The sequence below is a fragment of the Chlamydotis macqueenii genome, chromosome 2 (genome assembly GCF_036417535.1).
Source record: "Chlamydotis macqueenii isolate bChlMac1 chromosome 2, bChlMac1.mat, whole genome shotgun sequence".
Taxonomy (NCBI): Eukaryota; Metazoa; Chordata; class Aves; order Otidiformes; family Otididae; genus Chlamydotis; species Chlamydotis macqueenii.
In genome coordinates, this window is record NC_141557.1 from 133073120 (window position 1) to 133145208 (window position 72089).

The following is a 72089-nucleotide window of genomic DNA, read 5'->3' on the forward strand; positions in this document are numbered from 1 at the left end:
CTAAAATTATTTTCTGCAAAAACATCTGACAGGTTGATGTGGTATGTGCAGTTACGGTCCAGACTTTGCAAAGGAAATCTAGGCATGCTGAATATAGATTAGTAACACTTACCTTTAGAGTGGGGAAAAGCAGCTATTTTGGGAAAAATATGTTTGTAGTCATTTCAGCTAGCGGGAAGGGATGAAAAACATGGGTTCATTACTTGAGACTCAATTCTGTTGCCTAAATAACGTGGGCTTAGTAAGTGGGACTCAATTCAGTTGCCTAAATAAGTCATTTACTGCCCTCAAGATGGTGTGGAGAGTCCTGTCCGACCCCATCTACTGCTCCAGCAGGGCATGGTCTCCTGTAGGCCCCATGCTTTATCCACCAGTGTACGTGGGTGTTTCACATGCCCGTCAAGACACTCTGGGGTACCAGCTACCTGTGTCCAGCAAAATGACCCTGATCCCCAGGCGTCATTAGAACACTCATGATAGCCAGACAGGCCCATGAGGACAAAAGAAAATGACACTAAATAGAAATATACGAATTAGGGATAAAAACCTCCTCAAATTTACAACAAGCAGATGAATAGCAAATGGATAAAATTTTGCTACTACTAAGTGTGAATTGAAAAAGGTAGCACAAAGACCAGAATCCTATGTTGTACTAAAGTACTAAAAAAAACATTTGGAGAGATGGATGCAGATTTGTCCCTTGGTCACAACTTGGGCTCAGAGGGCTGTGATGGGAGGCACAAACGTCATCTGGAGGCTGGTCACTGGGGGTGCACCCCAGGGGTCCTGGGCAGCCTGCATGAGCTGACCCCACTTTGAGCACGCTTGGACCACACAATCTGCAGAGGTGCCATCCATTCTGTGATTGCATGTGGAAAGGGGTTACATGCTGTCTCTGAGTTATGAGTTCCTTTATCCAGAAATACACGACACAGCTGATGAGCATATAATCGATGTCATAGTCAAGGTATTTGCCAGAAATAGCATACTGATAATGACAGTGGTAGACAACGGACCACAGCTTTATTCTTAAAAGTTTAAAAATCAAAATCTTTGCAAATCATTCAAACATTTTACTTAAAGTGCAAGATATTCACAATATAAATGTTTTGTGGATAGTGGTGCTACAACAGCTAATCACCTAAGGACATCGTAGCACGCAGATTTTAGGGAAGCCAGATGTTTTGTGAAAAATAACTAAAAAGATATAGAAGAACTCATATGAATGATAGAAAAGAAAGGAATACTCAAGTGCCAGCAGCCTATAAAATAGTTTAAGGAAAATCTGGAGGGAGTTATACCAGAGGAATGTGTGTGAAGGGAGGAAAAGAGGGGGAACATAACCACATAAAGAAAACTTTGCCAGTGCAGGCCATTCAGAAATGTAAGATGTGATCTACAAAAAAAAAAAGAGATTATCCAGATAAGGAAAAGGTGGACATAAGCAGCCCAAGACAGATGGTAGCAGCTGAAAGATTGAGAAAGATATGAATAAATGAGAAAGGAAATTTATTTAAGGAAGAACTGTAAAGGAGATGCAATCACATCTTCAGCAAAATGTTTTGAAAGAAAGTCTTGCTCAAGGGGACCTCCAAGAGGAAATGGCGTGGAAGAAGGATTGAAAACTGTGAAGCCTCTAACCTGAAAAGGAAGGGAAAAAGATTAGGCAATGATTGTTCAGTCTATGACAGATTCTGGGAGAATGGAAGAGCTCATCATCCCACTATGTGAGGCAGAAAAAGACAAGGCAGAAAAGATACAGATGCACATACAAAATAAATTTTGTAAAGGACAAGAGTCTGGAAAAAAGTAAAAGTGTAAAAACATTTGCTGTTCGTGGAGAAGAAAAACTGCCACAGGACACATGGCCAGGTTCATTTTCACATTTGAACTGAGCTGGCCACAAAACCAAGAAGGTGTTTGGGGAGTCTCTCCACTGTTTGAGCAGCTGGGACGCAGGAACCCCTTCCTGACAAAGGTCTTTGTGCCAGGGTTCTTTGCAGGGGACAGACTGTTACCAAGATCATTATGCTGGCTCTATCTAGTGAAGACTTTATTAGAAGAACTTCTTAGGCAATTGTAGCTGGTTTATGACTACTTTATTCACACAGTAATTTTGGATATGGGAATGGAACAACCCAGTAAAATAGAAAGGACAAATTATGTTAAAAATGCAGCAAAATGCCTCTGCACAACAGGAGACTGAAAACACAAGAAAGCCCTTGGAAAAAAGTGGAACAAAGGTAGAAGAAATTTTGCAAAGATAACAAGTATCACAGTTAACAAGGCTGGTATCACTATCTTCATTAGCCAAAAATAAAAGCCAAAACCAAACCTGCAAAGATGGATTTGATTTGAAGAATTAGGCACTCGAGAGAAGTCTGGACTTTCTCCAGCTCCATTCAACAGCTGAAGGTGTGAGCAAGATGAAAAGCAGAAACCAGTCTATGCTAAGGAGTGTCACAGATGCCAGAATGTGAAACAAAAGTGAAGACAAAGCATTAGGGCAGTACGATGCACAAAGTCCACAGCCAGCTCAGAGGAAACACTCCCTACCCCAGATCGCTATGTTGTTTGCAGGAAATGCTACGATGTGAGGTCGATGGAGTATTTCATATGGAAGTTTTTCCAGTTCGTGGTGTCACCTAAAAGGAGCTGAACCAAATGTGGTCTGATTCAATGGCCAAAACTCTTCTTGAAGAGACGTGGCATTTAGTTTGTGATCTTGCACGCCACATGCCTCCAGTGCAGACCATAACCCGAATGTCACAGATAAACAATAATTTACCAGCTTCACTGAAGACCTTTTGCAAGAGCCCACAGTGAAAAAAAAGAAAGGGGTGGGGAAAAGATTTTCTTTCCAGCTGAGCTCCTGCCTTCTTCCTATGCAGAATTACTCTTTTCCACACTTCTCTGAAAAATATATGACTGCAGGAACCTCCTCTTTGCAGAGTTTACCAGGACAAGCCAACAAACATCTACCCTAACTGGACTGCACAGCAGCTAATGTCTGCCGTAAGTCACCGTATCTACTGGGACTTCTGGAGAAAACATCCGTGCTCACTAGCACTAAGCTAGTGCATGTTAGGCGTTGTGAGAGAGCTCATCAACCCTTGCTGAAACCAGGGCAGAAGGCTCTCAGTGCACCGGGGTTTGCTGACCCACTCTGCAGGCTCATCACACTTCTCTCTTCTCCCTGCTGCCCCACAGGGATCCCGAAGAGGAAGCTGATCTGTCCCTGCACTTAGCTGCCCTGTTAACTCACAAGGATTTACATCAGACATACAGGACATGAAAAGGACATACCAGCAATGATACATGATCTCTGAAGGCAGACTTTGATGATGCAGTCATGTGGGTTTGTTGGTGATGTGACAGACTGAAAACACCTGATGCAGGTTGTAAGATTTTTGTCCGTGCTAATTCCCATCTTTGATGCAGGGTCATAACCTCAGAGAAGTGCAACTCCACTGTCCTGAGACCTTGAAAGAGGGAACAGCATCTCCAGAACTTACAGGTGAACCATGTAACTTAATCATCCAACATTGGAGGAGACCATGAGGAACACCCTCCCAACTCAGAAGCAGATTGCTGCCACTGCTGCTGCCTGGAAGCTTGCTAATCTGAACAGCTGCAGCTCGGTGTGTCTAACCAGCCCAGTGTTGGCAAGGCAGCTGTGGGTACTGTGGTGGAACATCATGGTCATTTTTTAAAGACACAGACCTAAAAATATGATGTAAACTATGGAAACAGCAGCGTGCGTGCTGTATGCTATGGGACATCGAGTGAGAACGTCAGAGTAACTTTGTCAGTCCACGTGCCAAGTGATTAAGGTGCTTCACATTTACTGCAGAGTAAGAAAACTCACAGAGAGATCAAGGTGCAGCTGAGGCATTGTCAGTTTATATTTTAGCTAGTTTGCTGTAATGCAAACATCTGCCTATACTTCATGCCATTGAATGTGTGATCGGAACAGGACACCCAAATTTGCAATTTTATTTCTCCTGAACATGATGGTAGGTCCATAATAATAACATTACTTATCATCATAATCATCATCAATAACAACAACATCCAGGGATGTATCTGTTTGGAGGGGAAGGGAATCAGAGAGCAACTAAAGGACCTGTAGTCCTCTTCTCCCTATTAGCACAATCTGGTTTAACATGCACTTCAGGCCATACAAAACTAGAACGTTCCTGTGCCTGTGCTTCCAACTCCAACAGCAGCTGTATTTAGCCTCAGTTCAAAGGACTGAGTCTGCATCTGTGTTTACTGGGTTGTACACATCAGCCAAAAGCCTTCTGGTAATAAGTGCAAAACCACCTTTGCTGGTAGAGGTGAGGGAGTGAGAGTAGCATACTTAATTTCCTATAGAACTTGACAATATGATTTTTTTTTTTTTTTAAGATGAGGGTAAAATCAAAATTATACTAGACTTGAAGGAACATTCAGTAATTATTATTTTCCAGAAGTCTGAGGCAAAATTTCTACTGTGTAAAATCCTACTACTATTGAGTGTCATCTACAGATTAGTTATGCCGAATATAATTTTGATCAGATTTTTCAGGAGCAGTCGTGGGTTACTGTAGTTCACAGTAGATAGTTCTCTCTTGAAAACATTGCACAAGCATAAGTTAATTAGTTCACTTGAAAGAGCAGAAAAATTCATCAAATGCATTTGTTAATTGATAAATATAAACAAAGAAGGGTTGTGGTGATGTTTTGGCTAATAATGTCAGAAAAAAAATACATGTTTCTGTAACATCCATTTGAGCAATATGTTAACTTTCAATAATATTAACTAATTTCTTCAGCACACTTCTAGAAATACTAGAAAGTCATACTTCTTCTAGTCACAAATCTTTCAGTCTACTTGACATAACACCACAGCTTACTTTTTTTACTTTAACTATTTACTCTCAAAGGTAACAGTTGTTCAGAAATAACGTTTAATATGTTCAAGATTCAAATAGTTCATATTAACAGAATTAATCCTGCATTTTTGTTTTGCCATGTGAACATTTGTTTGTGACTTCTATGTCTGTTGTAGACTTAAAATACTGGCTTCAATACAAAACATGCATTATTTATGAAAGACTGGACAAGAGGCAAGTTGCTAGTATACTTACCGAGCTACTACACAAAATGTCATAGAAATGTTACCAAAATGCCCTACTTCATTCTGAGATCAGCTTCAGAAGAAGCATTTAATACTTGAGAAAAGTTAAGTGATAGATTTATGCACAACTTGTCAAGATCTTCTTTTACATCAAGCTAAATTCAGAATCCCCTTCCCTTGGGAAATTAGGAAGTGTCAATATCTGTTCTCATCCTGTTTTACCACCCCAAAGAAAGTTGGCATTTCAACATTTCCTGTATGAAACCAGCACTTAGTCATCACAAGCAATAGACAAGACATGAACTTGGTCCAGAGCTGGGCCAGAGGAGGGCCATGAAAATGGTCAGAGGGCTGGAGCATCTCTCCTGTGAGGACAGGCTGAGAGAGTTGGGGCTGTTCAGCCTGGAGAACAGAAGGCTCCAAGGAGATCTTATAATGGCCTTTCAATACTTAAAAGGGGCTTATGAGAAAGGTGAAGAGAGACTTTTTACCAGGGCTTGTAAGTGACAGGACAAGGGACAATGGTTTTAAACTGAAAGAAGGTAGGTTTCTAAACCTATAAGGAAGCCATTTTTTTTACTACGAGAATGGTGAGAGACTGGTACAGGTTGCCCAGAGAAATTGTGGATGCCCCATCATTGGATGTGTTCAAGGTCAGACTGGATGAGGCTCTGAGCAACCTGATCTAGTTGGAGATGTCCCTGCTCCTTGCAGGGGGGTTGGACTAGATGACCTTTAAAGGTCCCTTCCAACCCAAACCATTCTATGAATCTATGAATTGATGCAAATTTTGCTGCAGTTTTATTTATTGTTATACTAGTCAATCAAGTTTTATCAATACCCGCATTTGACTGTGTAAAGGCACTGTTTCAAGGTACACCCTGGGGAAGCACAAACTCCAAAGCATTTGATCAGCATACATCATGGTGGAGAATCATGTTGAAACAAGGCTAAAAAGCTTGGCTTGCAGTCATCTCAATGTTAAACTTTCATTGCCCACTGTGGTAAAGCTCCACAGCTTGAGAGAGCTTGTTGTTTCAAGTAAAGATGCCCCATTCTTTCCCACAGGCATGGCAAGCTGGTCAACCTACATCTTCCATAAAATACCAGCCAGGATGATCAGAGAGAACACACTGTGCTACAGTGAGAGACATAATTTCCCAGGAACATCAGCCAAATGAAGATACATGAAAAAATTTTAAATTGCCTGTAAAAATTACTTTTTTTTTTTCCCAGAAAGTACATTTTTCAATGTAAAAAACAAGTTTCTAGCCACGCCTAATCAATTCAAATACCTAGGCTGCTTTCTTGTCATAATCAGGAAAGCAGTGAATCGAGTATGAAGTTAGTCTCTTCTCATTCCTGCATGCATCTGGAAACTAGATCCTGGGTGAATGACTTGCTATAAATGAGGTGGGAGCATACAGCCTATCTTTTCTTGTGCTTTCCCATGTGCAAAGGACACCAGGGTGGAGAAGGTCTTGACTCCAGGTTCGTCCCACCTCAGGCAATGACTAGGATGAAATAAACTTCACCCTTCAAGTAAAACAGTAGTGTACCTCCAGCAAGGTTGGGATTCACTGTCCTGTGTATTAACTGTGTTTCTAACTCAGAATACTTCTTTGAATCAGTTTTGGAAGCAAGTAATTTACAGGTTGATCTATGTTTATATTCATGCCAAGAAAGCAATCCAGCTTTACTGAAATATGATCCAAGAAAGCCTCTTGAAATGAGCTCAAGAAATTAGCGTATTTTACAGCCAGACGCAGCCAGAGTCAATGATTTATAGTAATTTACCCATGGTTCCACAGTCAGGACACCACTACAGAAGGAAAAAAAAACAACAGAAGAATCCTAAAAAAAGTAGTATCCAATTAAAGAATTAATATATAATGCCCGTTGACCTGAAATGAACATTTAATTCACGTTGGTGCAGATATCTAATCAAGTAGAAACAGTAACAAATCCAGGTTTCTGTCACACACTAGTCTGTTCACGTTCTGGCCCCATTGCAGCAATACCCAATTGCTTTCCAGTAGCGCATTAAGCAACACGTCATTTGTTCTCCCTTCCTCTGCCCCAGGGGAGAGGTTCACAGAATGATTTGCTTTGATAATTTAGGTGGTTTTCTTTAATGTATATGTTGCAATGTATTTATGTCATAAAGGCAGGTTAAAGAAATCTTGTTTGCAGTTAGATAATGATGTTTGTGATAGTCTTCAGCTCCTGAGGGAGTTCATTCCATAGTCTTGGACCAGATTCTGAAAGTCTTTAACCTCCTGCACAGAGTACAGTGGGGCCAAAGAGTAAATATATTTTTCTTGATTTTTGTCTTGTTTTTTTCACCTTGAGCTTCAGCCCATCTTCTAGATCAGTGGTTTCAAAAGTGGGGTGTGTGCACTCCAGGAGGTGTGCAAGCCAATTCATTGGGGTGTGGCAAGAAAATACATTTTGCACCATTAATAAACAATTTTAAAGTGCTTATTTAGCTTATTCTTTTTTAATTTCTATTTTTTGTGTATGCTTTGTAAAGTATCTAATATATTAGTGCAGTAGTACATGTATATAATTTATAAATAAATAAATAAATAAACTGGTACTAGGTTTATTTATCTATCACCTGCACTGGTGATAGGGCTGCACTGTCAAAAAGTTTAGAGACCCCTGTTCTAGATAGTGGTTCCCTGATGACAGCGCACTCTAACAACACAGACTGAGATTCTGAGTTTTGATCAGTATTCTATCAGTCAGTGCAAAACTGGAAAATAAGCACACTAAAAGAACCACTGCTGTTGTGGAGAGTTGCTACAACCTTCCCATACCACATGGATTTATTTCCCTATGTTGTAGTTTAGCCCCAGTCAGGACCAGACTATGCAGTCTCTCTCTCACTCACCCCACTCTCCAAGTGAACGGAGAGAGAAAATATAAGAAAAACGGCTTGAGGTTTGAGATAAGGACAGGGAGAAATCCTTAAAGTTACCATTATAGGCAATGGAATAGGCAAATAGGAAAGGAATATGAGAACAGGGCATGGCAGATCTGCCGAAACAGGAGTCTCCTGGCCAAATAGAGATGATCAAACATTGCTGGTTTCATGACCTCCTATTTGAGTATCAGCAGGAAACCCAGAATTGCTCCCAAACTGTGGACAGTGGGATTTGTGCACTTGCACAAAGGAAACTACAATGGACATGTAAATTCTTCAAAAACATTTCTGTGAGCATCTCTTCTGCCTTGCTGAGATTTCTGACCCAAGAGCTGACACCATTATGTTGTGTCCTTGAAAACTCAGTTGAACCGCTGAAATTAGTGTGTTGATGTAGCTGGGTGATCAGCACTACGCTAAGTGCTCTAGCATTACCACCTGGTTTTGAAAGCATAGCCTCCCTAGATTAAATAAAAAAAATCACAAAGGTGCCAACTGTAATTTTTAAAATCTATGTGCATATATGTGTCTGCAGGGCTTTTTTTTTGTTTACTTTAACATAATTAACTCAATTATGATATATGCCTAATTTCTAGGAATGTTTACAGAATACACTGACAGAAAGTCAAGTAGACACTTTGATTTAACATCAGTACCACTGTACCTTCATCCATTCTCTAACACACAAAAACAATTAAATGTTTTCCAGATTACTTACAACTTCCAGATAAGCCTGAGTAGTTACACTGAGGTAAGCCTGAAGTTTTCCTGACTGAACCAGGCAGTTACAAAGCTTCGGAGTTCACATTTTAGTAATATTATAAAAATGTGAGGTTCTTCTCCTAATTAAAATAGACATGCATTTCTGAAAAACCCATTTGGCAACAACGATGTTCCCCACAGCAATGTAAGGCTGTTAAGATTCAATAGCCTGTTCATACCACAAAGAGGAGGAAGAGGAGGAAAATAAAGGATGCTGAGCAAGAATACTTCAGACAGGCACCAGAGGTGCTGATGCTTCTGGGACACGCTCCAGGTCCGTGCCACGGTGAAAGGACCAGACACCAGTGTTTAGGCAACACATTCCCAAACACTAAACAAGGTATCCAAGATGGCCACGGGTATTACTACTATTATTATAATTTGGATAGGGGAATACAACAGGCATAAACTGATCAACACATCAGCATGAGGGCAGTGCAAAGGCAGTCAGCGTTGCTGTGGACTCCTTCCCTTGCTTGCACTAGCCTGCTTTGGGAAAACAAAAAAGAAAAGGGAGCATTAGGTCAGGGAGGCGGGCAGGGGGCTTTAGTAAGGAAAAAATAAGAGTGTCAGGGCCCTGAGCCCACTCCCATCCTCCCAGAGATTTGGCTGCCTGGGCTGAGGGCCAACTCAGAGATCATGCAGCTGTTGACCTTGGGGAAAGCTCTTCCAAAAGCAATGGAGGGAGGCCTTGGTCAGGGCTGCCCCTCCTTCCCTTGGGATCTGCTTTGAAGTTGCGTCTCTTCCCCTTGGTCCCTGCCCAAGTTACCCAGCAGCTGCACTGCAGCCATGCCTGTGCATTGCCTGCCAAAGACTGCCAGAAGAAAAGATGTGCATGACCATGTCTGGCATTGGCAACAGCAGAGACTGCAACATCCTAAAATGAGTACATCACTAATAACATTTGAGTGCTAACCCTGTTCCTTACTGACCTGGCATTAGCATCTTTGCTGACAGATTTCACTCAATTTAAGGAATTTTGGTTTAAATTTGATTTTCTGAGTGATTAAAGATATCCTGTAAAAATATTTTTAGGAATTACTTGAATTCCCTCCAGCAAATATAATTATAATGATGGCTGCTGTACAGAATTAGAGCAATAGCAAAGTGTGCCATTATAAATCAGTTTGTGTTGTTTCCTTATCTCCTCCCAAGACAGGGATTCACAAACATCATCCTATAAGGAGGACATTTTAATAAGCAAAATTTTCAGGTTTCACTCTTGTTCCCCACTGTATGGACTAACTCTACTCAGCTGAGATTCTGTAGCCCGTGACAACTGTAATAACTGCTTGCTAGTCAATATGAGAAAGGTTTAATGCAGATAGATGCTTTCTATGATGTTTGGTAACTTAAGACAAAGAAAGTACCATCAGCCCACTGGTAGACTTAGGAATAAGAAGAATGCATAAGATCATCTAGAAAAACAAGAGATGTAGAAAAACAAGTAGGCTAAAGAGAGAGGGCTAAATGGGGTTACCTGAAGTCAGCTGTCAGAGCGTTAGAAGGAGGCTGTAACCTGACTGAACAGGCACTGATCAAAGTCACAAGGAAAGTGCCATTGTTTCAGTACCCAGAAGAGGAGCTTCATTCCCTTCCTGATTAGAGTGTACCTTTCACAGCTCGTTCGCTCCCTAATAAAGCACATCTATCCTAGCTGCAGAGTGAAAAACACAGGACCACTATGGCGGACCATCAAAGAAACAAAAGACATGAAATACCAAGAAGATGCTATTTTTTCCAGTCAGGTAAAGGTTGAAATCCAGAGGCTTTCAGAGCTGGCCTCCATTCAGAGTAGACGCCTAACCCAAAGACAGACAAAAGGATTAGAAAGATGTGAGTAAGAAAGTAACAAACCTTAGGTAGAAACAGGCTACGTTACTTTAAAAGAGGGCTGTAACTAAGAGGAAATGCCTTGGACTTGCTAAGGCTAAACTGGCTATAGCTGTAGCCGTAGGAATACAGAAAAAAAAATCCCTCCATTGCCTGAGCACTTGGCCCCAAGGAGTGAGCAGATTTCCACCTCCTGCAGCAGGCTTCACATTAGCTCTCCCAGTCCTACTTCAGAAAAAAAAAAAATCTCTTTAGCTAAACCCTGTGCCCTTTCTTCATGGAAGCACATGAAAACACACTTATCCAGAGGTAAATACACGCTCAAGTGCTTTGCTGGGAAAAAAAGAAAATACGTATTTTTCATTTAGGCTGCAGGTGACTGACTAAAACAAATAGCAGTGCTGTCCATGTGTGAAATTAAAAAAAAAAAAAAGGAAAAAGAAACAACAAAAACCAACTGTGTGAAGCTACAACATTAAGAAGACTGGAATACGCAGAACTCCTGCCAAAAGAAGCGATAGAGTTAGTAGTCATAATAGCAACAACAGCAGTGGATAAAGCGCAATCTGTTGATAAGGATGTCTAGAAGTGCCAGCCTGAAAACAGAAGAGAAGACAAGCTAAAGAGATTAGGAAAATACTAAAAAAGAGAAGAAAACAGAAAGCAGAAGATAAACTCTACAATGAATCTGCCCCACAGCAACAGTTCACTGAAGACAGTGGGAGGGATCCGTGAAAGGAGGGAAGCCCTGGCTCTTCCTGGCTGGGTGATGGTGCAGCCAGAGGAGAAGGCTCTAAGACAGGAAGGACACACCTGGAAAGACTGGGTGACAGGGACATCTGTTCACAGCCAGGCAGATAAAACTCTTATCAGGCCAGTGTGCAACTGTATCTCTCTAGGTTTAAGAGTAGAACACTGGAACAGGTTGCCCAGAAAGGTGGTGGAGGCCCCATCTCTGGAAACGTTCAAGGCCAGGCTGGATGAGGCTCTGAGCAACCTGACCTAGTCAGGGATGTCCCTGCTCCTTGCAGGGGGGTTGGACTAGATGGCCTTTGAAGGTCCCTTCCAACCCAAACCATTCTAAGAGTAATGGCAGTCACGCACACAGCGACTGTGAGAAAATGTGCAAACTGGGAATGAAGGCAGGACCCCACTCCACTATTTCCCCCAGTAGTGCAAAATCAGTGTGAGACAGCCCCGAAACGGACCGTCCCTTGGCCAAGGGGCAGCAGTGCCACCCCGCATCCAGGGCTCCCAATGCCTCTGGCACCCTTTAAAGGAATAGCTGAGGTTCTGGATAAGAAAATTACAGATTTAATTCTGCAGGAATTAGTAAGACATCAATGTTCACCTGTTAGACCTCTTCACATTGTTTTGCCGAATAAGGTGGCTTTAACACCTCTGGATGCTTCCAAACTGTTTTGTATTGCCAGAGGGATATAAAAGTACTTAGTATAAAAGAACATCAAGCCAGGAATGTGTAACAGAAAAGGCACGGACATATTTGGAGGAGCTATAATACCCACAGCGCAGGCAGGACTAAGTCATGCACTGGCACTCAGCTCCCAGACAGGTGTGCCGGTCGGTGACGTGATTGTTCGTCCAATTGTTTCTTACCGCTCCTCTACTGAGAGCTTCCACCCCCGCAGCTCAGTTGGCAGAAGGAATTAAGTGAGCGCTCACTCGTGTGCTTCCAACAAGTCAGATGGATTCGTCAGTGAAGAGGGTTTAAACCAACCTGCTCGCTTCACCTGAAGCAAATGGAAGAGCTCTTAAATAAATCCTTTTACCAGCAGAGCTATGTCAGTAGTAACCACAGCATCAAAGAGGTAGCATGTAGGTGCGAACTGGCAAAGTCTTCAAATGGCACAGTTAGATCTGGAACACACTGTCCATAGCTTTACAGGTATGCACAGGCTATAGCATCTTATATGCACAACATTTGTCCATGTGTATATTTTATTCGTCAGCAAATTACAAAGTTAATGCTGAAAATTCTTATACTGCAGGCTAGATTAAGGCGTGCTATCCCATACTTGCTGTGTGCTAAGAGCATGCAAGGGAACAGTTATCAGGTGATGGATGGTAAACTTTAATTCATGATACCTGCTTAATCTTTGTAAGGTCACAAGGTGTGATTGTGCAAAATTAAGTAGTTTACCTGAAAAAAGGTTGTGATTCACGTTTCCAAATTATCACTTACAAGGTATTCCAAGAGGAATAACAGCACAAACTCAACTTGAATTCAGTTTACCACAGAAACAGCTATTAATTGTAGTCCAAACATTCTGCTGACACTACACAAATGTTCCAGTTTCTATTATTGGGAATTAGACTTTTGAAAGTCTTCTCTAATTGTAATCTGGAAGCAAGGACTGCAACATGAACTGCCTGTGCCAGGTTGGCTGGCAATGAATCTCAGCACACGAGCCTTCCCAGGACACTCAGTGCTCCGTAGGCAGCTGAACCCATGCCACCAAAATCTACTTTGGGATGTCTACTTCAGCGGCACCTGAAGTGCACGCAGTGACGCATAACCTCAGATGAGGGATGGCACTGAGGTTTCCGAGTCCTTCCTCATGAGCTTCGATCATTGTATTCTTATCCTGGTACTTACTCTGTGGAGCAGCACGGTTCAAAAATGACAGCTTGTAATACTTATTTTCTACTACGATACCTTTTTCTAGTTTTGGTGTATCAGGACAAATGTGCACTCGTTCCTGCCCCAGTAATAAGGCTCTGCTTCAAACATGCTCACTTTGCTGTGTGACCCCCCCCAGCAGATCAGCCTACACTGTAGAGTAATGCTTTTGCTTGAGAGACAAAAGAACCTCCTCTCCTAACAGTGAACTTCTAGCTTCCAAAAGCCCTCAATACGCAGGAGCGTTTGAACTGAAACTTTCATATGCCCAGGAATATAGATTTCCAATAGCACAAAAACCATGTTAGTGGAACTTGAACTCTCTTGAAAAAAAGTCTTGAATCTTCTTTATTGTATGAACAACCACCGCAGAGACGTGCTCTAGGGATCACACAACATCCTACCGGTTTCAGAAGCTATCTTGGAAGAGTCAGCCCCATCATGAAAGTGTTTCTTAGGTCATAGCAGGAATTTTGGGGCACAAAACCTTCCAGGTATAATGTGCTGTTAGTATCAGTAGTATTTTGCTGAAAATGCTACAATCAGTATATGCTGGAATTGCACGATGTCTCTAATGGCATGATCTATTTCTCACTCATTTCTCTAAGAGTTAGATCAGACTTTAAATACTCTCCTCAGCTGCAACAACAGGAGACAACTGGATGCCTGTAACAAGGTCACTACCCCTATGGATTACACACTGTCCCTAATCACGGGGTACTCTACATCAGACGTCATACAAGTATGAGAATTTAATCCTCAGAGTCTTGCACAAGTGGTTTTATAATCTCAAAACAAAAGATGTATAGGAGCTTGCAATTTGTTCATTGAAACTCTAACTCAGCAGAATATACAAACACACGTTTAAATGTTTTGGTGGAATGGGCTTTAAGTAGTATTAAATACGAAACTGATTAGTGATGATGTTCAACCAAAAAGGAGTTTTATAAACCATTCTCCTCAGATATACATACAGCTGGAGTGATAAACAGGATTTTATGCAATGTTCACTCCTTCTCACAGCATTATGCACATTTAAATGTGTTTAAATATTGGACTTTTAGATCCTGGAAAGCAAAAACAAGTGACAACCGATGCCTTCCTAGGGTGTGTCCCCTGCACAAAGTACTGCCAGTGACTGGCAAATGCATAGATTTGGGTTATTCCAGATTTGAAGCAAAATGCCACACTGCACCAATGTTTATAATACGATGCATCGGTTATTAATTCCACTCTCTCATGTGAGCTTTTCATTTGCAGGAAAACGAATGCATTTACGATTCATTCCCAATGAACCGTGGGAAATTTTTACATCCTTCTGTAGCACAGGAGAAAGAAGCAGAAAGAACCAAAGGACTATCAGAGAAATAAGGGAGCTGCATGTTGTATCTGGAGAATTAGATTTCAGACTGAACAAAACAGCGTCTGCTATCTACAGGACTAGGACGGTTAACCACTAAAGATTTCTTTCCTATACTGTCCCATCAAAGAATGGAAAAGGAAAAAGATCAAACTGTTGTCCAAATATATGAACTTCGGCAGTAAACACTGCTGCCTCTCAAGAAACTATGGGTGAAAAACGGATGTTAAAATTTTAATTACCATAAGGTGCACATCAATGATTTAACCGTGAATCTTAGTAGCATGTGGGTTTGACAGTGGAACTGAAAACGAGCTGATGAAGAAACAGCAAATTAATGTTTCTACAAAATAAATGCATTTTTGCTACAGCACCTCAGAATGCTTTTTGAAATATTTAGTTCCATCATGAATATAATATAAAACCTCATTTGCAACAAAGCAGTCTGAAAACAAGAATTTCTGCAATGAAGATTAAGTGGTTTGAAAATTTTTGCAAATTACTCAATGACAAAAAGGTGTTATGCAAAAGTTAAGATTACTTGGGGAGACCTATGTCCATGAAGATATTCAGTAAAATGAAATTACCAAATAGACTGATACAACCTCAATTCCGGTGTGTCAGAGCCATTACAGACCCATTAAATTAGCCACAGTGATTTGTTTAAGTTCCCTTTGTTGAGTGCACTGCACAGCGGTGGAATCCCTGATAGCAAGCTGACAAAGCAAAAGTGTGATGAGACGATTTAGGAGGAGCCATTACCAAAGGTCTTCTCAGCAAACAGTCCAGGAGACTCCGAGACGTTGTCCCTGAGCAACCTGCTGTAAGTTTGAGGTTGGCCCTGTTTTGAACTGAGTGAACCCTGGAGGTTTCTGCCAATCTAAATTATTTTATGATTCTGTATCGATTTGTTAGCACTCTAGATAACCGGCTGCAATCAAATAGCACTTCTTTGCACTCCAAAACCGGGACTCTAGCTCCTTACCCTACCGTTCCTCCTGTCTATTGTATCCCAGCTCATTCCTGGGTGTCCACTGGGCAAGTTCAAACGTAGCAGTCCTGGGTGCAGGTTACGTTCCTCGAAATCACAAGAATTCAACAACATGAATGCCAGCGGGGATCAGGAATGTAAACTTTCTGCGTACACTCACTGCAATCTGCGCTAGTTTAAACATTTAGTAAGAAATAATCCACACTGCCAAACTTTTCTTTACAAACAATATAACTTTCAAACCAGTAAGAAATGCAGTGAGTGCTGAGACGCTAGTTAGCTGCTGAATGCTGACAGGCAAGGATCAAGCGCCAGAGGAATGCAAAAAGACCGATGCATCACAAAGCTCAAACTTTGTGAAACACGGGTCTGGTTTGCATTTTACAGAGGCTGTATCCTGGGAACCCTTTGCTCCGATGGAGCCAGCTCTGAATCGCTATCTCCACCCTGTGCCCCGGTGAGGCACAGCAAATTTCAGAATTGTTTATGTCACATCACTCCTCTGCCCCCTTGTCTAAATTTAGACCACTTTTGCTCCTCTCCTGGAAATCCAATGCTGCCTCTTACAGTTTCTCTGGATCTCCGTGACCGACTCTCCTCTCTGCCTCTCAAATTTTAGAAAGATTTTCTCAGTCTTTCCAGAAGTGGAAGTTAATTTTCAACCAAACGTCTCCTTTTCCCAAGTAACTCTTTGGAAGGGGGGAAACGATTCTGGTTTACGGCATTATTTACAGCATTATTTATAGTATTCTCACAAACTCTCCTCAAAAGTTTAAGTCAAAGTCAGCTCTCCCAGACGCCTGCGTATTTTGAGGCCAAGACAAAGATTTTTTTAATTAGTGAATACACGACATTACGTGACAGCTACACCACCGTACTTCTTCATCTGAAGACTCCACAGCCCTCCCTCTCTGCCATCCTTTGTTTTCCATTGTACTGGGTCCGGCTGGGATGGAGTTAATTCTCTTCACGGTCGCAGGGGGCTGTGGTTTGGGTTTGTGATCGCTGAGCGGTCCTTGCACGGCACCAAGGCCTTTCCCGTTTCTTACTCTGCTCCCCTCAGTGAACAGACCGCGGGTGCCAAAGAGGCTGGGAGGTGACACAACCGGGCGGACCGAGGAGAGGGCTGCCCCCTCCCCGGTAACACCGAGCTCCTCAGCGGAGCGGAGAGGAGGGGGTGCCGGTAACCTGACCGTGTTTCCGGCAGGCACGGCCCGGGCACGGCTCCGCCCGTGCGAGGCGGGACAGCGCCAGCCTCCCCCGCCGCGCCTCGAGCCTTCGCCCCGCAGAGGGACCCGCCCCGCCGGCACGTGCGGGCAGCCCACGCCCCGCGCGCGCCGGCCGCCAGACCGCGCCTGCGCCTGCGCCGCGCCTAACGGTACCGCCGCGCCCGGCCTCGCCGGCCCAACGCAACGGCCACCGGCTCCGCCGCGCAGACCTCCCGCCCGGCAACTCCCGGGACGACCGGCCACGCTGCCGAACCCTCGCCCCACGGCGGCCGCTCAACCCTTCGGCCCCCCCCCCCCCCCCCCGGCGCGTGCGCAAGGGGGGCGGGCTGCGGCCCCCTGGGGGGGAGGGAGGGGGGTCGCGTCCCCCCTCCCCCCTCCCCCCTCCCCCCTCCCATCGCCGTGTGGCGGGCGGGGCGGGGCGCGCGCGGCGGGGCGGGCGGCGCAGGGCAGGGGCGCGTGACGCGGCCCTGCTGTGGCGCCCGCCCCGCCGCTGCCTCCCCCCCCACCCCCCACCTCCCGCCTGCCCGCCCGCCCCCCGCTCGCGCTCCCCCTCCCCTGCGGTGGCGGTCCCGGTGCATTGTGGGAGCCGTCCGTTGTTCATTTGCCATTCGACCTGATCCGGGGCCTGTTGGGACGGAAGCGCCGCCGAGCCGGATCCATTGTGGGGAGCCTGCGGCGGTGATCTAGGCCGGAGCCGGAGGGGGGGCAGCGGCCGGACTTCGTTTCTCTCGGCCGCCGCCCCCGCCCCTTCCCGCACGGCAGCCGGCGCCTCCTTCCCGCGGGCAGAGCCCTCGGCCGGGCGGGGAGCGGCGGGCCAGGGGCGCGAGGCGGCGGCGGGCGGGGGGCGCGCGCGCGCCCGCCATGTTCGCGGAGATGAACCGGCGGACGCTGGCGTTCCGGGGCGGCGGCCTGGTCACCGCCGCGGCGGCCGCTGCTGCTGCCGGTGGCGCGGCCGAGACCTGGGACCGGCAGGACCCCGAGCCGCTGAACGGGCGCGGGGCGGACGAGGAAGCGGAGCTGGAGGGGCTGGAGGCCGAGGAGTTGGAGGCCGCCGCTGACGAGAAGGAGCTGCTGCTGCCGCAGGACGCCGTCTCACCCCCCGCCGCCGGCCCCATGTTCGCCGAGAGAAACCGCCGGACACTGGCCTTTCGGGGCGGCGGGGGGCTCCTGGCCGCCCCCTCCGCCGCTAACAATGGCTGCGAGGCGTCGGCCTGGCCGCGGAAGCACTTCAATGGGCGGGGGGCGGACGAGGAGATGGAGCTGGAGGGCGCGGAGGGCCTGGAGCCGGAGGGCCTGCTGGAGGGAAAGGAGCTGGTCCAGGACGGGGGCTCCCTGAGTGACAGCAGCGACGACGAGGAGGACGGCGAAGGGGGCAGCCTGGGCGACGGCAGCGGCGCGGAGGGCGGCAGCTGCAGCAGCAGCAGGCGGTCCGGAGGCGACGGAGGGGACGAGGCGGAGGGCAGCAGCGTGGGCGCGGGGGAGGGGGAGAGCATCAAGCACTTCCCACTGGCCAGGCCCAAGTCACTGCTGCAGAAGCTGCACATCTCCTTCCAGGGCTCCTGGCTCAAGGAGTTCCCATGGCTCTACTACTGCCAGGAGACCGGCCTCATGTCCTGCGCCTGGTGCACCGCCGCCGCGGCCGCCGCCGCCCCTCCCGAGCTGATCATGGCCGGCGGGGCCCTGCCCGGGGGGCACGACGAGCTCTGCAAGGGCACCCGCAACTACAAGCGGGCATTGCTCCTGCGGCACCACCTCTCCGCCGAGCATCGCCTCAACGAGCCGGTCAGCGCCGAGCAGGTAGGGTAGACGGCGGGGGTGGGTTGGGGGGGGGTCCGCGGGCGTGGGGGAGAGGCCAGCCTCCCCACTCGCATAGTTGTTTTTTGGTTGGTTGGTTTTTTTTTGTTTGGGTTTGTTTTTTTTTTTTTTTTTTCTTTTCTGCCTAGGTGTGTGTGAACTTCTTTAAATGGCTCCCTCTGTGTGTGTCGTTGCCCGTGGGGGCCAGTCACGCAGGGCTGCTCTCGCAGGCCGTGTGCGAAGCGGAAGGCGAGCCCGCTCCCCGGTTTGGGGTGACCCTCCGCTGGGTCTGGGCCGGCGCAGCGCTGTCAGCTTTGCCGTGTGGTGCAGCCCCGCAGCGTTTACGCCGGCTGTTGCTTACGGCTATACCTGGTTAACGTGGCCTCGCTGTTCGGAGGTCGCGAGTGCCGTTTTCATTGGTTTATCTGGTTATCTCGTGAAGATAAACCGGCAGTGTGGGAAAAAGTTGCGTACGAATACCAGTGTTGCTGCACTGATTTAAAAACACTCGTTACAACTTCCTCCTGCGGTACCGGAGGAGGCAGGGTAGTGTCCGGCTAGCGATTGCGTGAGAAGCTGGCGCTTGCCGGCGTGAAGTGAGAATTACTCTGCCGTTCTTAACAGCATGGTCCCTGTGTGGTGATCGGGTGTCTCTGTGTAGTTAAGACCTTCTCGTTTAAATCATTTTCCCGATTGTGTTCCTTTAGATTAAGTTACTGAGCAAGAAGTCTGCAATTGCTTGGTGTGTGTTTCAGATAAACATGTGGTTTCCTGAAAGCCGTGTTAATATGTCAGCTCTCCTTTAATGCTTCAGGATTGGTGAAACTCTTAATATTCCCCGCTGAACTTAAAATTACTGTGTTCCTTGGCTGCTTTTACGAATAAGGCAGAGCTAACTCTAGAAGATATGTGGATGAAAAGCCCTTAAGGAACACTCGTGTTGAATCGCCAACTTTCTGCAGCCTTTCCTCCTAAGGATGTCTGCGCTGCAGAAGTTCACTCGGATTGCCTTGCTGGCGTTAAACTTGCCAGCGGGCACAAGCTGATGTGCTTCAGGTTAGGCTAGTACTTGAACTGTTAGGCAGACCTTGAGCTATTAGCCGGAATTAATCCCTAATCACTCTGTTTTCACTGTTTAGAGCTCAGTTCTCATTATAAAACACCCATCTTTGTTGTATAGACGTAGCTGGAGCCCAAATTGTAGTGCAGTACTTAAATTGAGCTTATTGCTTGAGCGCTTTAAGGAGCTCAGGGTACCTTGGACAAGAGCTGCTATTCTGATGTTTAGGCAGGGTGTCAGGATGACAGATAAAATGTTAGGTGAGTGTAGGTTTTCTTAGAGCTGGTTGGAAAAGGAATGCAAGTTTTACGTGAAACTACTGCAGGATTGCAAGGGAAAAATTATGGTACATAGATATAAAAAATATTAGTTTTGCATTTATAAATGCAACGTTCACCTTCAAGGTGAGCAACACTATCTTTTCAGTAAGAGTATTTCTAAGGCAGGTACTGTTACAAACGTTTCATGGCAGTAGGTCATCTTAGCCGTTTCTACAGTCTGGGGTTTGCTATTCACTCTGCAGTATTTTAGCCCAACTTATCTTAAATAACTTGTTTGTAATTTTGAAACTGTTATTCTTAATTTCTTCTACTTCTTTTTATCTTTGAAACTTTTCTTTTGTTTAATGTTACTGCAGTATATTGCTTACCATCTTGTTGCCTAGTTTTTAACTTCTGAGTTGTGAATGATTACCCTGTAAAGGTATGTCCTGTCACTGTGTGGCCTCCTGTGTCACTAGATGTTGCTAATTCATGCCACACTTGGAAGTTGCTCTCACTCTGATTAAGCTACACGTAAATAAAACATATGCCAAGCGATTTTTCCTACTAAACTTACTGAAATTTCTTTCTATCTTCCTATTCCCAGTTTGTCGTAAGACTATTAAATAGTGGGAGGGTGGAAGGAGGGACAGGGTATTGGCTTGCATGTCACAGTAGCCAAATAAATGCTTACATTAACTTTTAGAAGATTAACCTTCCATTGTCATAGTAATATTTATAAAAACGAGCTTTTACTTTTATACCACTGATAGTTCAAGAAAAAATATTTGTAGTAACTGTAGTAATAAATGAAACAGTAGGATAGATGAGCTGTGTCAGTGGTTGTTTTGTACTGTATTAAAGATAAGATTTGGACAAAGTAAGCTTCTGTAAGGTAGCTCTAAGGAGATTGTTTTCCACCTGAAAATATCAGTGCTGGATGCTGCATCCCTGTGCAATTACCTTTTGTTTAAAAACTTCTTACAAGGAAAGGAATTGCAGTTTTTCAAGAGTCAATGCAGTTTTCTTTGTGGTGCACTTTGAGGTTACACGTGCTTTATCGCAAAGCTGATTAAGAATCTCTGTTTTCTTTCCGCTTCTATGTTTAATTTCCATATCCTTTCACACTTTTAATAGCACTTGAATTTCTCTTGATACGTATGTTTATATTAATACCAAAACAATAGCCCAATTTTTTCCTTAGTGCCATGATACCAGCTACTTGGAACAAAAGTAGATAATTTGCACCCTGACCGTATTTCCAACATACATAATGAGGCAGCAAAGCTGTTTAGATTTAATGAAACTTGGGAGAGGTCTTTCAGCCTTTGTCTTGGAGACAACACACGTGTATTCTTGACTTGACAAGCTTCAACTGCAGGGCATGTTTAGCAGCTGCTAATAAACATATGGCATAGTGCCACTGTTCAAGTGCAAAAAGGAAATTGTAGGTGTTAAGACAGTAAAGCAGTGGAAATTTCTATAGGTCTGTTGGATATTACACTCATGAAGAAACGAGTGATGGTTTCAATTTATTTTTGGGATACTTTTAATTTAGAATGCCAAAATACATCACAAGTGGTTGCAGCTGCTGTAATTCAAGGGTACTGAGCTGTCAGTCGGTGCTTCTTTCTAAGACAAAAATCTTGACTTTTTTTTTTTTCTTTCTTCTAGTTCTTTAAAACAATCTACCTCCATATTAAAGCTGAAGGAAAGATAGAATCAGTTTGAAACTACCTTAGTTTTTTTTAATAAACAGACTATTGCATTGCAAAAGTCTCAAGAAATAGACACTTACTGGCAAACCACCGCAGAAGATTTTAATGCTATGATTAATTTAGATCCATGAGATGTGGATTTATGGGCTTCTGGGGGTTTCTCCCCTCAAAGCTGCTGCTTAAAACATTTTCTCTCTGGACATAATTTGAAGCTGAGCTTTGGAAATACTGCCAGAAAAGCTTTCTCCAGCCTAACAGGCATGTTGGTTTAAAGCAGAAGCTCTCCAAAAGGAGGAAGGCCTTTGATGTGTTATTTTTTCCATGTGAGCTGTAATTGTTTGCTTTGTGTGAGTGGTGATGAATAGAAGTCTTGCTTTAGATGTAGGAGTTACATTATAGAGTTCTGAGTTAACTTCTTGAATTACTCTTAGCGTAGAAAAAAAAAGTTGAAGAGAAAATCAGACTTTCAGAGTAAGAACTATCATTTACTGTATTTTTATGTAGTGTTTTTACCGGACATCAAACTGCTTGATTGAATGTTAGGCACTTAATGGAACAGTTTTAAATTGCTGAGTTTTCTGTGAGCGATGCTATGGCATGTAAAATGGCAGCTGATAGAACCATCTTTTGAGATAATTTTCCTCTGTAGCTGCATATGCTTAAGAAGTTCCTGATAGCTCACTTTTCTTAGAAGATCCATTTTTCGTAAGAATTAATTTGGGGGCATAAGGAAACTGCTATAGAATAAGGTGTGGTAATGAGAAAGAGATAACAAAAATGTGGTATATCTACTTTGCGTATACAGACAGCTGAGATGGAATCTATGGTTAGATTGGTTTTGGTTTTGTTTGAGGATGCTTTTTTGTTTTTTGTTTTTTTTTTTTTTTTCTTCTTTCCCTCCTCACTGTTCTAGCTCCCAGGAGAGAGAGTATGCTGATGGCACAGGAGGAGGAAAAAAAAAAAATCAAGTGTCTGGTAGCAGTTTTTGATCATCTGTTTCTGCTCCTGTTAGCTTTTAGGCAAGTTTAATTAGTGAATTATATGTATTATATAGTCATTTATCTTTGAGTGTATTCATATAAGTCTAACTAATTGAAACCGAGCACAATATTGGTTTCCCTGAGCAGCCTCTGTTCTGTTAGGTCACTTCTTAATCATGCCTACAGGGAGAACCTTTTCAAACTTACTATGCTGTAGATTCCACAAATAAAACTGAAATAGTCCTGAGTTTTATTCTAGATTTCTTACCAGCTTTTGTTAAAGGAAAAGGTGGTTTGATGGTGAGATAACTTAGGTGATGGGGACACTTGATCTTAATTCTGAAAACATAATTGACATCTAAGCAAATATCATTAGTTTGTGGTTCTCATCAGAAAAACAGTACCCTTATGATGGTATGCTATGAGCACAACGCAACTAACAGAAGTTTAAAAACATACTTTTAAAATTTTCCCTAACAGTTTTATGCACCTTACCTCCTATTGAACTGTATTATACTCTCCACAAAATTTTTTCTTTTCCAGTTTTCTCATAGTAAATGTTAGTTCTGTACATAGGCTTCCTAACTGTTCAGGTATCTGGGCTTTCGTTTTGTTTGAGGTGTGGCATTAGGGTTAGCTACTTCCATACCAGCAGTTAAACACTTGTTTCCGATATCACAGTTAATTATAAAAATGTTTATCTATTTCCTGTAAAGCTGTAATACCGATCTCTTTCCCCCAACGCACACCCCTATAGCTCAGACATTAGTTGCATAGTATCTCTTTATTTCACTCAGCTTTATGGTCTTTTCATAATGAAGACTTCAGTCTTGTGTTTCTGTAACACATTTGTGATCTGCAGCTCCTTTTTACCATGCTGACTTGTTGTTTTCTTAGGGGAGGAAAAAATAAGTAAACTTTGATTTCTCTTTTTTTTAATCAGCTTTATGGGATACATACACCCGCTCAGTTAAAATGTACTCTTATCTCCATTCTTTAATCAGACATTTGTAAAAAGAACAGAACCACTGCAATTTATTTTAAAATTTTATGTGGTGTTTAATCTGTTCTCAGAGAACGAAATTGTCAGCTATCATAGCATCTATCTGACATTTACTGTGTGAGATGCAAGTCGCTGATGATTGACTTTGACTTTGGATCAGATTAAGACAAAAATTATCATACTCTAAAGTGTTGTCACTCTAGTCAATGTAATTGGTGTTTTGAAACTGCGCAGTGCTCCGTTGCTGGAGTGACAGGAAGCTAGTCCAGATCCAAAATCCACTGAGAACTTAAGGAATGATAGACTTAGTTGTCATACGTTTTGGATGTACTTTCTATTTTGGAAGTCTGATCTGAGGGAGTACTTGGGTATACCAGAGAGCACACAGAAAAAAAATAAGTCGAGATGGGACAAAGATCTATTGCTTGTTTTCACATAAAAGCCTAATTGCTTTTGTTTCTACTTCTTCTTTTCACTGAAGTGTTTTCCTGAGAAGGAATAGAAATTTACAAGCAACTTGAATGTGACAGCAAACTGAAATTTCTTTGCAGGAGATGCTGAAATGGTTTCTGTTTTGGTTATGTTGGGTATTATTTGCAGCTTATGGATGTAAGTACCATTTTGCAGTATGTAGTTACAGCCTCGGTTGTCATCCCAGTGGTCCACACTGGGATTATAACTTGAGGTGAGTACTGATTTAATGCATTAACTCCTGTGTGGTGGAAAATTCCTTTTTTTTTTTTTTTTTTTTTTTTTTTCTTCCTTAAATATAGCTGACTTCTGCCATAGTCTCAAATTAAGGGTAGTACTTTTCTGCAACATACATTTTAAATTGTGGGCTCATGACAGTGTTACTATTACCTTGTTAATCCTAATTTTGACCTGTAATGTTGAGGCAGTTGAGCTTTAATGATACCTCTAGCCCACAAGTCTGTGAGTTGTTTTAGAAAGTGAGAGGAGAAAATAATTTGCAAAATCTGGTCTTCTCTCATCCTAAGCCATATTTGAGGCAGCCAGTTTTGAACTGTCCTTATTTGCTAAGGAAGAAGAGAGTCTTGGAGATCCAGTATAAAACACTCTGTCATCACTGCTTTTGATGGCAGCACATATCAATCAATATAAGTATGGTCTCAAATATGCCAGATTGTGTTCTTTTCTGCTTTGTTCTAGCTGCTGCTCTGTAGCAGCTCTGAATCATCGTTGTCTAAACAGCAATTAAAAATTCTCTAAATGCCCTCAAATCCAGTTCAGACCTTGTTTCTTATCAGCTTCTCACTGCCTGAACTAATCTTGAACAACTAATTTCTTGGTATTGGATTGTCTGATACTACTTATAGCAGAATTTTCAAGCCATGTTTGAAATAGCATCTTAAAAAGATTGTAGAGAGTCACAGAAGTATATATATTGTCTGTGTACTAAGTATGTACCAGTTAAAGGTGTTGCTACTGGAAAGTTTCAGTGAAGCGTAGTTCAAGAAGGTCTTGGTCATGGAAGCTAGACTTTTGGTCACCTGCAGTATTCTGTTGTCTTGTCGTATAATACAGCTATTTAATCATAAACCTGCTGCAGTTGGAAAATAAAGAATAAATGCCTAATTTGTAGAACTGTATAGGAAATACATCTGCTATTACAACTACTTCGGTAATATGTTTTCTTTATAACATATGAGACAGGTTGGGAGATACAGACCAAGTCTGTATTAATCTCTGATGTATTAATCTCTCAGTATGAGAGAATGTTGAATCAGTTATCAGGATTCTAGCTACCCATTTAAGCGAAAGTTTCTAGGGAAAAACGAGGGGGGGAGTGGTTGGATCTGTGAAAACCATCTAGTTAAATCTTTGGAAAAAGAGGGTCCTGAATCTTTAAAGTATGTGGGTTAAGAAAAACAAGTACTTCACACTCAACTAAGTCCTTCCTTACTTTTGCCCCAAATTTCACTTCCTTTGCCCTCAAGGCAATTCCACTAGTTCTGTTTTTTATTCTGAATTTGGGGGTGGAGGATGCAGAATGAGATCATGATTCTTAGTTTTCAGAGTTGTTGTTTGGTTTTTTTAGATTATATATTCCAGCATGCCTTTATGACCAAGAATACAATTTTTTTTTTAAATGTTTGTTTGAATAACATTCTTTTCTTAAGTTTATTTTCATATCCTTGTTATGATGTTGGAGGACTAAGGAGAGCATTCATTAAGAGCTAATTATGGTTGTGGTTTTTTTAATTGCAGGAGTCAGAGTTACCATCAGAACTGAATAATGAAGGATACTGTGATTTTAACAGCAGGCCAAATGAGAACTCCTACTGCTATCAGCTCCTGCAAGAGCTCAACGAGCAGAGGAAGAAAGGCATTCTTTGTGATGTTAATATTGTGGTGAGTGGGAGGGTCTTCAGAGCTCACAAGAACATCCTGGTTGCAGGCAGCCGCTTCTTTAAGACTCTATATTGCTTTACAAACAAAGAAAGCCGTAACCAAACCACTGTTACCTATTTAGACGTTGTTGCTGTTCAAGGTTTTTCTGTCATCTTGGACTTCTTGTATTCTGGTAACCTCGTGCTTACGAGCCAAAATGCCATTGAAGTGATGTCAGTGGCCAGCTACCTTCAGATGACGGAGGTTGTCCAGTCCTGCCGCAACTTCATTAAAGATGCCTTAAACATAAGTATAAAGTCAGAAGCTCCGGAGACTGTTGTAGTGGATTACAACAGAAGATCTGTCAGTAGGGATGGTTTGTCTCCAAGGGATCAGAAAGTTGCCAGCTTCTGGGCAACACGAAACCTTACCAACTTGGCAAGTAGCATAAAAACTGAGAATGATGGTTACTCTATTGATGAGGGCCAAATGGAAAGCTACCAAATGAATGACTGCAGTTGGGTCCAGGACAGCTCACCTGAAATGGCTGAAAATGAATCTCAAGGTGAGGGAAAAGTTTTCGTATGGAATGACATGGGCGCACAGGGACAATCAGTTCAAGAACCTGGAAAAGCAAGAAGAAAAAACCAAACTGCAAAGAGATTTATTTATAATATACCGCCTAATACTGAAGAGAACTCGGAAGATTGCTCGGTGTTGCAACCGTCAGTCCCATATCCAGAAGAAGATTTGTCATTTATTAAAGAAGAAGCAGGTAAATATTGTTTAATGTCAGTCATGTCATTTGAAAACTAAATTATTGAATGAAGTACATGAGAGTGTAACTTTTATAAAGGTGCGTTGGATAGGTTCATCTAGTAAGGTCAGCACACCTGTCAGGTCACTAGATCAGTAAATCCTGATTCTACGGCTTGGGGCACAGCAGTGTATCTTTGGCTAGAGAAAGGAACGACAGGGCTGTGCCATGCAGTGTGCAGCATGCTGTTTGGAGCCCCACCTGATAGAAACTACAATTCTTACATTTACGTTTAATCTGTAGCCACTATTAGGCATAAAATCAAGGAGTAAGAACTGATGGCTAATGGTGTTAACTGGTTGCACAGAGAGTAAGGGCCTTTATAATTTCCTTCTGTACAGTAGCAAAAGATTGTTGTGGTAATCTCACTTACCTGAGTGTCACCCAGAAACAGAAGTCAACTTTCCACTGCTGTTTATTGTAGAGGTATCTGCGAAGCTACGAAATGGAGTAATCCTGGCCAGTATAATATAAACTATTAAAGCAGATCTGTGGAACAGGTTGGGAAGAGATGCCACAATGACATTTAGTAGAGGCAATATATTTTTGTTGACCTATTCTTTAAACAAATCCTGAGAGTGACTCAATTAATAGGATTTTTGTTCTTAAGGATCTGTCGTTAATGTAAATGCTAAAATAAGATTAAATATCTGTTTGCTAAACAAATATAGTCACACAAAGAATTATAAGCTGTTCACAGTGTAATTGGGATTTGGGGCAATGAAATTAAGTTTAGATTTTTATTTTTTAAATTATTATTATTATTATACTGTATGAATAGTTGAGGTATATATTTGAAGTACTGCCATTTAACCTGTATCACTTTTCGATGAGTTAGCAGTTTTGAAAACTCACCCTAATTTAGGAGTCAAATTAAAGTTGTGTTTGAGACATAGCTGTAACAAAGTTCTTTAGATGTGTCTGTTCCTAAAGCGTTTTAAAATCTATGCCCCCTGCAAACATCAAGGGACTGTGGATATCCTCTCCTTCCCAGGTGCAAGGGGTAGAATTAAGAGGGAAATAAAAAAAAAAGCAACGCTCACACCTGTAGGTATAGAATATTCCCAGATATTTTTGTATTCCAGTGACAAAGCAGGGATTTGAAAGCAACTGGAGTTCTGGGAGAGTCTTGGAACCTATATTTATTTTGGTGAAATGAGGGATGGTCTTTTCCTTCCTGTGCCCCTAGACTTGTTTAAACACAAGGCTGAAAGAAACCCTTTCAAGAGTGGCAGGGACAGACCAGCTCTCTTGGGGCCCTGAAACACCTCTGCCCTCTACTCACAGGGTGTAGGTGCCTGTTGGTGCAGCTGGCAGCTGCTGAGGTGCGAGGAGGCAGTGCGGAAACAGCGGTCTAGCAGAGAGCATTTGGTAGCTCTGCGCTGTGCCATACCAGTATATATGCATGAGCACCGTGGTGACATGTGACAATATAAAGTGATGCAGACTGGCACTGTGGAAGTGTACATCTGGCACGTGAGCAGGGGCAGCCAGTACAGGTTCCATCCATATAGTTAGCAAGTACTGTGGTGTGAAGGAGCAGCTCTGGAGAAGCAGCTGTGCTGAGCAGCTAACATTCATTCTGTAAATGCTTCAGGAGGTTTACTTATCTCTAGTCTTCATCTGTGAAGTCAGTGGGTAGGTCTACTTCAGCTTTGCAGTTCAGCTTGGGAGTGTGCACTTGTAAAGTGAATTTCCTGATCTTTTCTTACTGTCTAAGCTTTCTTAGACTGCACAGGGTTTCTTCTGTCTGAAATAAAAATGGAAGCTGTGTTTCAGAAACATGCCTGTTGCATGTCAACTGCTACCAGGCCTTGGGTCCACAGCACCAGGTTAGATCTAGCCTGAATTAAAGCACCTTTAGATGTGTACAGTGGGGATGTTCACTCCTCAGCACCCACACGAGAACTCTGACTGTGCTGGGCTGCACTACTTGATAATACATACTTAGTTGTGGTGGCATGAAAAGTGCAGCAGGGAATCTGGAGCAGGAGCTGAGGACCTGTATATTAATTGCACAAACATCAAATTCCTGACACAATTTAACGTGTGATTTCTATTTCTGATTTATATTGGATAGATATTCAAGGCCTTTTACTGTTGGAAATACCACAGAAAATACGTCTACTGAATGGAGTCCCCTGCAACAGAAGTAAATACTTGTTTGCATTCTGCAGGATCTGAATATGTGCTGTGGAGCTTTCTCGAAGAAATAGTGGAGGATATGGGCAGTGCAGTAATGATTAATGGAGTTTAGTCCTGTTCAGTTCTTCTGGACAGAAGCACCAAGGTTTCTGGTAACTTCTTGTGCTAAAGAATTAGGTTACAAAATAGACACATGCAGCATCTTGACAAGAAGAGCTGTCTTAGAGGCTAGGGGCACACTGAATTTGTGCTGTGGTATCTGTTGAAAGTTCTGTGATTGCAGGAGGGAGTTTAGTTTATTGAACTATAAAATAGTTTAAGCTAATGATCTCCTTGGTACTTTTGGAGCACAACATAAATGATCCCATGTAAATAATTACATTTTCTGTCAGTGTTAGAACTATTTTGGAAGCCATATCTAATATTTTTATAACAAGATCTTTACTTTTATGAAGTTCTTACGTGTATGCACATTGTTTGAAACAAGAAGAGATTTTGGAAGTAAGGCTTGGTGTAGCTTACTTTCACCCATAGCCTGTGCTTCAGCATTTGGTGTTCTTTCTCCTCTGCTGCTGGCTAGCTTTTTCTTTCCTTTGCCAGTAGATTCCACTCTTAAACACTCTTCTTTCAGTTGCTCCCTCCACCCCCCAAGAAAAGGTGCAAGAGGGAGGAGTGGACAATTGGAAGAATGACAAGAACGGGTTGTAGAGTAACCTGCAGGTTATACGATAACTTCTTAGTTGTAGATTACATCTCTTGTGGAGATGAAAAACTACCAAAAATAGTAGACACTGAGTTAAAAAATACATAAGAAAATGTCTTCTGGAATAGATACAAGACCATGCTATGAGAAGAAAAGAAATAGTAAAGTCTTATGATGAAAGCTAAGGAGTGCCCTGTCCCTTTGGTTGCTGAAAAGGAAAGAATGAGCTTCTAATATTACACTTTGTCATGTGCTGATGGAGATAGTCAGCAGTTAAGAGAAGTCCAGTTACATGCGAAGTGAGTTGCTGTGACCTTAATTATGGTTTCAGGTTGTCTGGTGTTTTTGTGAGGGTAAAGAAATACCATAGATACCCTAGGAGGGAAGCCTATTTAACAACACTCCTCTCACCACAAGAATTTACCCCAAAAGCCACTATCTTGAATTCCATAGTAAATGGACTTTCCAGTTGGGTACTGCTAGGTAAGTATTAGATAATCAACAATAAAAGCTATCTGAACTATCTGCTACCCATCTTGTCCCAGTAAAGCAAACATGTTAAACTGGTCCTTGCTAAATATGAGTTTTCCTACACTTATTCATAAGGATATGTCGCCTTCTTCTTTTTCTTACCTTGCATTGACAGTGAGTCTATATTTAACACCTTCCCAGTAAAAGTAGCGCTTTGAGTTTCAAAAAACTCCATGAAGTTGGGATGCATTTTAAATTGCATGTACCATCTTCATTTACCTACTCTTAATGAAGCTTTCAAGTCTTCTGCAGTCTTAGCTGTATTAGTTAAAATACCTGTATTTCTTCACACTGAATGTTACCGCCTATCTGGTTGATAATCTGTTAAAAAATGTCTTTACTGTTTACAGCCATGGTGTGTTCTACAATTAACAATTTACCATGGTGAAAATAACAGCGCAATCAGTCAGCATCTCTTACTCAGTTTGCAGTTCATAATAGCTCAGTGATTCTAATTAACCATATTCTTAATGTCTGTTCATAGTTTTTTATGAATCTTTATAAATTCTTAAGTTAGCTTTTTGTTTGGGCCTGTTTTTTGGAGTACAAGTGTCTTATCCACAGGCTTCAGAACACAACTCTGAGGTATTGCTTGTGCTTCCCAGAGCAGACAATGTTGATTATTAAGGGGACTTATATGTAATATTACAAAGCTACCACTGGATTGTTACCATGCTTTTCAGGCTAGATAATGCTGTGTCATATATTGTGGTGGAGGTGAGAGCAAGGATAACAAGGGCAGGATGAAAACAGCCCTTTTGTGGAACAAGAGGGTTCCTAAATGATTTTGTAGAGATTCTCAAGAACTTTAATTCAGTTTGCTGTAGAAGCAACTGCTTCTCAGAAGGATACAAGCACAAACTAAACCTGCTTACAAAAAATACAGTGCTGGTCAATTTTCCTCATGATGTGAGGGAGCTGCATAATACAGCTTGAACAGAACTTTACAGTAAAGAAAGGTAATTTTGTATTTGAAGAAACAAAGATGGATGGACTTACCTGGAGATGCATATATTTCTTGTAGGGATAAACCCCACTTGACTGTCTGAGTTATAAAGAAAAAAAAAAATAGTATAAGAAAATTAAGGTTTTTTTACCTTCTATTCCATGGTACTATGACTCTCAATCAGATCTTTCTCAGATCTCCAGCTGATAACCTGATTGAAAGATTTAAATTGCTTAATGGACCTTTAAGCTCTTCATTTGCCCCATTCCTTATGTAATCTGGTATTGAAGGCCCCATAGGTTTTTCAGAAGTCATCTAAAGAGAGTACAACATCTGAGGGTCAACTTCTTCCTCATTCATTAAATTTACCTCTCCCGGGGATGATCCCAAAGACAAGTAGATACTCACATTCTCATGGTATGGTCAACCACTGACCTTGCAATATTAAACAATGTTCTGTGTATTACTGTTCTGTTTTACAAATAAAATAACAATAAAAAAAAAATAAAAAGCAAGCAGAGTGGGTGGATTGGGGAAGAAGATTATGTGGTGTTGACAGACTTTTTCTGCCTGAAAAACATGCTTTTGGTTTTTTGTCTTAGTGCAATTGAAGTGTAGGCAATACTTTCACTTTTAAAAATTATCAATCTGAAATGCTGATTTAATTTTTCTGCTACCTTGTTCATGAAATAGTGATAATGATGGCAGTAGCTCCATACATAAAGATGACCAGGGGCTGTGTATCTTCTTGATTTATTTGGGGGGCATAACTCTAGCCACAAAAGCTAGCTGTGCTATTTCTTCAGCTAGCTTTCCTCCTGCATCTCAAAGATGTAGCTTAGTAAGTAAAATCTAATTCATTTTATCACATGCTGTAGAGTGAAAGTGGTTTTACTCCAGATGTTTCGGATTATTTTGAATTGTAGCTGATTTTCAGAGTAGCGTGAGCTCTTTTAAAGTATCATGAAGATTAGAATACTACTTCCTTTAAAAAGCTTTTTTTACAGATAGTAATTACCCTAGAAACTGAAGTCTCGTTTTTATCTACAGCTTCCTTATCTCCTACGTGCTTGTCTTCACATGCCTATCTGTTCCCACACAATATATATGAAGCTAAAAGACTCCGAAAGGACTTCTAAAAATGCCCTTTACACCTTCGCTGACATATGGTACAGAAAAACAATGTTATATTTCTTATTTAGCCCTTAGCTTTTCAGTGTGATAGGCCTATTCAATTCAGTTATGCCACCATAACTCCCTGTGAGAGCACTCTTACATTAGATTGACTTTGTCATATAAGAATTTATAGAAGTATAAATTGCTTGTCAGTTACTCTGGGCTTACAAGTCTTTGTTTCCTGATTTGGGGATTTTTTTTGTGTGTGTTTGTTTTTATTTGTTGGTTTTGTTTTTTTTAAATTTGAGGAAGGAGATAGCTATCAACACTAAGCATGACCTGAGTAGAATATGTTTTAAGTGGCATGTAATTTACCTAAGAGGTGATTCCTTCAGCTTATTTCTTTCAGACTCTCTTTCCTTGCTGAGGAGTTTTGCCTGCTGCCCAACCATTTATTCTCTGTGTACATTCTGGAATTCTTGTGTACAGAACTTGGAGTTGGTTTTTGGGGTGGAGGAGAGAAGTAGGCAGCATTTCTTACTTGTGCCGGTTTCTGGCAGGTATCAGTAAATACATTCAACCAGAGATGTGTTCATAGCATAAGAAGTTTATACTAAATGTAGAGTACTGTAGCACAGCAAGCTTATACTATGTGTTTACCCTAAAGCTCACTGTAGTACTTGCAGTACACGTGTGTTGGTAGGAGTACAGCATTAGTGGACAATTTCAATTTAACCACTGACCTTCATTAGTGCAGCTCTGTTAGTTATAACCTTCATACTGAGAACAGTAGAGAAGACAGCAAGATCAGAGTTGCCATTTTTACTGTAAAAATGTAGCCATAATTGCAGAACTTTAGTGACTTATGGTATACCCAGGACTCGAAGGAGTTTGAGGGGACATGATCCTTAAAGCTGGAAAAAGTGCCTTTGTTAAGGAGCAGTTGTATTTCATGGCCAGATCCTGTGAAAAGTATGAGCTGCCTAAAAGTTCCAATCTTTTAAACATTTGCTTGCTTGAGACCTTTCTTTAGGGTGTTACGTTGCGTGTTGTAAGGAGAACATGACACCAGTCTGCCAAGCTTAGTTTTTCATGTTCTCCCAGATCTTATTATGCAGAGTTCCTAAGGAAGTATCTAGGCTTTTGTTGTTGTTGTTGTTGTTGGAAGGATTGAGATTTCTCTTTTTGTTGTGGTATTTTTACAGATTTGTGCCTTTGTCTTGTACCTTAATTTTCTTCAAAGCCCAGTGTAAAGACAAAATCCCTCGGTATTCCTGGATAAAGTTAGGCTTCGGTGAAGTAAGTCTGGAATGAATGATACTGAGATACTAGTTCAACACAAGGCCTTTGGTAAATTATGCTACTGCTTTTAAGACTACCTGTGATTAGAGAAGCTAATGTGAAGATTTCCTTAGCATTTCCTTTCAACTGTTTTGGCATAAAAAGTTGTTCAGACCAAAACAGTCTCTACACAGCAATGGTGTCTGTGCTTGTGTCTTTACATAAGAACAAATACAAATTAAGACTCATATCAGCTCTTGGTGTATTTGTCTCAACTACAATGACATCAGTGGTCTTTGATCATGATGCACAGTGATACTTCCATCTCCTGTCCCTCAAACTGACATTTCATTCTTCCTTTAAGAAAAGATGTTTACAAGCTGCAACGTGTAGCTGATAAAATGATAGCAATAGCAGTTCTGTAATGCTGATGCAGAGAGAAACTTAGGGCTTTACTGTGTAGAGAACCCTTACGTTAGAGCTAAGGCGGGAATAATTTATTTTTTTTTTTACCTACTCCTTGGGGAGAAACTGGCAGCTTTAGGACAAGTAAAACTTATTTCCTTGGATTTGTTCCACAGTTACTTTTTCAAAGACTTAGCAAGAAGATAGGAACAGAACATAATGCCAAGACATTTAATTTGGTTACCAGAGTATCTAGAGTGGTTGCTGGTTTTTATTGTGTTGAAGGATCTTAATCCTAAATGCCAGTCAGTTTCTAGGAGTTTCATGCAGCCTTTCAGGTGTATATGTCTTTGAAAGTCCTACTTACATTAACACTTTAAATGTATATTTGATGAAAAGGAGATGTAAAATGTTTATATTAGAAAGTCTTTGAATTATCTCAAGTACTGTACTTGAGAAAGCTCTTGAGGTACGTCCTTAAATTGACTTGTTTGCAACGTTCATGATCTGGCCCTTGAGCTCGCAAGATAGTCCAGAAGTTTATGAATGAAGGTATTTTCTTGACAGTGAAGTCAAGAAGGGCTGTTTTCCTGAAAATAGCTTACTGACTCTCATACTGTTTAACATCTTCATCAGTGATCAGTATCACTGAATGGTCAGAAGACACTCCCAGCAAGTTTGCAGATTACATCAAATTGGTGGGTGTGGTTGATGTGCTAGAGGGCAAGGCTGGGCTGTTGTTCACATGGACCTCAACAATCCTTCGGAACTGGCCAACAGGAATCTCCAGGATGCTTCGCAAAGACAAATGTCAAGTCCTGCATCTGGAAGTAACAACTCTGCATCAATACAACCCGAGTGCGAAGTGGCTGTGTAATAACTGCCGAAAGGAACCAGGAGGTCCTTGTGGACAGCAAGCTGAACACAAGTTGGTAGTGCATCCTAGGAGCAATGAAAGCTAGCCTCATAGTGGTGATATTAGCAAGAAGATAGCCGGTAGGGTAAGGGAACTGATAATAATACCCCATACTTAGGACTGGCAAGAGCACATTTGAAATCCTGTGCCCAGTTTAGTATAGCCCCAGTGCAAGAAAGATGCTGGCAAGTTGGAGGGAGCCCAGTGAAGGGGCACTAAGGTGATTAGGGAGATGGAGAACATGTTTTTCAAGGAGAGACTGAGGAACTGAATTTATTTAGTATGGAGAAGACGGAGGGATCTACCTGCTGTCTTTTATCACCTTAAGGGGATTATAGAGAAAATGAACCCAGATGCTTTTCAGAGGTGCGTAATGAAAGGGCGAGAGTCAGTTGTCATAAGCTGCAGCTATGGAATTTCCAGTTGTGTATGAAGAAAACTGTTGACCATGAGCGTGGTGTTGGAACAGATTGCTTAGAAGGTTTATGGAATCTTTCATTCTTGTAGATATTTAAAACTTGGCAAAGTTCAAAGCAACATAGAGTCCAGCTTTGAAGTTAGCCCATCTGTGAGCAGGAGGTTGAACTATGTGACCTTCAGACCTAAGTTTTTGTTTGAGTCTATGATAGTCCCTGAGAACAGTAACTCCGTAACAAATACATGATCTGAATGAGGAAAGCTCTTACTATCTTGCATTTCACTGATGTGGCCTTTGTGGGGAGAAATCAGCAAAATATTTTTCTAATGTGAACGGCACTTGTTTCTCAGGGAGGAATTTTTCAGGGAATATGATAAGTTGAAAAAGCAAGTGGGTGATATATTTGATCTCAGTTGATGGCCGTCTGGCAGGGTTAGATGGTAATAGATCTGCCTCCTTAGTCAAGACCATTAACTTTTTTTTTTTTTTTTTTTTTTTGTGACTGAGAAACAGTAAAAATTAAGAGCAATTGGGAGCAGTACATAGAGTATGAGTGAGATTGCACTGGTAAGTTTGTCTGAGTCTTCTGTTGTAAGAGACAGTTGAGAAGTAATATGGTTTGACCCCTTTTCAGGAGCAAGGTTAAAGATGAGTAATACTCTGGGAACAAATGGACTACAATAGCTTTTCCTTCCCCTGCTTTCCCACTATGTCAGTCTTGGGAGTGCTGTTTTTTTTCCTGTCATGTTACCTAACATAAGCAACAAATCCAGCTTTCTAATAGCAATGCAGATTGTATCAGTAGATTACCACTGCTCTCTTTACAATCCTTGAAAGCTATGGCCTAATCGCTTATCCTGTCTACTTTGTCTTTTTTAATTGATCTGAATGAACAGTGTCAGATAATCTGATGGAAAAGTAGTAGTATTCATTTTTATCTTCTTTTGGCACTACTTGTAGTGGTAATGTGTGTAAAGAAAACAGAAGTTAAGTTCATTAGACAACTGTATCTAATGTGAAGTTTTGTATTTTCTCCCTGAGTGCACTCTAAGTCCCTATCCCTTTCTATAATGACCTGTTCAATGGCTTCTATCGTTGATCTTCTTGTTAATCTCTTTGATTGTCTCCTACTCAGTAATGTCTCGTTTTCTTTCCAAAAACCCAGTGCATTTCTGGTTACAGAAAAAGAGCAAAACTTGTCAAACTAAGGATGCTTCTAGTTGGATGTGTTCTCTCTTTCTGGTGATGCTCCTCTACATCTTGGCTTAAAAACTGAAAATTAGTGTGCCTGACCTCTGGTTATCCTCTTTCATGGGAACACACACAGTGGGATGTAAAATCCTTCCATAAAGTTTTTGTTAGTCCTATGAAAACCTACACAACCACTTCATTGTATTTCGCACTGCCTTTGTCTATTCTCAGACTGACATCTTGAGAATTTTAGTGCTGACAGTTAATCAGTTTATTTATATTCTGGTTTATTATTTTGGGTTTGTTTTAAGATCAGGTTACTGATAGAAACCTTCTTGTTGCAGGATAGAAGAATTAGTAGATGTTGGAGGCTAATTGACATTTGAATTATTAACTTACACCTCTTTTAGGAATCAACTAAACTGTGAAAAGGTATCCTTAGATCAGAGGAAAGTTGTGTTCAGATGACATGGTCTGGCGATATAGAACATTATTGCTTTTAATACCCTCTTTTGTTGTTGTTGGTTTATTTTTGGGGGGGGGGGAATTAAAGAGATTTTTCTCACTGCTGTATATTTTTCCCCTTTGCACCCCACCCCCAGTCTACTAGTACAACTGCATATGCGGTTGTTTTCAGTCTCTTATCAAAATCATCTGGGTTATAAGTTGCCAGGAACAGGTTAGATAATGACTGTATCTGCAGTTTTGCAAGCAGGTTTCAGGGGGTAGTAGCCTGGGAGGGAGGAAGAATGGGAGAAGATGTTATGAGCCACAGAGATTTGTAACATTTTATACTTGGCTTAGCTACAGTCAGAAGCTTATCTGACTGTAGGCTGGTGTCCACCTAGAGAAACTGGTCGGGGCTAGGTATTGCACTTCCAGCTCCCAGTCTGTGTGCAATTTGTGCCTTTCCTGTATGGATGAGCCATTAGGCACTGAAAATGCCATTTTTATTGTTGTTCTATTTTGAACACATTATATGTGTGCTTAATCTAGAAAGCAGATTTTCTAGGTCAACGAATTATTCTAAGAATAAGCATTAGGTTTAATTATGATCTACTTAGTTCTGTACTGTACAGACACTAAAGTGTCTGTAGCAGCCTCTTATCTCTTGTGGTATCTGTGCCGGTATTCTTTCATGTTATAGCAGGTCTTTTCTTCAAATTGGAGGTAGAAAGATTTAGTAGCTGTTATCTACACTAGACTGCAGCTTTTAAGTCTGTTTGGCTCTATGCCAAGTCTTACACAAAGATCTAGACCAGTGCAGGGATTTGAGCTCCTGCCTTCCCTCAAGCTTCAGTACCAGCTGTGAGCATAAATGTTCCTAATGAAGTTCGACTTCTGTTCTCTTAGATCTAGAAGAACTATCAAAGTAACAGTTTTATGAATGTGCTCAGCTTGATACAGCTCTTACGGTCAGTCTTTGATGATGTATCCTTATTTTGATGGAAACTGTGCAATATTGCCTCTACACAGCATATATTTTACATCTATGAGCAGTAAAAGCTTGGTCTGTTGATCTTACAGATATTCCTCCAATAAGGGGGGAAAAAGTGATTAAAATATTTTGATCACTGGTCAGAGACAGGATAGTTCTGTTAGAGGGGAAAAAAACCTACAAAGGAAATAATTCTAATATTTTAAATAGATTATAAAAGTTGGTTTGTTTTTTCTTTGCTAGATCCTGAAGCCTGCTTTAATTTGGAGGCTTTTAGCCTTGAGATCAAGTAATCTTTGCCCTTGCCCAGAACTGTACAACACTGCTTCCTCACTAATCCTTTCTTGTGTATTATAGAAGTAAATGTTACTGCTCACCTCAAAGGAATGTGTAGCTGGCATGTCTATAGGGTATCTGTGTTCTATTTCTTGAGCTGTTGTGAGATGCCATTGCTGGAGTCCATAATTCCAAATTAGTGTAAGGAGTTCTTGCCTCCTTTGGACATAACAGCTATTAGAGTCAGTAATTTAAAAAATTGAAAAAAAAAAAATTCCTCTCTACTTTATTTCTTAAAGGAAAGGGAGGTTTGTTCCTTTCCTCTCTCCCTTCTTTCTATACCAAAATAGCTAGGTGGATGAGCTAAAATACTAGGATTTCTCTTTCTTCGTCCACTCAAGCTCTGCTTTTCAAAAGCTCCAATGTAATACGTAGTTTGGCAGTCGTGAGCGAGCTTTGCTTACCATTTGCTGTTGTCTAGCAGATGGGGTAGAATTAAGCTTCGTAGCTGTTAATTTATTTTCTTCTGAACTCTTGTCTTACATTGCAGATGAAACCACTGCTGACAACTGTTAACACTGCCTGGGCAGAGTAAATTAAACTACTGTGTATATCTAATGCTGTGAGGATTTGTAATCTGTACTTTTTTTTTTCCAGTAAAACTGCAAGTTGCAAGTGTTTCAGTATGCAGTTTACCACTAGCATGAAATTCTGGTTTATACTAAGATAATTTCTTTTCCCAGAAAAATCCTTAGAATGAGCAGTATAGAGACAAAGGAAAAAGTCTTTGAACTGTTAAAATGCAGAGTCTCAGGCTTGAAAGTAAAAATCTATCTATTTGCTATGAAGCCCTTCTCAAGACTTTTTACAACGGTGACATTGGGAATCCAGTGTAAGGACCTGAGCACCATCCAGACAAATAAAAGGAAATCTGCCAGTTTCCACTGCAGTTTGTTTTCTTAACAACTGTGTGCCTGTGGGGAAAGTAATGGATTTACAAGTTCATGTTTTCCAACAAGCTCCTGTCTTGGGGAGTGGGGAAAGATGGATTCGCATTCTTGCCAGAAGAGTCTTTGCCCCACAAATATGATTTTGTCAAATGCCTAGTGCAGCTTTCTTGTGTACTCTTCGTAGTTCTCTTTTCTGTGCTGTGTAATAGCGATTCCATATTCACTCATGCAATTCTTACTTGTTACAAAAGCACAGAATTAAAAAGCAAGGATTTTTTTTTTAAGGCACTGTTCACTTCTGAATGATTTTCTTCTTTTAAAGAAGGGGAAAAGAGTTACAAAGACCACGCAAACTGCATGAAGAGCTTGTCTAAAGAGCAAATGTAAATAAGCAAACTAGTCTTTTAAGCTGGTGTATTCCAAGTAATTATGGTCTCTTAAATTGATGTGGTTATAGAGTAATGGAGATGATTATTCAAAAAACGATTTAGGCATAGCTGTAGGATACTTTATATGAATAAAGGTATTTAAAGTACTTTATATACCACTGAGATATTTTAAGGCAATGAAGAAAATAACACCTCCAATAGAAAGTGTTTACTTTTGTACCAACTAGACTGCCTGTGGTAGACCAGATGAAGTCACTGCACAAAGCAGTCGTAAAGAGAAACCAGTGGAAAACTTTTTAGCCCTGTCATGATGATAGTGAGGGAATAAATATCCCTACCATATCCCTACCATACTGTAGTGTGGAAAAGGCTTTGAAGTTTTCTCAGAATGAGGAGAAGAAATGGTGCCATGGAGAGTACTTCAGAGGTCTAATTTCATTGAAGTTAGGAATGCAGTTATTTCTTCATTTCAGTATTGAAGATTAATGTGAAAAATATTATAATTACTATTTTGAGGTTTGAAACTTTTGTCTCAGTTTAAAAAGGATCTGTATTTTGGTAAACAGCATGACTGATTAGAATGCGGGAAGCTAAAGTAAGACTGTGTCTGTAATAGGTACTTCAAGTGACTTCAAGTACGGACTGCTGCCGGGTTCTTCAAGTGACTTCAAGTACGGACTGCTGCCAGGTGCTTCAAGTGACTTCAAGTACGGACTGCTGCCGGGTGCTTCAAGTGACTTCAAGTATGGACTGCTGCCAGAATCTTGGCCAAAAGAAGCTTGGGAAAATGGCAAGTATATCTGATGCACAGGAGGTTGTTTTTTGCCTCTGCTAGGGATTAATATTCTGTATCACTACTGCTGGTAATTGATTAATTTGTTTAGAGATTTATAAGATAAAGTGTTTACATAATCTTCTTTCATATAATTTGCCTTTCTGGATAATAGAAATAGGAATATTTCCTTGGAGGGAGAAGAAGAAATTCAGATGTATGGAAAAGAACATGATTTATATCAGCTCTTGTGTTCTGCCTGAATATGAAGATACCCAAGGTCTTTAATGATCTGATAACTTTTCCTCCTGCTTAGTAAGCTAACTACAGATAAATGGGCTTTGAAATTGAACACTTGGATGATGAAGATATGAAGTTAAATATAATTTTAAAAGTACATCCCAGAGCATACGTCTCACTACTAAGAATAAAAACCTCATTGCAATAAAGGTTTTGAATTCAATGCAGCCGTAACTAAAGTCCCCTTTGGTCAAACTTGTGTTCTATAACCTTCCCTTTCACAGCTTGCGTGCCTTTCTTAATAGTTCAAGCAAGCAATTACTTACAATTATTTTTCTGTCTAAAAACATACAAAAACCCCCACCATATCTAAAATAATTATTGCTAGATATTTAAAATACATGAATTCTTCAGTAAAAAGAGGATCTTAAGAACTGGGTAGTAGTAATGCCTACCTCTTTTCTGTAACTTTGAGCTATTACTGGCATGTGGTTTATGGTTTACTTCAAATATTTTGGTTTTTACAACAGAAGAAATTGGGTCGTCAGAAGGTGAAATTCACTAGCAGGCAAGGGATTAGAACTTGAGTCTTAGGAGGTCTGCCTGTTCTTAAACCATTAAATTTCCATATATCTTACAGCCCTGATGTCTGCCTGTCTGTCATACCCCTGTTGATGTGTATAAGACTGCAATTTAAAACCCTTTTTGAACTTATTTTTCTTCATGCAAGCCACTATGTGACATTATGTTGACATGCAGTTTACATGAGTGCTCTTATACACCAAGGCAAACTCTTGAGTATTAGTAAAATTTAACTTCTATGTTATGATGGATTTTGAAGGTGGGAGGAGGCATCTTGGATATAGGCACACAGGCCCATGCGCATAACGCACAACTACTTTTGTTTTCTTGCTGCCAGCATGAACATTAGAAACTCTTATGCATATAATAATGTAGTCTTAGCCAGTACTTTTCAGATGCTTCTAGATGTTTATCATAAATTATTTCACCTGTAGTAAGTTGAGTCAGTATTGTATTCTCAAAATAACCCTTGTATTCCTGTGTGACCTTCTTCATAGCTGTCAAAGCATCCTGTGCTTTTCTATTTCACACAGTAATAGACAGCTGTAGTAAACCTCTTTTTGCTTGTATCCTTTGAGTAAGCTATGTTGTCCTTGGTCCAAGGATATGTAAATAGCTCTCTTCCATCATAAGGAAGAAGTAGGATATTGCTAGTGCCAGAAGTTTTTTTTCTGCTGTCTTTATTTTTTTTTCTACTGTTAGACCAAAATAGACTTTGGGTGGATAATTGCTAAGATCTGAACCAATAACTTCGCTTTTTCGCTACTTGAGAATTATGCTACCTCTTACTATCCTACTCCTTTTGTCAATGTTCATTCTTAGTTATACTTTCTTTTATTTATTTGTAGAGTCAGATCTTGGCAGGCAGTTCCTGCATGTAATTCTAAATAGAATGTGAAGAGAGAAGTTTGTACCTCTGAATGCTACAGAGCTAGAAGGTTTCTAACCCAGAACAAAGTGTTTCTGGTATAGATGACCTCTAGAAAATGGAACACTGCTGACTTGCAGATAACTTACTGTGACTCATGAAATTAGACTTCTTTTCAAAGAATTGATCTATACTTTTGTAGTAAAAATTCCTTGGTTACAAGTAGGTATTTTTCTAGCAAGAGCATACATGCAGAACCTACCAGTATTTGTGGTTTCTGCAGGCAGGCATGGTCCTGATTTGGCTGATGAAAAGTCACAGGGGTGCTTTATTGTTTTGGCACCTGTTTGTTTTTGTGCAGCAGGCAGAACATATTGAAATAGGTTTTTTGTGTTTCATCATTTCTCCTGATGGCTTATTTTCTTGTAGGCGATTCCTCTGCTTTAATCATGAACAAGTTGAAGTGTCCACACTGTAATTATGTAGCCAAATACAGAAGAACACTAAAGAGACACTTGCTCATTCACACAGGCGTGAGATCTTTCAGTTGTGACATCTGTGGGAAGCTGTTTACTCGAAGAGAGCATGTAAAGAGACATTCCTTGGTAGGTAACCTCAAGTGTGTGTGTGTGTATGCATGCACGTGTAAGAGTGGGGTTTTTATGGGTTTTTCCTGATGTTTTGGTAGTTGGGAGAAACACTGTTTTCTGATTTACTGTAATGTAAATTGGTTTATCTTAATCTAAACTGGATGAAAGTAATCATTGAATCATAGAATAGTTTGGGTTGGAAAGGACCACTGAAGGTTGTCTAGTTCAGCACCCCTGCAAGCAGCAGGGATGTGTTCAACCAGATCGGGTTGCTCAGAGCCTCATCTTTTTCTGATAACTGTACCTCTTACATTTCTAATGGAAAATACAGTGTCAATTTAGACAGTTGCTGGAATTCCGATAAACATAATTTCAAGATTATTTTGAAAGTGACGTGATAGAGAGATGCAGTATATGTAAATATTCTGTAGATAATGAAAGGGAATTTTGACTTGGTGGTACTGCAATAGAATAGCACATGTTTTATAAATCACTATTTTCTGTGAGGACACCCTGTTAGTCAGCGATTACACAATATCTTGGGATAGTTCTGAAATAATTATTTCACAACTGGACAAAGCTATAGTGTAGTATCTGCTTTAAGGTTTGGGAAAGAAAGAAGAATATCTGAGATGCAGAAAGTAAATGTCCTTATGACTTGTAGTCTACCAGTACCATAATCGACAGTTGAGTTTCCCCTGTCCTGTGCATGTTGTGTAACTCAGGATTTGATTTGTGTACTGCTTATCTGAGGATCCAGAGAAAGTATTATTTGTCTTGGGTATTTTGCAGATAATTTGTGTCTAGTCTGTAAGTAAATTGAGACTTCATTGTATTTGCCATGTGAAGTCCAAGGTGCATTTTAGGGAAGTAATAAAAATAAGATCATATTGGTGGTGAGAAGGTAGTAACATTTCTCCAAGCTGTGATTTTTAAAAAACTCATTTTGCAACATGTTTTGCAGACACTCAAACTAGGTTAGTACATGGGATAGAGTATTTGGTAGCTTTCCTCAGTCCTTTGAGATTCAATGGATCACCTTGCTTCCTCATGAAAGTGCTCCCTAAGTGTCTCCGTAGCCTCCTCACAGTTGGCTTTTTCTTCCTCAGTGATTAGAAAAAGTGGTTGTGAGCTTCCAAGTTTTAATGGGGATGCAGAAAAGAGCTTTTAGTGTAAGTCTTCATAGCATTCCTTTCTAGCTTGTGCTATCATGAAATGGACTTTCTGTTAGCCAGTAATATTATTAAAAGTAAATAGTAACCTGAGTCATATCAGCATATAATTCTAGAAGATACTCATAAGACCACTGTAGTAATTTCAAGTATTCTTTAAACTGCTCGACAGGTGGGAAGGGCATATGTTAATAGCTCCTACATAAATTTTAGAACCAGAATCTTTCTTACGTTCCACTGGAGTTGACCTAGATACACCTCTCTCCACCCTGCTACTGCTGCCTTTTATTCCTCCTGCTATACCACCTGGTGAAGGCTTAGATGCCTGAAGGGGCGGGAGTACCTATGGTGCTACTGAGTCTGAAGGACATTTTGTTCTGTAGTCTGTGTAGGTGACTGCAGTGATGGAGGTGGTGATGCTACGAGGCAGCTATGTGGCTGGGCAGAGGAGGTTAGGTCCTTATCACCTTATTGGTGGTGATACCGTGTAACCTATCTCAGCAGGTGCTCTACTTCTTCCTTTGTGGCTCACCAGAGAAGATAGCAACAGTGGGCAGTAGTTCATCTATCAGGAAGAGTAGAGTGGGACTTCAGGTTTCTGTCCTGCAGTATCTGACCAGGTCTTGAAGCTGAAGATTCCCCCCCCTCCAGGCAAGGACCTGAAGTCAAAATAGCTATAGAGTGAGCTCAGCCCAGCCTTATGCTTTAACTGAAGTGCGCTCTCACTGATGGAGTCAGAATACTTTTTTTTTTTCCTTTTTTTTCTTCTCCATTCAACTAACGCTTCAAACATTCTGCTTTGTGTGAACCATTATCATAACAAGTCTGGAGGCTGAAGAAAATACATGTAGTATCAGCTGTACAGATAATACAGAGGAACTAAAGTAACTACTTGTTTCTTGGCCTTGGTTTTCTTATCCTCATTTGGGTAGTAACTTCTGTTTTATCAAAAATGGCAACTTTTTCAATGTGACCTTAAATGAGATATTTAAGCACATAGTTGTAAACTGTGCTGGAGACACCAGATAGAACAAAGAAGTCTTCAACTTATTTTTTTCCAAGATGATAACTATTATATGGTGGTTGAATTCAGTTACTTGTACAAGTAACATACTCGAAATTCAAAATTTGTTTTCAGTCAAGTTTGTCAGCAGCAGCCTTCTAATTTTGCACATAAGCTCACTCTACATACAGGGAAAAAAAATCACCAAAGGGACCTGGAAAGATGATGTTGGATTTGGTTGTGGAACAAGGATCTTGTTCTTTGAATTCACACATAATTTGATAACTCCTGCTTGTTCTTAATATTTCTAGGGCTTAAAATTGTAAAGGCAGTTTTCTAAATGAGCTGTGATCCTGTGTGCAACAGAAGTGCTATACTGTTCTCATTGCCTTTCAGGGTCTTGTTTTGTACAGTGAGTAGTCATAAAATGAACACTCGCCTGCTTACAGAACAGGCAGCTCTTCAGCTACCTGCTGAACAGTAAGCAGGTACTTTTGTTGTGGTTAATAGCTCATGTTGTCAAAACGGATCTCTAGTAGTACTTCTCTTTCTATGAATAGTATTGAGATCTTTCGGAAGAGTTCAAGAAATTAATTTTTGTATTAGTTTATTATTATTATTAGTTTTCTAGTACTACATGCAAATGCAACCTGCTATACATATTTTCAACTGTTAATATTTCTCTTCCATAGGTGCATAAAAAGGATAAGAAGTATAAATGTATGGTGTGTAAGAAGATTTTCATGCTAGCAGCCAGTGTTGGAATAAGACATGGATCACGACGTTATGGAGTTTGTGTAGACTGTGCAGATAAATCTCAACCTGGAGGGCAGGAGGGAGCAGACCAGGTGCAGGACACAGATTTCCCTAGGGATGAAGAATACGAGGAAAATGAAGTGGGAGAAGGTGATGAAGAGCTTGGTGATGATGTAGAAGAACAGAATGACCAGTCTCGATGGGATGAATCCGGGGAAGTTTGTATGCCTTTAGATGACTGACAGAGCATATGACTTCAGGGTGCCGCAAATGGACGCTATATGGATTGACTATTTGAATTTTTGGACTGAAGGCTTGCGAAATATGGTACAGGCTGGATGGTAGTTATGTTGCTGTGAAAAATGTAGGGTCAAAGCCTTATAGCAAAAAAAAGGATTATTAATTTTTTTATGATATTTGCACAGGACTGTACAGCATACAACCATTTGGTTGAATTATACAGAGTCCTCACATCTACAGTCAGTTATCAAAAGAAAAATGTATTTTTTATTATTTATAGGATATAGCTTCTCGGGTCCTATTCAGACATATTAGTAACTGTACATATGTTACACATTCATGTATCTGTTAACATGAATGAAGAAAATTGCAACTTGGTATGGAAATACAAAGACAGCTTTCCCAAATCCACGCGTACTTTGTCAGTGAACCAGTGAAGCTAATTTGGGTAGTGGCTCTTGTTTCCACAAGCATGTCTTTGCCATACAAACCTTACCTCTCCCATACTCTGATAGATGAAAGCCAATCATGGAAATATGCGTCACAGATAATGCCAACACCATATTGAAATTTGATTTTAAAACTTTTGGCTTTTGGCTGGCAAGTGGTATAGATGATAAGCACTGGAGAAGTTAATGGCATTAATTTAGTGTCTGTTTCTTCACACTTTTGAATTTTCAAAGTTGTTATTGATTCATCAGTTCCAAAATGATCCTGCAGAAGAAATGGCCAATATGAAAATAATAGACTGATCAGAGCATGGATAACTCTTCTGCCACTTAGTCAAAAGAAATAGTTGTGCTAAAAGGTATCTGATGTAATAATGTTTCCTCCCTCCTCTAAGGCCTCCCTTCTCTCAAGCTTTTTGACTTCCCTGGTGTATACCTCAGTCCCGCAGAATAAAAATACAAGGAATGGAGAAAGTATCATATTAAACAGCTTTTTGGTTGGTAATTTCTTACTTGTCCGGTTTTTGGCTAGTTTATGTGATGTGAATTGGACACTAGGCTATTGTGCCCATCATTCGTCATTAAAATGAACACAAACTATTTTTTATTCTTTTGTACTTAATGGGTTGTTGCTAGTGTTTAATGTAAACCAATTACATTTAACTTGTTGACTTAATTTGCTGGATTTTTTTTTTAAGAAAAACAAAGTACAAAACAAAATAATGCTCTTTGAGTTGTCTACTTATCAGAATGATATGCTCCCTACACTCTTCATTTCAAATTTTCTAGGAGGCATTGAAACTTGAATTTTTGTAGCCATGTGGATTTTTTTTTTTTTTTTTTTGCGCGAAGGTTGCAATATTGTACCAATGATTTCAGGCCTCTTGTATAGGGAGGGGAGGGCATTACACCTTCATCTTAGTCCTCTGTGTTGCCTAGCCTAAGGCGAATGAATTCAGGCAATCATTGGAACAATACATTTGATACACTATTATGTCACAATGAGTAAATACGCAGAGCATTTATCATGACACATAGCTAGGCCAGTGTGACAGTACTGTATAAAAAACAATTGAGGGTCACCATATTTTTCAGCTTTGTTTAATTTTAAAATGAGTATATTTTTTCCTATTTTATATCAGGTAACTAAATTATGCTAGTTGTGTGGATAACTTTGAACTATGCTTTGATGGACAGAATCTTAATGGTGCTCCATCTAATCAAAGTTGGTATGTATTTAAAGAGACAAGCTTTACTGTTGTCCTTTACATCAGTAGAATAGTAACATAATGTTAAGACATTGTTTTTGCTGATTGAAGCTGAGATAAGTTTGAACTACAGTTATATGGGAATTAAAATGCTTTTTTTTTTTTTTTTTTTTTTCCTATCATCCACTTGTTTCATTGGTAGTTTCCACGTCATTGTAAACCTGACAGATAATTAGTTTTTTGGGGGAGGGTGGGGAGGGTGGGATGCCTTTTCTTACACTGAAGAATACATCTTATTCTCATTGTTCTAGACTGAAATGAGTAATGTGTGATTCTGGTGGGGTCCAAAGTAGAAATTAGTTGGGCAAAGATGATATGAATGAAAAAGTATTTTAAACGTTAAAGTAATGTTCTGCTTTGTGAATATGTAAGTATAGCATAAAGATTTTTCCATCCCATTTATCCCCTTTAAAACCATAGTTTACAATTGGTAGATCTGTCTATATATATAAATATATATATATATATCTGAAATTCACCTAAATTTGCTTTATTAGAATACTGCTCACTTAATGCTTAGAAACTGGACCTGGCTCTACATTCTTAATGTATTTTCCTTTTTTTTTTTTGTTTTGTTTTTGTTTTGTTCTGTTGCTTTCTTCAAGGTATGAACTTGGAACTGAATCTTCTTTTACTACTTAAATCATTTATGTATATCTGGTAAATTATGACCAAATTTGTTGTTAGACTGCATACAGTAAATTGAAATATACACTTGGTACACTACAGAATTGTTGTGCTTTTGTTCTGGTTATATTTTGAAAAGCAGGCTTTAATAGAAATTAGTGTTATTTATAAATATTCAGTTATTATTCACGGCCTTAATATTCTGTTGCATTGTGACAATCATAGTTTCCTTGGTAATACTTAACTGCTTGCTTTTTGAAGTTGCATGTACTAGCCCTTGGTAGGATTGGAGGGAGAGGGATGTCTATTGAAATGTGATACTGGCTCTTTAGCAAATGGTGTGAAATAGTTTAATGGCGATCCACTGTTCTTGTGTTGGAGAACCAAAAGAATTTGCTTGAATGCTCTCTGCAGTCTGGATTTTTCTGACTGTTTATTCAGAAGTTATTTTAAACATATTACTTTGGGGAGCTCTAAATTAATAAAAGTAAATTTCATAAGAATTACTGTAAAAGAGGACAGCTCAAGTTTCTTTACTATTATAAAAAAAGGAGGAAGAGATTTCTGTCTGCACTAGAAGTCTTCTCCTTAAGAAATGCTGGAGCTATGCTGTAGTAACATGGCAGTGAATTTTAGTTTATCTGATTGGGGTTTTTGAATTTTTTTTTCCTTTTTTAAAAGAAGAAAAACTAATGCCCTTAAGCTGTCTTCCTTATCAAATTAAAAGATACACAGTCTTTCATTTTGTCTTCTGATTAAATACTTCTCAAACCAAATGCCTGAGATTTGCTTATTTGGAGCAATGTCTCACGAGTAGTTTTATGAAAAGAATCATATATGTCATAAAAATAGACAAACACAGAGTTCTGATGTTGGGATTCCCCCCTTTCTCTGGTTTTTGTTGCTTTCTGATCTCTTCAAATGTTGGTGATTATCTTTTAGAAATGAACATACAGAGCACTTTCTGGCAGGCAGCTGTGACACAGGACAAAATCACATCAATAAGTAAATTGACTTTGATTAGAAGTCCCTGTCAAACTGGGTGTGATGTGAGGAAGACAGACAATGTAAAATGCCTTTGTCTTATGCCAGTGTTTCTACAATGCAATAGTAAGCATTTTTAAATTTTAATGTCAAATGCATCTTGCAGGAAAAATAGCTTGGTTTGTTTTTTTTTTTTTTTAATTGTGTAGAAAACTTTCATGGTTCAGTTTGCAAATAGATCTAGGAAAATCATTTTCTGAAATGAAACCAGTTTTGAAAGCCAGAAATGATACTTGGTTGTCAACACAATGGTGCACTGTAAGAAGCAAGAGCCGAAATTACTGGTCCCCACAGTATACACTCTTACTTTTTAAGATGCATGTACTTCTGCAAATGCACAGTTTTCAGGTGTTGCTGCATGCCCCTCTTCTTTCTGAAAAGAGTAAGTGTTACCAGATGAAGAAAAGCTTGGGGCCAGGACACTGACACGTGGTAGGCTTCTAGTTGTGGGTCACAGCAGTAATGCTGTTAGCAGAAGATGCTTTCTTTGCCTAGCTTTAAGTTAGTAAGGCTTTTAATAGGATTTTCTTTAATGAGGCCAATCTCTGTGGCTTGCTTGCTTTAAGTTTTGTTTCACTTGACTTTTCCTGTTCTTGCTGCTCAGTAACACGGGTCTCCCACCTGTTCTAAAATATTTCTGTAGTCTGCTGACTCCACACAGATGCAGAATTCACTTTGCAAGAACTGTACCTTATTGGCTGTTCCTTTGTACTTTGTTGTGTTTGAATGGCTTTGGAAGCTAATAAGAGAAATGAAAGCAAAATAATTGACACCACCACCAGCCCAAAAATTTTTCTGTGCCAAAAGAAAGTGAGAAAGGAGAAGAGATGTTGAATGCAATGTGAGAAGAAAAATACTTTTGGATTTGAGTTGTTACAATTCCTCTGGTTTGCTACTTGAATGTTTTGGACAATTCACTGTATTTCTCTCTAGCACAATTTGGTGACAACCTTCTGATGAAGAAGCTATGCAAGAAGTCCAGATTTTAGTTTATTTGTTTTTTACAGAATGTGTTTCAGGCTCTGCAGAGGTAGTACCACTGAGTAGTTTTCTGTAGGTATTTCACCATATACCCTTCTGTTAGTATACCTCTTTGCTATGTAATGTTATCTGTATTTTATTTGGTAAATGTTTGCTCCTTAGAACTGAGATTTGCCTTTTATATGTTTTAATAGCACATTACAGTGTTTCACTAAACAGTATGGTAAAAGTTAAATATTGACACAATGGATAAAAATAAATAAGTTGGTTTTCATACAGTATCCTTTAACAAACCTGTAATAAAGAAAACACAGGTTTGAAATCCAGGGGCAGGGGCATTGCTGAGCTGAACCCTTTGAGGTGTTGAAGATCCCACATATAGTTCACAATGGGTTTTTAAAATACTTTTATGTGAAGAAAAAAAAAGGTGAAAATATACTAGAAGGATCCTGTGACTTAAGCTGGAAAATAAAATTGGCTTACCAAGTACTTTGTATTTAACATTATTGCAATTTGAAGTGAATGTTTAAGCTATACATAATGTTTTGCTTACTTGATTTGATTTGGATTAGCCACTTCAGAATGGAGACACAAGTAATTTCTCACTAACACATTGGTATGTAAACATAATTTCCAGACTTCTAATACAATGTGCACCAGTCTTTAAGTTATACCATACTGCAAATAAATTTTAAAAATAACTATTTCATTCTATCTACTTTTATCTGTGCCCTGCCTTCTCACCCTCCACAAGTAGATGCAGAGAGATTTCTTTGGATGTTAACATACAATAATATGCTGCAAATGATGTAATTTCTGCTTCTAACATAGAATAGAATCATAGAATGGTTAGGGTTGGAAGGGACCTTTAAAGGTCATCTAATCCAGCCCCCCTGCAAGGAGCAGGGACATCTCCAGCCAGATCAGGTTGCTCAGAGCCTCATCCAACCTGATGTTGAATGTTTCCAGGGATGGGGCATCCACCACCTCTCTGGGCAACCTGTTCCAGTGTTCCACCATTCTCATTGTAAAAAAATTTCTTCCTTCTGTCTAGTCTGAATCTGCCCACCTCTATTTTAAAACCATTACCCCTCATCCTGTTGCTACAGGCCCTACTAAAAAATTTGTCCCCATCTTTCTTACGAGCCCACTTTAAGTACTGAAAGGCTTCCTGGAGATTACATTATTTCTATAAATAGAATTTTAGAAGATGGAGTTTATTTTAATGTTGTATTTTAAACTTTGCTCATAATAAGGCAGATCACTCTTCAGATACCTGGGATGCTGGTTTTTGGAAACTAGTTAAGATGTATATATCTATAACTGGATTTTAGACAAACATCAGCTCAACATTGAGCAGGTCACTTAGATGCAGTTTAATGCCTACCAGAAGGATTGGATCCCCTAGAAATGGAGTTGTACTCTGTGTGCCCCAAATCTTTGCCTTGGTGGTTTGTTCCCTCTCTCTAGCCCCACCAACCTGAGATGTTTGGAAAAAGTGCTTTCACCTCTGTTTCTCAAAAGCTGCTTGGATGAATGATGCTGGATGTGTTTGAACTGATCCTTTGGCTTCTGTTGCCTTCCTAAGCGAGTGTTATTTTTGGTAGATTATGCATAAGTGGGTTCCTTTGGTTAAAAAATTGTTAGCCCCTTGAATTCTTTCAAGGATTTGAAAAGTTCAACGTTTTCTACGTGCCCTGTAGAGAAATTTTTAGGTTCTGTATCCTGGATAGGCAAGTCTGCTTGTGTGTCTTGACTTGGATACGAGGGGTTTCTGGAGATGAAGGCCTCCGATTAGCTGTTGCTGTTAGCTGGCTCTGCACAGCTTTCCATCTGGTGTGTAGGTAAAGCACCTAAGGAAATCGGCTTGTGGGGGACAACAGCTCTAGTTTTGTGAGAGCCTGGAAAATAACTTGTGGGCCATTGAACAAACTTCTGCATTACTTCTAAAATAATCTTAATGGTGAGAGAATTGTTTCAAGACTTCAGTGTATTTTCAGCTGGTTAATTAAGTGCTGTATAGTACTGTGATGTTTTCATGTTAAATTTATGTGAACTTTTACATTTTGTCTCCGTGTGTTAGGAAAAGACCTTCAGATTCCACAGAATAGCGTTAGCTTTGTAGCTAGAAAGGAGCAGCAGGAAAATCAATATGTCTGTTGAAATTCAGCAAATTCAGTCTAATTAGATAAGAATTAACATTGGGACAGCAAGCAGTTGTAGAAGATGAACTGCAAAGTTTGGAGGAGGGTCATGAAAAAAGCCAGTGCATAATGAAATGGTCTCTAGCAGCTTTCTTAATGGACCAGAAGTCTAGCTGCACTCATCAAGGACAGGAAAAGATGCTTATCTTCACAGCATGGTTGAGTTGGTGGTGGTGTAAAACCCTTAACTCTTGAAATGCTGATCTTTAAAGGATAGACCTAACATCAAACTTTTAAGCAGTCAACCTTCTAGCCCTTTAACTTGAAAACACCTACAGGATTAACTGTTAAGAGATACCAAGCTTATGCTGGGAAATAGCCGAAATTATTTTTAAATCACATGAAGAGAGGGTTTTTTTTAGCATATAAGCAATTACACCACCCAAATGCGTTTATTTCACAAATTCATACAGTAGAGGCACACTAGTAGGTCAGTTAATTAGAAGATTTTACTGATACCGAATGCCAAAACTGTCAACTTCATAAGAAATGGTAACTGCATCCCACTCCTGTGAACTCTTAAAATGTCTCCAGCTTGGAAGGGTTGCTTTTATCAGTCAGTGTGTGGTGCATTCTCCCAAGGTACAGTCTCCCTAGGTTACATCTTGGACAAACAAGCCTGAAGTTCCTCCTTCTGGGTATAGATTGCAAAATGTTACCAGCGAGGAAGTGTCATGAAATAAAATCCTACCTGGCAATGTTTTTCTTGTTGTGTTTCTCGTTGCTGAACTGTAGGAAGTACATTTCTGAAGCACTACTTTACTTGAAAGATCCTGTAACCCTTTTTCTTAAGGAACTGATTTGGTTCTGATTTGGTGAGTGACCTGCATGTGCGCCTTGAATGTTGTCATACCATCCTTCTGCAAGTTATTCTCTGCTCTGCATCCACTTGAAAAATCAGGCTACTGAGGGAATAGGGTATATTACTAATATATCTATGCATTTTTGTCATCTTTCTTAGAAATCAAGATAATTGGAAAAGAGAAGGGAGTGGGAATGTTCATCTTTAACCTCTCAGAAATTGGAATTTAGGAGGATGTTTGTTTTTAAACCTTACAGAGAGTTGATATACCAAGATGTTTATAAACTGCATAGAATATATAACATTACTCTGGCTAAGTTTGCAAAAATTACCATTGCCATTTTTATTTCTTGTTTAAAAACTATTGGAGTTGTAATCTTAGTCATCTTTATTGTCATATCTCTAGCGTAATTTCCAACTTTAGAGGATCTACTCACTTTCTAGAAACAGCAGGATAGGAATATATAATCTTCACTAAGAAGCTGTCAATACCCCGTTCTGCTGAAAGGCATTCTTTTGCTCTGGATTCCTCCTTGAATTATGGTTTTTACTGTCTAATAGATGGAGAAAGGGGCGTAGTGCCCACTGTACACTCATAGAGAAAAAAAAATGTTAATCTGCAAACAAAGGCATATATGTTTATCCTGGAATTTTTCCCTTGGAATTTCTTCCCCCTTCCTCTGAAGCATTTTAGTTTTGAAACCTGAATAGCAGCACAAAGAGACCACTAGTCAGTCTGAATGGTATGGTAATTTTGGTGCTAGTACACCATGTCAGTTGGTAAAGAATATGATCTCATAGTGCTGCACAGGTCTTAACTGCTGTTGTTGCTATTGGTACTGCTTTAATAACGGTAGTGATCGCAGTGGTGTAGTCTCATTACCGTGTGTGACAGGGCTTTTTAAAAGCCCGTTGTTGTCCATTTGTGCTGGGGCCTGCTGAGTAACCCTGGGGAGGTTATTTTGCCCCATGTATGTCCTTCCCCAGTTACATTGTCTCTCTTTCCTTTTTGCTGAGATAGTTCATAAAGCTCTCCTGAAGTACTGAGAAAAACTCTATTCAAGAGCCTAAGTACTGGAGTACCTGTGTAAATCTGTGCTGCTCTAATGAGAATTATTGGAAGTTCCTCCTCTTTGATGTAGGTTTAGAAGAGAATCTAAAACTGAATGTGGTTTTAAGTTACCACATCAAATGATTTAACTTTAGAGCATATTCATTGTGATGGATGATGACTCATTTCTTCATAATCACAGGCTGAAATCTCAAACAACTGTTCTCTAAGAAACACTTCTACCTGTTTATCTTGCAGCAGATAATTTCCCCCCCCCCTTCCTCTTCACAGGCTGCAATGCTTCAGTTGAGCTCGTAATTATCTTTTCTGTAGTTTGGTTAGCTGGCTCTGAAGTGATTGTCCCTCTCAGTCCACAGACTTCCTTGCTGGAGACATGAGAACTCTGAAAAGAAGTTCTCTAGGAAGAACCCCGATGGAGTTAGGGAGAACCAGGCCTGTAAAGCTCCATGTGAGCTGACAGTGGCAAAACATACTTGATTTTCTCTCTATGCAATCATAATAATTAAGAATTAAACAATGGAAAAAGAAGCATGGAATTATTTAACTTAAGTATCTTCTACTGGACTAGGTGGGTTTTTTTTGTGATGCTGCGTTGCTTTTACTGGTGTTAATGAAGATGATTGGATTTCCCCACACCTACTGAAGGTTACAGTAAATATTTAAAATGGATGCATCACGGACATCGGCCAGACAACTCCATAAATTGCCAGAAAACTTGGTGTATCCTGAAGATTGCTAGAATACTTAGTAAATTATCTGTAAGCAAACAAACAATAGCTTTTAATTTTGAATTTGATGCTATGCTTTTAAAACGTTTTACGTGAAGTATCTTAAAATGTAATTTGGGTTTTTTTATGTAACCAGTATTTGGAACTGTATTGCACTAACTCTAAATGACTGCAAGTCATTTGCATTTCTATAACTTGATATCAGGCTGTCAGAGCAATCTGTTTAATACCAACAAGTAACCACTGGTCACTGGACCTGACTGGAGCCCGCCAGTCAGTTCTCTAATGAAGAATGGCAGGAAACCACAGAAAATATCATAGGAGAGGGAACCCTCAGCTTCGGCACAGCAGGGAGGAGGACCCTTGCTTTTAAGAATTCCTTTCACAGTAAAACTGCATGGAATTAGATTTATGTACTTTGGAAGGCGGAGGGACTGAGTCAGCCCTGTTGGAATTTGAACTTTTGTGCTAGGGCGCTCAGATACTTCAAGTCTGAGCTTACACCGCGTCCCTATTAACACTATGTAAGAGCTTTGTTAGTAGGTTGTAGCATTAATCCTTCAACCTGGTGTTGCCATGTGAAGGTCAGATTTTGTTTTTCAACTGACTTAAATTCCCAACTTAACATTTAAATTTTTTTAAAGCTGCTTCCACGTGAGCATCTGAGAACCCGCTATTTGACACCCTGTGTGTAGTCAGTATTTAATGCAATTGATATAGGAAAGATAAAATATGCAGTACCTTTACACATGCAACCAGGGCTTTGTCTTTCATCTGGCAGTTGTTACTTCAGATAAGCAAGCTTGAGCTCAAGTTGCTTGCCTTTGTTCCTGTCCAAAGGCTAGCTCAGAATTTCACTTTGAAATGCAGCTGCTCTCCACCTCTCTCAGCCGTTTTTCTTGTACCAAATCAAACATCAAACTCCTTATACCATATTTAGCTTATTTGGTAAGCACATAGTTTGAAACTTGGTCGTTTTTACACTTTACATAAACGGCTTTCAAAAAAGAAGAAAGCTGTTCAGTGTTTTTCAGGTGCTAAAATACAAGGTTTGTTCCTGAACACTTGACCTCTCTGTGTTCAGGATGGCCAAAGCAATGTCTTATTAATGCATTTAATATTAATGTAAGACCAGCTTTGCCTCAAAGCAATCTCTGGTGGTTCCATGCCGAAGTGCGTGCACAACTGAAACATGGTACAGAATGCAGTTACGTTAGAGAAGTGCAGCAGATCGTTTGGGGAGGTGAAGAGGGAGAAATCAAGGCACTGCTAAAGCTGGAGCTGCTAAGGTACAACACGTTGCCATCCAGCCTTGCAACACGGAAAGCTTGGTCGTGTCCTTTGCCCTCTGCCAAGAAGCAATGCTTGTCCTCTGTCCTGTGTGGTTTTCTCCTCAGCATCGCGTCTCAGGGACAAAATGTAAGTACATCAGGGGTCTCACGTTCTCTCCAGGGAGAGGGTTATTCTTTTGAGTTTGCTGTTATTTAATTTGCACCCTTCTTTAAATAGTGTGGGGAAGAGTGTGGCCGTTGTTGAGGCTTCAGATATTTAGTAAGCTCTGTCATGAGAGGTGGTGTATGTTCAGCTTTTCAAGTTTGGTACTGAGCTCTCTGTTACTATTTAATGGAGATCACACATTATTGTAGGTGATAGGGATGACACGTTCAATATTGACAGATTTTGTGTCAAGTCCGTGCTTCTGCTTCTTGACAGTCTTAGCAGAGTCGGTAACCAATTGATCCACTGGCATCCTGTATCTTCTGCTGCTACCAGCTGAGAAGCAAAGGGTGAGGATTCAGTTTCTGACTTAAATCCTTTTTATGATGTTTGGCTAAGCTGCCAGTGCTCATAAGCTACTTTACTCTTGAGCTTTATCAGTTTGCTGCTACTGTTGTTAAATCTAAGTAAAGTACAAATCAGCCTTGTCAGATCACCATGATTTAAAAGAAATAATGAGGGAATTGGCACGGATGCTGTGCAAAGGACAAGTCTGCTTTTACTCAGGTCTAGCTTGTTTAGAAATTACTGTACTCTGCTATCTATTTTCAGAATAATAAAAATTATTTTCTGACAACTTATCCATGCCCAGTTTCTCCCATACTTGGATCAATTTTTCTTGTTTTCAGCAAACTATAAAAGAATTCAAACTATTTTTCTCTAGCATCCCCTGCCCCTCTCCCAGGCTGAATGAACTTGCTTTAAAAAAGGACTCTGTGGAGTTGCCTTCTGGCTTGCGGTACTTGAGACTACCAAAGACAAACCTATTTTGTTAGGTGCCAACAATCTTTTGCCATTTTGTTGCATAGAAATTTTTCATCAATGGAAAGTTTTTTGAGCTGTTTTCTGAGGTTTTTCATCTTCCTTGTTATATATATATATAAACCTAATTATAAACTTGAATGATGTATTGTTCTAAAATATTACATGAATCATACACTCAAACTATAAAACTTTCACAATTGCATCGAATTTTTTCACCTTGTGGCAACAGGGAAATGCAATTCATTACATTGCTCAATTTTTTCAAAAACAAAACAACAACAACTCCTCTGCCCCCGCCCCCGAATTAGGCATTTTTGCTGATATTCTTGAGTATCTTGGGCCCTGTCTGTATGTTAATAACACCCAAACCCAAAGAGATGGCAAAGCAAGGATGATTTAGTTCTCCAGGTGTCTTCTGTCTCTGGAGAAAAGCTACCCCTTCTGACTGGCACTGGGAGAAACAATGAAGATCTTCCATGCAGCTCCTGTTAGAATTTCACACTGCATACAACACTCATCTTTGCATCTCCACGTGCTGTTTCTGGGCTGATGAGGCCAGAAGACTTGAACTATCCTGTATCTCCTGTGGAGTCAAGGTGCAGACACTTCAACTTAAATCTATGTTTGGATAAAGAAAAGACATCACTTTCCAGTACAATCAGTCAAAACCAAAGTAAATGCATCCAAGTCGGTGAGTGAGTTTGCACCAGAAGGTCACTTTTGAAGCAGAACTCTTCATCATCCCCACTTACACTCCTTTAGTTTATGTTGCAGAGCTCTCTGAATGCTTCAATGAATTCCTTTTGGATGAAACTGAACTCAAAGACATACTTCAGGAGTGCTCCTGATATGCTTCAACCATGAATGCCTTGCTGGCCATGGCACCATGTTAGAGCGCATTTAAAGGAGAACTTTCTTGAAATGTCTGTAGTCTGGACAACTGTTTACAGATCTGCTTTTATGGGATCACAGAACTTAGACATGACCAAAATGGCCCCAAATCAATGTTACCCTAGAGCTGTGCTGCTCTTGCTTGCATCAGCTGTACCAGAGACCAAAATGAGGACACATGGAATTTCTTAAATTCAAAAGTAATTACTGGAAAAAAGTGATTTACAAACCATGATAATTACTGGCAGTTTTTCCTACCCAAGGTCTCCAGCAGTGTGATGCTGCGCAGTCTGGGAGCTGGAGTATTCCTCTTCCCGCTAATGAAGCAATACATCCCATCTTGCATGTTCTCATTTATCTTCTGTGTGTGTGTTGCTTCAGTATCCTGCTGTTGCTTTTTTTTTTTTTTTTTTTAATGACCCTGAAACCATCAAGAATTATTTAAATTTTTAAATCCTTAAATTTCTTCTCATAACTTTTCTTCTGGTGCAGCATAGTGTCATTACTGGAAGTAGTGATAATGCTGATAGCAGGATTAGTTACCTGTAAGTTCTGGATGTGATTATTGTGACGTTTTTCTAACATGGTGGAGGGGAAAAACCAACAATCACTGTCCTAGATCTTTCCAGGTGCATTTCTATTCATGGGGTGTTACGATGCTTCTGCTCTCATAGGGACTTCCTCTAAAAAGCATGAGGTATAACATTGTATCTGCTTATGAATGCTCTGCTGAGCATCTTGCTGAAGAAGGCTCTCTAAGCAGCAGCTGTCACCACCACGGAAATACTTACTTAGCCATCCTCCATTGCTGGATGTTAAGTATTTCTTGAAATTGGGCTGACTGAACACAGAACCAAACCATGATACTTCCTTATGCACTGCTGTCGTAATTCTGGTGGAGAGCGCACCTTTGGTTTTTCCTTCTGCCAGTGGCATCCAGGCGAGTTGTGCGCACGTGAGGAGCTGTCTGGTGTGACCTGAGTGCCTGCTTTGCTGTTTATCGCAGACCAATTTGAGGAAGGTAGACAGAAACAATTGCAAATAAATCAAAGGCGCAGAGCTAAAGCTGGCCAAACTCAGCAGCCTTTTAGGCCCCTACATTTGATTGAACCTGGCTAGAATCCAGTTTTTCTTTTTTTTTTTTTTCTTTTTTTTTTTTTTTAAATCTCTTGAAGAAAAGCCAAGTAACCATTGGCTTTTATATCCTTTCCCTTGGAAAAACTATTTCTCAAGCCAAGCCATTTTCCTTCCTATTCTGGGAATTACAAGGTTGTGTCCCAGAAGGGATAACAAGCTACTGAAGGTATTTTGATAAATCATCCCCTAACACAAGGGAGTGCGTTAACATGCTGCAGAACCTGTTCAGAAACCTTCTACTGTCCATCTTTTTGTCACATTAAGCGCTCACAATGTTGACTGTAATCGTTCTTCAGTCTGAATAAATCTTCACATTTGTAAAAGTTACATTTTGACAGGCGTTCATTAATGTTTATGAAGGACACTGAGAGTGGAAAATGAAGATGAGTGGTAATGTGAGAAATTAAGCTGTACTTGATTTTTTTCTTGTGCCTAATTGCTTAAAATGCAATTAGGTGTGCTCATAACAAGGGTTAGCTTGGAAACCAGCCTTTTAATTATTCTACTATTCACAAAAATCACTAATCAGACTTTGTTCATGCAAAGCGGGAAACTTCATCAACCAGGTTTTATAAATGTATTTTAGAGGTGTGGCAACAAATCAGGCTCCTTCCAGAGATCGCACTCACTGTATTGTGATAACGCAAAGTGGATGGCAATCACAGCCACCTCACAAAGGGCAGAACACCTACAGCTGCAGGAGGCAAGCTGGTGTCTCTCACCAGGCCAAAGGAGTGAATTTGGGTGCGAGGAGAAAGGGTTGAGTGGGAAAGGGACAACTTTGGGGTGCAGGATTCAAAACAGACAAAGTCTGTGTTGGTTCCTACTTGCACAGTATCAGTGGGTGTAATTTTAAAGATAACCTCCCCTACAGCTGTCTCTTTTTTTTTTTTTTTTTTGTTTTTGTTTTAATAGCCATTTGTGATATTTCACAAAGTGCTTAAGTCAGATACTGATGAGGTGTCATTGTCCCCCCCTCCCCAGCTGATGTGGCTCATCTGTTAGGGTTGACTGAAAGTGGCAAACAGATGTTGAATTAATTGTGGAAGTGTGACTGGCATGGTTGGTGAAGGTCCTCCTGCTGATAAGTTTTCAGTTCAGGGAAAAGTGGTCAGGGGTTGTTTTTTGTTTTTTTTTTTTTATTTTTTAGGAACCTAGAACCTCTGTCATAGCACCTCCACCCCAGCCTGCTCCAGCATGCCCAGTTAAGCCTCGGTGGCTTAGTTTAGTATGCACCAACAGATGTGACAGAGGTGGGTTTTTATGCCTGCATGGAAAAGCATTAGCTGTCATCATCTTTTTGAACCTATAGAACTTAATCTGCGATTCCCACATAAACCAGTGAAAGGTGGCTGTCACTGTAAAGCAGCAACAGCCAGGAGCAGTGTGCACAGAGATGTTCTGAAAACAACCACCTTGATCTTGAGCTGTTTCAGCTCATAATGGAATTGTAACACTTAAACCCAAGTGGTTTTTAATATTCCCATGAAATTTTGCAACAACTCCGTCCAAATTCTATTCATTAGATATGCCTTGGCCACTCATCCCTTCATCATATGCTGCTCCTAGTTTGTCTAGTCATGTACAATCTCATACAGACTTACTACTCTTATGGGTTACTCTTGACAATTGGCAAATCCAAAGCAAACAGTCCAGAGCAAATATTTAATTCTGAATCATTCATTTCAACTTCTTAAAATGCTAGTTCTTTGATTTGAAGAAGCTTAATCAAATGATTCCTGAAGTTTGACTTGTTTATGGGCCCTGATTTGTCAAAGAACTTGAGTACAGGTTTTATACTAAATGTCTTCAGAAATCTAGGTCTTAATTTATGTGAATATCTGGGAGCCCAATCCAGTGATTCTAATCACTTGAATACGCCAAGATATTGGCCAGTTCAAAAGAAATTCCGTGCACAGACTCAAATGCGGAGCTGCTATTGAAATATTTACTACCTCAACTCATCCAGAGTTTTGGGGATTGCTTGACAGTGTTAAGAGTTTGCAAGGGCTCTAATACAATACAATTTAAAAAAATGTAGTTGAAAAGATAGGAATCAGTCAAAGGATGCAGTGAAAACCTTTACTCTCCAAGTGCATTCTAAGTAGGCTGTCTGGTAGACCTCACTTTAAGCATCCAGATTTCAACTCATAAAAATCCATTAAAATTAATTCAGAAATTATGGTAAAGATATTATATTGATTTTTTTCAAAGATGGGTGCTGTGTTCTTTTTTTTCTTTGATAGTCACTGGTTTTGTGTAGTTCTTACTGGTATTCTCTTTCTTTGTGACATGTCTTGAATGGAAATATCAAATACCTTCAGTTGTGTAACATCTTCCATTAAGAACAGCTTTCCTGTCATTTACGTTTGTGTAAAATAACCAGTCATCCAGATAGCTGTTGCATTGATTTTAATCTGTGTTCTTTAGATTGGCATAAAGAATTCTCAAATTTAATTTTTATTGAATTGCTATATTGAATAGCACTTTGGAAAATGAGGGAGAGGAGAAGAAAAACACACAGTGTTTGCAGTTAAATTAGAATGTATCAAAGAAAGTTATAGAGCCTTCTTTTTAAGTCACTTTTAAGAGTGAATTTTTATTGAACAACTACTTCTTTTCAGAGATAAATGTCTTCCTGTTCCCTTTCAGAACCCATTTGTTTCAGATCCTTGTTAAGAAGTGAAGTAGGGGCATTAGATTTGATTTGCAGGAATTTGCATGGACCAGTTATATGTGTCAAAATGAAATAGCAGCAAGACCCAATTCTTTGTCCTTCACCTTTTTTATTTTTTTTTTTATAAATGACCTTGGTGAGATTACAAAAAAAGTCCGTTTATCTTTAGTCTACTTTCCCACCACGTGCCAGTATTGATTTTCAAGCTCCTATGTTGTTGAATCACGCTGTCGTGGCCCTCTATTCCGTGTTACCTTGTACTCTCCAGTCCCTGAGCCGCTGTTCCTCTCAGGGAAGTACAGGGTATACCGTGTCGCTCGTACGCTCGTATCTGTGGAACTGTGTTTGGTGGCTGTTGCGGAGCGTGACGCTAGGGAAGATCCATATCTTCGGTCTCAGCCAGTATAGCAGGCCTTACTCTTACAGTGCCCAGCAGGATTTTGAACTTTTGTTTTGTGCTGAGCTGTTCTCGAATAGTTTCACCTCTCTGTACTTAATTACCTTACTTTAATATGCATGTTCGTATTAATAAAAAATGATCCTCTGATAAATAAATTGCCTTTGTGACAGCCCCAGGTAAGTGCTGTCTGCAGAATGATGTTTAAATCCTTGACAGGCTTTGCAGACATTTTAACATGGTTTGTTTTTTCTCTCCCTAAAACCTTACCGTGATTGTCATTCTTTCTAAGTTTTAGCTGGACATTATTTATTTCTGACTGCTGCCACTAAGAAGGAAATGAAAAATAAAAATTCTGTGTGTTTCTCCCAGTTGTGCTGCCAGGAGAGGCGCCAAAGCTTCTTTCTGGAAGGGGGCCAGGCTTCTTAACAAACAATAAACTTAAGTAAAGTGAACAAAGAGAAAGCATGCAGGCAACATCTTTAATTAAAGGAAAAATAACCTAACTGCATGCTCTGGGAAGACTGAAACAGTCAAGTTTTGTAAGAATTAGGGAATGTAGCTGTTGGTCTTAATTTACAGTGACACATATGAAACACTCGCAATCCCTACCCTTAACATAGGCCCGCGTTTCCACCCAAAGAAAGGCATTCGCAAGACTTAGGTCAGCGCCGGATTGCATCTCACCTTGACTGTCTATGTTCACCTCATCCATTCCACACATTTGGCTTAGAACAAGATGAACTTAACCCAGGAGATGCTTATGCTTTTTTAGCAATTATAAAGAAACCTCTTTCATGTGAAGGGAGCTAGGGCTTAACTCAGCTGCCCAATGTCAGGTGTTTTAGGGTGTATCACTTGGTCTTCATCTGCTGGTCAGAAAGTGTGTGGGTGACTTACAGATCTTGCATGGTATCTCTCAGTCCCATATGGATGCTTTGAAGGACTGAAGTACCAAATTGATTCTGCAGGATGGAGCTTGGTTTGATGCTAAGAAACTGATGCAGGCATCTACATCCAAGGTCCGCGTCCATTTGAGTCAGCGGAGAGCTAGTTGCTACACTGACTGCATCGGAAGCTCAGCTTGGGTGTAGACTGAAAAGCCATTTAGTGGCCAAGCTGTTGAGAGTCTCTTTTAGAGTGAACAGAATCACTCTGTAGACTCCATTGCGCCTATTTAGACAGGTAGACAGGTAACAATTTCACTTGATGTGTCTATTGCTTTCTGAAAGTTCCTGAGGCAAAAGAGCAGAGGAGCTGAAAGCTAAAAGAGAGTCCTAGCGAAGACCATCAGCAGCACCAGCTGTGCAGCCCTGAGAAAGGCCTGGAAAAGGTTTGTTGCCAGCTAAATGGTGGTACATACAGTGATGCTTCCTCCTGTTCTCTCTTGAGGGAAAAAGGATTTGTTAAGTATGCAGGGACACATGGAAAAGCCAATTGACAGTTGTCTTCAGCAATCCAGAGGACTCCAGGTTTGTGTTAGCCACTGGGGCCAAGCAGTAAGCCTTATCTATCCTTTGTTCTTCGTTTCACAAAACAACGTGGTACAGCAACTTTCACGTGTGCATGAGTCAGCCGTGGCAAACAGCACCACGAAAGTCAGGCAACGCTGCATCTGCCAAGGAAACCCTCAGATTGGCTTCCAATTCTTTAGATCAGGTTTTCTTCAGAAGTGGCTGCTGCTTATGATTAGATCCTTAACACCGTAACATGCAGAAGATATCAGAGTATCTATTGTGGGAGAAGCTCTATTATTCACCTTTGATAGATTCATAGAGTATAATAATTAAAGGGAGCCATGAGTTAAGCAAAAGCTCAGCAAAACAAACTGGTGCTGACATACACAGATAATGTCAACTGATAGCTGCTTGGCATTATGGATTATTTTATAATTACTTAATTAAAGCAAGTCTGTACAAACTTTAACTTTCAGGAAACTATAAAAATACATGTAGCTGTAAAATTATATTTAGTCATTAATTTCTTGTCAAGTCTCTCATACCTGCTTATAAAATGCTTAGTAAAGAAGCTTACACGTGCACAGTCTCGGGCATTGCTTCTAGAAAGCGCAGTCCTAGAATACTGGATTACAACTGTAAAAATAGATGTAATTTTTTGCTCTTCATTCCTTTTCAAGTTGAAGTTGTTATTACAGCTTCAGTCTTTAAAGGCAGGAAGGCATCCAAGGCCCACCACAAGGTAGTCCCACTGACTTAGCCAAGACCGTGCAAAAATGTCAGGTTTTTTTTTTTAAGCAAGATCTCTAGACTGAGAACTAAAACTTGTGGTTACTGGGACTTTGATTTCTTCCTGATTTCCACTTCTGTCGCATTGCCAGAAAATAAATCCTAGGACTTCACAGGGAAAACAGATGTTAGCAGACACTGAGCCCTGAACTATCACAGGGTCTTTCCATTGGATGTTGTAGATCCAAAGCAGGTATCATACGCAACACACAGATATCTCATGACAGATATGGAGGAGCTGATGATGAATGAAGGCAAACCAGCAGATTCACAGCAAGGAAAAAAAAAAATCAGAATATAAGCCTACAGAACAGACTTAATTCTACGATATTTAGTTTAACTCTTCATTGCAGTTGTAAGCCAACGGAATTTTGTACCTGTAGCCTGAGTATGGATTTTGGTTCTCTATATCTGAATTTCCAATTATCTGTCCAGAGGATCCAGAGTGTTTACGCAAAGTAACTTGCTAAAAACACTTTGCATTCTTTTTCAGGGACTAATGATAGAGGATTCTTTGCACACTTATTTTAGTTTCATTTGGCTGACAATTTTGCAGAATGAGGCTCTGCAAGGTAGATACAACAGACAATAGATTACTGCAAACATCTTTTTGCATTGGCTATTTCCTCCTAATGTTGAATAAACTAAATGGAGGAATTTATGTAAAACTAAAATGGCTTAAAACCAATAGCCATATCACAGATGGCTGAACTGGCTGATATGAAAAGTTCCTCAGTTTTGAGTTGGGGTTTTTTTTGGGGGGGAGGGCACTGTTGCTAAACAGTTCATACTGCAACAGAAAGTCCCTTTCACAAAAATGTAGGTTACTTTAACTTCAAATTCAAGGTATCTATCTTATGCAACTTTTTTTAAAAAAAATTAGAAGTGCTTAGATATACAATACGTCTTTGATCATAATTAATTTGACTCCCCACAACAGTAAAAATTGTAGAATTTCTAAGGACATGTTCATTACTAATCTAACTTGGACTTACCCAATACGTGGCTGCTAACACTGTAAAAAAAACTTGTGATACAGGAGAATAAAACAAAATGCTTAAGATAACATAGGCAAACTGAATGCTGCCAATATCAGTTGCTTTGCATCTTACTTTATACAAGCAATTTCTCTTCACTGGGAAAACCCTTCTGACAATTAAATGAACCTTAAGGTGCTTTGGGGGCTGGCACAATTTTACTTCCTTTGTTTTTCTCATGCTTTATTTATGACCTGCCAAGTGCTTGTAAACGAAAAGCAAGGGCGCTCTCGATATTTCACAATGCTTTAATTATTGGAGCAAAGCTTGAAGCTTACTTTCTAAGTTTTAGCTACAGCACTATAAAAAGCAATATAAACTGAAATATTAATATCTGAAATGCTGGTGTTTTGCTTCCCAATTGTGTTGTTATAAAGATGTATCAACAGTAACAGAAGGCTGTGGCTGTCTCCAAATCTGGATGAAGGGCTCAGTTTTCCTAGTGCATGTCAACCATGCCCATAAAAGTACACATATTTATTGGAGCTTCCTATGTATAATTTTTTTTTAAAGGCTGGTTATATTACTTCCACCACAAACTCCCTCAGAGCTTCAGTTTCAATTTTATAATTTATTTTCTAAATTGGACAATATAACAGTGAGTTTAAAATAGCCTGCCACTTGTGCGCACTGCTATTGTCCGCTAATGATCTTGTCCCTGTCTCAAAGTACAATATGTATTCTGCTGATGAGCTAAAAATTTGCTTTTGAAGAAGGCTTAAAGGCTTAAACTTTGTAAAAGCTAATAGTCTTTTGTCAAAATGATAGGTGACCAGATCGAGAAAGCAGCACTGTTATAGGCAAGAGAAGTCAGACATGATCCTGACCGCATACATCTTGACACTTCAGCTTTTATGTAGCCAGAACTTCCATCTTCCAGGGGTAGAGTAGATGTGCTGTAACTGCTGGAAGGGAAAAGGTTGAGGTTTATAATGTACATCACTGACATTGGTACTAGCATTATGTTTTGTAGAAGACATACCAAACTCTTACAGCAAGGGATTAAAAAGTGCTTTCGGAGATCCAGGTCCTTACCTGGATGACTTTGGTAATGTTTTGAGCTTCCCCAACCTAGAGCCACGACGCAATTTGGCACAATAGACCCAGTTTGGGCATAAGCAAGATCAGCCCAGCAGTCAGGAGCCTCTTGGCTCTAATCCTATCTCTGACACAAACTGCCCCGCCTCTGCTAAGGGGCTTTGAGAAGGCAGATGAGTTCTCTTGAATCACACCAAGGTGGTGGTGGACATAGCTAAGGTCAGCAGAGAGCTCCTAGTGCCCAAGCAAGCAGAGAGAGCATCAGGCTACGACAGACTTAATGGCTGAGCAGCTGCCACCTCCTCACCCTTCTCCATAGATTAACCTCTTGTAAAGAACCAGGAATAGGATCAGCTCGGACAGGAATACATAGTTCATTCTGCTCTGCTGCCTCTGGGGAGAGGGGGCCAGTAACTTTTGCTGACACAAAGGTAAAGCAGCCTCTTCTACTGCATCCTCTTAAGATAGGACAAAGCCAGTTTGCTGGTGCCTTAAGTCTCCGCTGGAGTGTATGCTTAAATTTCAGAGAGAAGTGCTCAGCAACATTGGTGGGCAAGCCTGTGCTAACTAAAACTGCATAGCACACACAGACCTCAGTAACTGTGGTTCATGTTGTGGCTCTTCTGGTGCACATGCATGTGTAGAAGTCGCTGCTTCCAGTGTCCGCTGCTGCGGCCACCCATGCAGTAGGCAAAACGCATTGCAACGAGACTTGCTCCGTCCAGACAGAGGTTAGCATGATTTATTCACAAATATCATAGGAGTTTTAAGAAGGTTAATCAGGGAGTGCTAAGTTACATTCCGTGATGCTTCAGTCTCACTCAACTTCACTGCAACGGCTTAGAGGCAGGCACAGGTCTTGTGATTCAGCTAACACGACGGTAACTTAAGTGTGCAGTCACTGTAAACATCTCACGGTACGTGTCTGCGTGTATGTGACTGTAAGCCCTTCTAGCAGCAGAAAGAGCAGACTAAAAGGCAGCAGGCAGATTTGCATGCAGCAGCTTCTGATTTCCCCCTTGTGTTTTCACAGCGATCCAGATTTATTGCTTCTGTTTCTAAAGAAATAAAAACCCCACTATTTTTGCATTTCAGACATTTAAGTTACTTAATGTGTTGCTGTATTTTAGAATATGAATAATTTATCTTTTCTTATTTTTCACTCATCTGCAAAATCCTCTACTTTCACTATTTATTCAGATGTGTTAAATACATTCAGTACTTCAGCATCATAGTGTGTTAAAACTTTTTTTCTTTTTACCTCTAAACAGTTTTTTACCTCTAAACCTTTTATCTCTAAACATATTTTTCTAGAGGATATCTGAATTTCCACGGATTTTCTAAATACTGTGTCTCAAAATGCTCACAAATGTGACACATTATGTTAAAAATGACAACTCCTCTTTAATGAAATGGCTCTACCTGACCACATGGTTTTAATGTGCTCTAGTTCATGTTCTTTAGGAAAGAATTGGACAAATAAGCTGAAGATTTACCCTGAAAAAGTAACAGGAAAATGTCTTTTATCTGTTTCCATCCATTCAACCCAGAGGTAGTTGAAACATTTCCTGCGTAGGATCCAACACGTGCTGTAGCTCGTGTAATGTGGCTTTACACTGGAGGAGGACAAACAATACCTGAAATTACATGGAATTAAATCAACATAGCAAATAGAAAACAATTACTGATTTAGCAATGACACTGACATCTCCATACTTTCTCTTCCAATGGTTTGTAATGGTTTAATGCTTTGGGTTCTGTGCCTTCAAAAGTTTCTTCTACACTGGGTCCCTTAAAACACGTCTAGTGGAGCTGCAGTCCAAGAGCTGCATGGCGCAGAACTTTCTGTAACTTTTTTTTCTGCCTCTATTGTGTAAGTGGCTAATATAATGTAGGCTTCAATCCTTTCACTTGGTTTTGAGCTCCGCCTTCTTTGTTAGGCTCTCTATTTCTGACACCAAATAAAAATTGGGCCAATATGTAACTGTCAGTACCACAAAATGGAGTCAGTTGATACAAACTCTGCTCTATTCAGGACTATGGCAGAGCACTGTACGCACTGAAACTGCTATGAGCACAAGAGGTCATATTTAAAGTAGAAAATAAACATAATTGGGATCAGGCTGGGGGAAAATCTCTACCTCCTCCAGTAATTTTCCTGAATGTGATAGATTGCAATATATTTTTTGCACCGCTTGCACCTCAAGAAAAGGGAAGGAATGACTTCTACTAGGCTATTTCATCTAAGGGAGTGGAAATTCACCGTGTACACTTGGATGAAAGTTTTTAGCCTCAAATTCTGTACAGAATAATAGATTTATGGCCAGAAATGTAAGCGCAGGAACTGTAACAGTTCCTGAATAAATGAGGCCAGCCAGGCTGGAGGGACTGGAGGTGGTTGTACTGCCTTGCCAAACTGGTTGGGAAGGAGGGTGCAGCGCCACAGAGGGCAGTCACCAGAGAACATACGTCTTGAGGGGAAAAAGGCCACGTGGCAGTGAGCTGTGGAGTCACACTTCAGAGCCTTAATACAAGTGGGACCTCTAAGTGTTTAGAATTAGAAAACTACCTTCATCTTCTGCAAGACTTGTTCTGCATGAGTAGTGGTTTTCGGTTAGATGCTGGTAGCCTTTTTGGCCGGCTCTCCTCATAAATTACTGTTCAGGAATTGTTGGCTTGGTCATAGAGCAGTACGGGCTTGTCTTTTCCAAAGACCATGTGATAATTGGAATCACGTACCAACTGCAATTTTCTTACTTTTGGCTGGAACATAACATTTTGATACAACGATTAATACTGATACCTACTGCTCTTATCTTCCAACAGACAGACCACCACGTATTGCTCCTGAACTCCCTGTCTGGTTTCAGTAATGTACAATGGGGAGGCGCCAGCTTCTGTGGGTTTTGCTGCAGCTCATTTTAGAGTAGATTTTCCTTCTCAAGATTTGAGTTGCAGGGACAGAGCGATTGCAATAGAACAGACCTGTTCTAAAGAAAAAATAAAACAAGGCCTACAGCTTGCATAGCACTTGGAAAATGTGAGTCAGGCCCACCCTCAAGCTCAGAAACCAGAAAGCAAATAAGAGAACCTAACAATGTTGCCTAAAATAAATAACCACAAAGTGGGGGCACCTAACTGCTGGGGGTGTATGGGAGAAGTTAATTTTTTTTAACCCTGAAGCTTGGCTCATCTGCCACAAACTAAATAAACAAATCGTTATTGGAGTCAGGAAAGGACAAGCTAATGTAAAACAGGCTGAGACACAAATTAGTAGTCATAGCGATCTCTCACAGGTGAGAGCTTCTCAGAGAAGTGACTTGAAATGTCAAACCAACCTTCTACTGAAATCCTGGGAATGTGTTTATCCAACCACTTCATTTTAATCTACGAATTAGTGACATTTACTATAACAAATGCATATAGAAAAATATAAACACTGCCAACAGTTGTAAAAATTTACTAGTAAGCTTCCTTCCATGGCTTCTCTGCTATCATAGCGCCTGCGTAGCCATGTGCACCACTGGGCAGTCACAGTAAGACAGGCCTCTCTAAATCAGGAACTATGAAAACTTTAAGCATTCCTTTTTCTTTTTAAATTCCAATATTTTAAGGAATACAACTTCTTTTTTTTTTTTTTTTTTTTTTCAGACATTAGAATTATCAACAGCAAAGAAAATGCAAGGTGGAATTCCTGCATAATCTTAACTCCAACAATGGAGTTTATGGTTTTACGGGGAAAAACACCCATGGTGCAAGACTAAGGATAAAACAATGACAGCTGGTATCACGTAAATGTGCTCATCTCCTAAATGCTTTTACACTCACAGCAACTGTTAAAGCCAACTTTGCCAAAACTTGTCAGGAAATGTCATATTATTTCTTTATATTTGCTCTTTGGGTTGGTGCTGGCTTGTAACATTTCAGTCTCAAGATTGTAAATTAGGCTAAAGATTATGATCACACGAACACGGAGGAAACTGTTAAGCAGATGTCAGAATTACTGGCCCAAATCGACAAACAATTAACACTCCTAACTTTGACCAAATGAGTAGACCTAATAGAGCACACACACTAATATGTGCTCTGACAATAACTGAATGGGGGCTATTTCTGGAGTGCTTGAGGAATATTACAACAGTATGTTTGTTCTTACAGTTCAGCCCGCCTTAATCGTTATCCCATGTTTCTCACTTCAGATTACCACTGTTTAAAAAATTACTTCTATCTAAAGTGCTGTTAAATTTGGAAAATAAATATTCAGCCCTTGTACTTGAGAAGTATTGTATGCTCAGGCTCACGTTGATAAGATGGGGACAAGCTTCTTACCAGGGCCTGTTGTGTTAGGACAAGGGGTAATGGATTTAAACCAGAAGGAGGCAGATTTAGATTAGGCATAAGGAAGAATTTTTTTTTTTTTTTTACAATAAGGGTGATGGAGCACTGGCACAGGTTGCCCAGAGAGGTGGTAGATGTCCCATCCCGGGAAACATTCAAGGCCAAGTTGGACAGGGCTCTGAGCAACCTGATCTGGTTGGAGATGTCCCTGCTTCTTGCAGGGGGTTGGACTAGATGACCTTTAAAGGTCCCTTCCAATGCAAACCATTCCACGATTTTATGATTTGAGGTGAACTGGATGAATAGCACAAGTTTAGCTTTCTTTTTTTCAGGTGTAAAGCTGAAACAATGGTCCTAAAGGCTTTATTGAATTTTTGTGATTCAGGCTTTTGGGTATAACAACAAAGCAGGTTTATTTGATGGCTGAACAGTCTTAACAGAGCTAAATAGCTTAGACAGCAAATCTTTATTTAGATTTAATTGCAGCAGAATCTAATTAACAGTTTTATATTAAAGACTTGAGAGTCTCTGATCTCTTTGAAAATCACAGATACTGCCAAAACTACAAACCCATAAAAACCATGAGACTGATTTACATTGTGAGATTTTTTGCACTGAAGTCATGTATGCAATGTCTTCGGAAGGAAAAGAATAGCTGTCATTAAAAACCAACAAAAACATAAAAGTGACTTAAAAGGCCAAATCTGGGAGAAAGCATGAACTCTTGGAAGAACTAGTAATGAAGAGACTTGCCTAGCGCAAGCAACAGACTACTTAAGTATCAGTTAGGTACTGCAAAGTTTCAGAGATTTCATGCTATCGTAAGGAGAAATCTAGGAAACGTTTATATTTTAACTGCAGAGTCATAATGGCAAACCTGTGCCTCTAGCATGGGTGGGTACAGACCTCGTCTGCCTGGTTGCCAAATGATGGAGTGGGCCTGTAGCACAGGGCTTCAGATAACATGAGGCTGTAGCTTATTTCTCGCGTTTCTCTGCAGCAGTACAGACACCCTTCAGTTTACTTGGTCTGATGTGCAGACAGGAAAAAAAAAGAAGTTGCAATACTCCACTGAAAAGGACTGAAGCAAGAGCTAAGGTCACCTACAATAA

The 72089-nt window shown here is 40.3% G+C and overlaps 1 protein-coding gene across 1 annotated transcript; it reads left to right on the plus strand.

The window, feature by feature from the left end:
• Positions 1-17502: 17502 nt before the first annotated feature.
• ZBTB10 (zinc finger and BTB domain containing 10) lies at positions 17503-50857 on the plus strand. Its single transcript, XM_086740955.1, has 5 exons — positions 17503-18664; positions 25912-26809; positions 40173-40346; positions 42448-42623; positions 45476-50857. Exons 1-5 carry the CDS (start codon positions 17729-17731, stop codon positions 45779-45781), a joined length of 2490 nt encoding a protein of 829 aa, XP_086597081.1. The 5' UTR covers positions 17503-17728; the 3' UTR covers positions 45782-50857.
• Positions 50858-72089: the final 21232 nt, after the last annotated feature.

Excerpts from the sequence above, each read along its gene's own strand:
- ZBTB10 (XM_086740955.1), top strand. The coding sequence starts at position 17,729 with ATGTTCGCGGAGATGAACCGGCGGACGCTGGCGTTCCGGGGCGGCGGC. Across the intron at positions 18,665-25,911 it reads AGCCGGTCAGCGCCGAGCAG|GAGTCAGAGTTACCATCAGA; the intron begins GTAGGGTAGACG and ends TTTTAATTGCAG. Across the intron at positions 42,624-45,475 it reads ATGTAAAGAGACATTCCTTG|GTGCATAAAAAGGATAAGAA; the intron begins GTAGGTAACCTC and ends TCTCTTCCATAG.